The sequence below is a fragment of the Martes martes genome (genome assembly GCF_963455335.1).
Source record: "Martes martes genome assembly, chromosome: 1".
In the NCBI taxonomy this organism is placed as follows: domain Eukaryota; kingdom Metazoa; phylum Chordata; class Mammalia; order Carnivora; family Mustelidae; genus Martes; species Martes martes.
This window is the reverse complement of record NC_137888.1, coordinates 211780983-211849719: the sequence shown is the minus strand read 5'-3', so window position 1 is coordinate 211849719 and position 68737 is coordinate 211780983. Positions and strand designations below refer to the sequence as shown.

The 68737-nt window shown below is 55.9% G+C and overlaps 2 protein-coding genes across 4 annotated transcripts in view; one reads left to right on the top strand and one right to left on the bottom strand.

Annotated features, from left to right (window-relative positions):
• Positions 1 to 15487: 15487 nt before the first annotated feature.
• EVI5L (ecotropic viral integration site 5 like) lies at positions 15488 to 44186 on the bottom strand (the record flags this gene model as incomplete). Of its 2 annotated transcripts, XM_080803118.1 has the most annotated exons (20): positions 15488 to 16981; positions 17158 to 17253; positions 17344 to 17439; positions 17519 to 17665; positions 17764 to 17919; positions 18002 to 18142; positions 19608 to 19736; positions 21067 to 21207; positions 22284 to 22316; positions 23142 to 23195; positions 26436 to 26496; positions 26579 to 26676; positions 27777 to 27866; positions 28050 to 28193; positions 29573 to 29698; positions 30271 to 30345; positions 30449 to 30673; positions 31043 to 31232; positions 32409 to 32592; positions 44017 to 44186. In XM_080803118.1, the coding sequence occupies 19 exons, from the start codon at positions 32558 to 32560 to the stop codon at positions 16697 to 16699; spliced, it is 2439 nt and encodes an 812-aa protein (XP_080659244.1). In that variant the 3' UTR covers positions 15488 to 16696. The 2 variants fall into 2 exon arrangements, with proteins under 2 accessions (XP_080659244.1, XP_080659245.1); XM_080803119.1 differs by lacking the exons at positions 22284 to 22316; positions 44017 to 44186 and having other exon boundaries at positions 15490 to 16981; positions 32409 to 32560.
• Positions 44187 to 67214: 23028 nt separating this feature from the next.
• The window catches only part of CD209 (CD209 molecule), a 3330-nt gene continuing 1807 nt past the window's right edge, over positions 67215 to 68737 (top strand). Inside the window, exons 1-5 of one of the 2 annotated variants that reach the window (XM_080826613.1) lie at positions 67215 to 67344; positions 67448 to 67561; positions 67688 to 67774; positions 68284 to 68346; positions 68692 to 68737. The exon at positions 68692 to 68737 is cut by the window's right edge and continues 32 nt beyond it. In XM_080826613.1, the coding sequence (XP_080682739.1) occupies positions 67305 to 67344; positions 67448 to 67561; positions 67688 to 67774; positions 68284 to 68346; positions 68692 to 68737 (350 nt within the window). In that variant the 5' untranslated portion in view covers positions 67215 to 67304. The remainder of the gene's footprint in view (positions 67345 to 67447; positions 67562 to 67687; positions 67775 to 68283; positions 68347 to 68691) is intronic. The other variant, XM_080826614.1, reaches the window with a different exon arrangement.

Below are 68737 nucleotides of genomic sequence, written 5' to 3'. Positions count from 1 at the left end.
CCAGAACGCAGCCACCGCCCACCCTCGATGCAGAGCCCGAAACGCTCGCTCTGCTCCAGACACCGAGCCCCAGCTCTCTCTGCCACTGGGCCAGAGCTCGTCCGAGGCAGGCTCAGGACTTCCGGGGTGTGGGCCCCCCACCCCCTTCAGGGGCGCTCCAGGCACCACCTCCAACCTCCAACCGGAAAAGCCGGCTGGAGCCTGGCTCTGGTTACAGGGCCCGAGGGGCAGGGAGTGGCAAAACCGAAGGCTGGTCAGTTAGGGGGAGGGTGCACTAGGACACCTGGGTTTCCACGGGGTTGGTGCCCAGAACCTGAGGCAGAAAACAGAAACCTGGGTAGGGGGTGCCAGGATGCCTGGAGGGCAGAGGATCAGGAAATGGAAAACACAGGGAGAAGCCAGAGTGACACCTACGGCCCGGACTGGGGCTGCGCGGCCAGCCCACTCTGTCTGTCCCTGGGTTTCATTTTAGACCAAGGTATCATTATTTCAGATACGGACGGCCAGGAGCAAGTCACATGGGGGCGTGGGCCACAAGCTGGGACATCACCCTCCCAAGCAGGGAGCGGGGGGAGCCTGCCTCCCACAGGGAGCCTTCCTGCCCGGCTCCCTGAGGCTGGAAAGGAAAGGGAGGAAGCGAGACCTGCACTGCTTCCCAGGGGGGCTCCGAGGCTGGACGGCCCCTCCCAGCATCTGTGCTCTTCTACCCTGCCAGTTTTCCCACATGGGGTTCCCGGAGACTGGGCAAGGGAGGAAGGCATCTGGGCCATCAACGGGTCCCCCGGCCTCCCACCCATTTCCTGGCCTTGGCCCACACCTCAGCCAATTACTCCGACACTTCCCTCCCGCCCTCCCTTTTTTGGGTCCCCAGGCCAGTGAGGCCTTGGGTTGGCTCCTGGGTGGGGATGGGGTGGAGGTGGGCAAGGATACAGGATGCGGGTTCTGCCCACCAGGCTGAGGGCTGAGGGCGGGGCAGTCCACCACACCTTCTAATCCCATCAGAGGCCCTCACTTTGGGATGGCAGGGGCAGGGCCCCCTGACTCAGGCCCTGACTCACCCCAACCAGGCACGCAGACAGGGGGTGCTCAGACAGAACTGACGCTCCCTCCCACAGTGCCCCATCCTTCACTCTCACTGTGACACCCGGTCCTAAAAGGAAAACTGTGTGTATCAGTCCAGTCCCTGGGGAATCTTAGACAGGTGGGGCCCATGCCCGGGGGGCCCAATGTACACGGTAGCCATCCAAGGGGACACCTGGGGGCATTCTGGAGTGTGCGTCTAGATGCACACACTGAGCTGAGGGGAGACCTGGGAGCCAGCCGCTGTTCTCCCCGCCCTGGGGACCTGTCCCTGTGAGGGACCCCACTCCGCTGTTCAACCTAAGGAGAGCACTTCTGGGGGCTGTGACAAAAATACATGGGCAGGGACCAACTTCCTGCCTGCATCCATCTCGCCTGGCCGGGAGCTCTAGCGCCCACCATGTCAGGACTACAATCAAAGGCAACAAGACAGAGACACCCAGGGTCCCCAAGGGAAGGCCCCGTGGCTCTCACGGAACAAGGTATACATACACAACACCATCGGAGGCAGACATGGGGGTTATCATTATCTGTCTCCATGACTCAAACTGGATGGCCCGAACCTGCCATTAAGCTTCCACAGACATAAGACGGGCCCCCCCACTTTGTCTGCGCTGGGCCAGGGGATGGGGGAGGGCCCCAGGGCGGAGGGCTTGAGGGAAGGGGAGTCCGGAGGAAAACAGCCACTGGGCCACACGCCCCTTATGGCCACCAAATGCTTCCGGGACCTCCTTTCATCCCAACTCTCGGAGGGAGGGTACTGCAACCTTCATTTTCCAGACTCTCAAGGAGGGAAATAACCAACTGGAGGTTTCACAGCTACCAGTGGTATTTAAGGCGTAACCCCCAAGTCTCATCTGCCTGGTAGCATCCCTCCCCCCACCGTCCCGTACTCTCATGGGTGAGAACCTCTGCTGAGATGCCACTGTGTCTTCTCCAGGAGACCCTGAGAGGGGAGTTCCGGCAGAGAGTAGATGGGCGGATGGCGGCTGCTTGGTGGGCCAGGCTGGAGGGTCCTGGTCCACCTAACCACCAGGCCCAGCCTGAGCTCCACCCATCCATACCTCACCCCTGCTTCTGCTCTCTCAGGCCCTCCCCGGAGCTCCCAGCTGGCCTCCCAAAACGGCACTGGTGGGTGCTCCTGGTCCCGGCCCCCCCCCTCACCCACAGCCCATGCTAATGGGCAGGGAAAACACAGTGATAGTTGTCAGCCCCGAAACAGGCTTTGGAACACACGGGTCCGATCTTTGACTTTTACACAAGAGAGAAATTGAGAGGGAAAGAAAGTGCGAGAAACTGAGGTGGGGGCGGGGGGCCCTTAGTAGCAGATCTTGGGCCAGGCCCCGGCTTGGGGACTCCCAACCTAGTATGTCTCCAGGCCGCACTGCAAGGACTTGGGAGCGGAGGGAGTCTTGACGTTTAAGAGTTCTGGATGGGCCAACCTGGAAAGGACCCCAAGGGGTAAGGTTCTGGGCGCACTGAGGGGTTCGCAGAGGTGAGTTGTCGCTGTCTTTTCCCCCCAGCAGGCAAGGAGAGGGGAACGGGATCAAGACCCCGGGGGTGGGGGGTCCCCCATCCTGCTGATCTTCGTTCTGTCCTAGCCCAGACTCACCCCCCCACCCCCCCACCCCCGCTCTCTGACAGGCGCCCTCGGGCTGCCGACGGCCGAGTCTCTCGCCGCCCCCACCCCCTCCCCAGTTCCTTGTGCGCCCCAGCGGGCCGCGGGCTCGGGCGCCAGTGTCAGCGGCACCTGGGGCGGTCCTCACGTGGGCCAGACCCCCGCCCCGCCACCCCGTCCCCGGGGACAGACAGCCATCTACTCACCGCTCCGGCTGGGACGCTGGGCCCAACTCCTGGGTCCCTGGGAGCGGAGCGGCCGGGACTCCCGCAGAGTTCCCCGGCCAGCCTGGGTGAGTCAGGGCGGGCGGGCGGGACAGGAGCCCGGGAGCCGCCCCGCCTGCCCGCCCCGTGGACGGCCCGGCCCCGCCTCCCTGTGGGCCCTCCCAGGTCGCCCCCAACTCCCGGCGCGGAGGGGTTGCGGGAGGAGGGCAGTCGTAACCCCCGCTCTCCCCGCGGTGGGTAGGGGGCGGGCCGGAGGAGCGGGGGTCTTAGAACTTTGGCTCAGGCTGCAGTTGGGGAAACTGAGGGGCCTGGAGGCACTGCGCTCCCAAAACCAGCCTCGGGGCCTCCTTCCAGGATCCAGGCTGCATAGACCCTGTCAGGAACAGGTGACGAGCCTCCCCACCCCCACCCCCTCCCCCAGGTGCAGCCACCTTCAGGCACAGCCAAGGGACCAGTGAACAGAGTCCAGGGAAACGAAGGGGGCTTCCCTTTTCCTGCTCTGAGCAGAGTGGGGGCGCTTCTTGGTCTGATCCTGGCTAGCCTTGAGACCTGCTCTGGACTTCCCCCGGAGGGGTGGGAGCAAGCTGCCCTCAGGTCTGGGGTAGGGTGGGGGGTGCCTTGCGGGGAAGCACAGGGGCCAGAGGGCTCTGGGATCCCAGGCTTGAGTGCAGCCTGGGAGGCCAGCTTCTAGAAAGGATGACTGCCTCTCCACCCCCACTCATTCCTCCCGGGCCCAGGAGGCCTACCCTGGGTCTTAGAGGAGGAAAGCACCCGGTTCAGCCTGAAGGCGTCTGATGAACCTCCATCGGTTCTATCTGCAAACCTCAAGGGAGAGGGGACCTTGACGAAAGGGGAGAAGGAGATCCCTCCCCTGCGGGAATAAGAAGCCCATGAGTTCCCTAGACCCGACATAGCCGGACACTCCAAACCTTGAGGATGGGGACCCCCCTCCGCGTAGGTTCCTCTGTGAAGCCTTGCAATTGGCACGTCCCTGGGAGGCGCAACTTCTCCGAAGCGTCTGTGAGCTCCACCATGGGCAGCCCCAATGTAGACCTTCATTGTGAGGTCGAGATAAGCAAAGCCCCGTTCTCTCTCAGAGCTTCTGCGGGAGCGGGGGCAGCCGACGCAGAGGTAAGCATGCAGACAGGCCAGGGAAGGAGATCTCCGTCTGGGACAAGTGCTGTGCGTGGCACTAAGCAGGGTTAGGTGGGGTGAAAAAGGCCACGGGCCACTTTGGGGCGTTTTGAGATGGAGTCATTTCTCCCCTTCCTGTAGCTCCTTGGATCCATGTCCTGGGGGTGGGGGTGGTGTTTAAAGCTTTATGTTGAAGTGAGCATCCTTTTTATTTTATTTTTTAAAGATTTTATTTATTTATTTGACAGAGATCACAAGCAGGCAGAGAGGCAGGCAGAGAGAGAGGAGGAAGCAGGCTCCCCGCTGAGCAGAGAGCCCGATGCGGGACTCGATCCCAGGACCCTGAGATCATGACCTGAGCCAAAGGCAGAGGCTTAACCCACTGAGCCACCCAGGCGCCCCTGGAGTGAGCATCCTTAAAAAAAAAAAAAAAAAACCCACTTTATTTATTTATTTGAGAGAGAGCATGCGCACATGCGCATAAGAGCATGGGGAGTAGCACAGGGAAAGGGAGAAGCAGATGGAGCAGGGAGCCCAACACAGGGCTCCATCCCAGGACCCTGGGATCATGACCTGAGCTGAAGGCAGACCCTTAATGGCCTGAGCCCCCCACACGCCCCTGGAGTGAGCATCCTGACACACCTTGCTTTACACCCTTGTACGAATCTCTGAGGTCACTGGGATAGAAACCCCAGGACCCTAGCACATGAGCTTCCTGCTCCCCGCTGGGTCCCCAACACTTGGCACGGTGCCTGGCACCTCGTGGGGCTTCGGTAAATGATGGGGGGGGTGGAGGATTGAGGTGTTGTCTCAGTTCAGACGCCTCTAGGTGCAGACCCTGAGACAAGGGATTGGACTCCAGTGGTCTCCCTGGAAAGTGATCTCAGGAAGTGCTGAAGTGGGGCGATGGGGAGGGGAGACCGGCAAAGGAAGGAGGTCAGTAAGTATTAACAATGGCACACGAATGAGGGCAAATGAACAGGTGCGCAGGCAGCTAGGGCTCTCTTCTGCTGGGGAGCTCTGGGAGATGGTGCAGGACCTACCTCCACCCAAGAGCTGAAGTGTTGATGCACCAGCTGCTGTCAGGCTCAGAGTTGCTCTGGGGAAGGGGGATAGAGAGGGTATTAACTCCCTGGCACTTTGGACTTTCTGCCCACGTGGGGACTGTGGTTGCTCAGATGATTCAGAGGAGTTTAGTCGCCGGAGTAGAATGGCTATGTCACGGGACACGCATACTCACTATGCTTTCACGTAGTCTCTCACTATGAAAGACTGCCGACTTTACATTCCCGTTGGTCCCCCATGAGTTTTTCCACATTGATAATAACCAGCTTTAAAAAAAAAAAAATCAAGGTAAAACACTGTAACATAGAACCCACCATTGTAACCATTGTTAAATACGTTCTCCTTGTCCTGAAGCCATCATTACCGTCCACCTCCGGAGCACTTTCCATTTTGCAAAAACTGAGACTCTGTCCCCGTGAAACATTAACTCCTCATCGCCCCACCCCAGCCCCTGGCTTCCACCATCTACTGTGTCTTTATGAATCTGATTCTTCTAGAGATCTTATATAATTGGAATCATACAGTATGCGTCCTTTTGTGGCTTACATCACTGAGTACAATGTCCTCAAGGTCGATCCACATTGTAGCAGGTGTCAGGATGTCCTTCTTCTTTAACGCTGAGAAATATCTCATTGTGTGGATGGACCACGTTCTTTTCATCCATTCATCCATGAAGGGGTACCTCGCCATTGTGGTTCATGCTGCCATGAACATAGTTGTGTTCAGATCTATTTCTTTTTTTCTTTTCTTTTCTTTCCTTTCTCTCCCTTCTTTCAATTCTTTTGGGTGGGATTGCTCGATCATATGATACTTCTTTAATTGTTTCCTTTTGTGAGGAACCGCCATCCTGTTTTCCACAGAGGTTCCCCCATTTTGTACTCCCACCAGCGGTGCACCAGGTCTCCTATTTCTTCACATCCTCACCAACGCTTGGTCTTGAATATCCAACTTTTTAGGTTTTGTGAACGTGAGGTAGTTTTCTACCCGCCCCCCATGTGATCCACAGGCTCAGGAGTCTGAGACTGGCCGCAGTGGGTTGTTCAACCGTCTCCCTCCCCCACCGGCACTGGCTACCACTGCTTTGCTTTCTGTCACTATAGATTAGCTTGCCTTTTCTGGAGCGTTATATAAATGGAATCAGGCAGTGCATGGTGTGTGTGTATGTGCGCGCGTGCGCGCGCGCGCGTGTGTGTGTGTGTGTGTGTGTGTGTGTGTTTTGTTCGGGAGAATGTTTTTGAGATGTGTCCCTGTTTTGAGTGTCTTGGTAGTCTGTTGTTTTTTTCTTGCTGAGGACCATTCCACCGTAAGGCATACTTTGTTTTGTATAACCCGTCCCCATTGATGGACGTTTGGAGTGTTCTTAAAAGAGGGCAGAGTCCAGATCCCAATGGAAGGCAGGATGGATTCAGAGTAGCTTTGGAGGGACCTTGCCCTGTACAAGGTGGGAGGCAGATATCTGGGTGGGTGGCTGTGACTCACTCAGAAGGGCACTGCTGGTGAGGGGGCGGGTGGGCTGGCGGAGGGACCAGGCTGCTGTCGTGCCAGAAGGGGCTCACACAGGTGACGCTCGGGAAGACTTGGGGGCAGGAGGCAGAGTCTAGAATGATCCGATCAAGAGAGCAGTGCCCTGAGGAATGGTGAGGGGACGCTCCCCCAGTCTGGAGGAGGGTTTTCCTTGAAAGGAGGGCTACTGCGGAGTTCTGACCTTGCTCTCTTCCATTCCCTGACCCTCAGTGGTGAGCATAACTCCTAACGTGAAAAAACCCAAAGCCTTACTTCCAGCCCCACCCTATTTAAGTCTGTCCCCCCACCCCCTTCCCTCCAGGACACCTTCGGCCGGGAGACAAATGACACCTCTTCTCGTCCTGTGCATGGAAGTCCCCCAGTTCCAGACAAGGAATGAACAGCCCGTGTGCGGACATGCAGACATGTGATGGAGAACAGGGTGGGGCAGAGAGCGCTGGTGCTTTGGGATGGGGTAGGGGGTAGCTGAGTCCGGAGAGAGCAGGTATCTGAGGCAGAAAGCACTATGTGTGTGTAGGGTGGTGGGGGTGGGGAGGGTTGGGGGGGTAGGTTGAGTAGCAATAAGTAGGGGTGCAGGAGGGCGCTTGGCATCAGTGGGCCAGTGCGGAACAGTGGAGGATGGCCGTCTCCTTCTTCACGCTTCTGCCTCCTCCATGCCGCTGTCCCTGGTCAGTGCCCTCCACTGAGACCCCGGCAGGAATTGGTTAAAGTCCCTAAAATGACACCTCCACTCCCGCTGGCTGTGCTGGGCAGCCTCGGCCAGGATCGGCTCTGCTCCTTCATGCACCGGTTTTGATCCCTTCCACCCTTCCACCCCATTCCCAACCTTGTATCTGCCCCCCCCACCCCAAAGCTCGGCTCTGCTGACTTGACTTCGCTTTTTCATATGACATAGGAGGGTGTGGAGAGGGGTGGTGCTCTGCCCTGCCAAAGGCTGGATCAGCTCTCACAGTCCTGTCTCCCCCTCCCCATCGTTCCTTTCTTCTTGTGTTCCCCCAAATCCGAATCTACCCCTAAACTTCCAGGGCTGTATTCTCTCCGTAGTCCGCCCCCCAACCAATTAGGGTTTTTCTGGGGTCTGGGAAAAGTCTTGGATATGAGAGGGGCCGAGGCCCCCCGAGGACCCTGGGGGGCCGGGCCTCCGCGGTCGCGCGGTTGCGAAGGCGAGGACAGGGACAGGGACCCTGAGGGCCGGATTGGTTGAATGGGCACGAGGCACGATGCTCCCGCCCCCTGGTTGTCAGGGCCCAGCCTATCCGCGTCCAGGCGGGCCTCGGTCGCCAGGTGGTTGGGCGGGGGGGGCGCCGGGGCAGGTGTGTGTGTCGGGAGGAAGGGGCTAGGCCCTGCCGGGACCCCCAAGGGATTCCGCCGAAGTCCCTGCGGCTGGGAATCTGGGGTCCTCCGGCTCGGGAGCCGAGAAGCCGCGCCTCCTTCCACAGCGCCTCTCCCCGCCGCCCCCGGCGCGCTCCCGCCCGCCGCCTCCCGGGTCTGGATCGAGCGCGCGCGCCCCCGTCTCCCGTCGGCGGCGGAGGGGCGGGCCCGGCTCCCGGCGCCACCGCCCGCAGCCCCCTCCCCTCGCCCGCCCGCCGCACGCTGCAGCCCCGGCTCTCCCGCCCGGCCCCACCCCAGACGACCCAGCGTGGAGAGGCGGGAGGCCGGAGCCCGAGGTGAGCGCGGCGCGAGCAGGTGGAGCGGGCGGCGCGGACCAGGGCCCGGCTGGGGGAGGGGGACGCGCTCCGGACGCGGCTCTTTGTCTCCCCGAGCCCCATCGCGGGCCGCTGGGGCCGCTCCTCCTCCTGGCAGGTGCCCGCATCCTCGGGGAAGGCTCTGGGGGGCTGGCGAGGGGACCCGGGCGTGTGCTCCCGTCCCCCTTAGCTGGAGCTTATAGCAGCCCCCCCGTCCCCGAGGCTGGTGGTCCGCGCGTCCTGAAGGGGCGAGGGGTGGGGGCGTGGGTCTCGAGTCCTGAAAGGGAGCAGAGGCGGGCGGGCTGGGGCTTCAGCTTTGGAGGAAGGCGGTGGGGTTGGGACTAGGGGACAATCCTGAGCAGCTGGGCGGGTGGGTGGGTGAGTGGGTGTGTGGGTGGGAAGGAAGTGGATCGAGGCCGAGTTTTGGGCGCCCATGGGTGACAACGCTGGGGAAGGGGCAGTGAGGGACCGGGACCAGGGTCCCTGCAGGCAGCATAGCAGTGCAGGAGCCGAGATGCTGATCCATCCGTCTGTCTCCTCATCAGGTGCGGGATGGACAAGAGGGACAAGGGCAGGTCAGGGGCCGCCACGCGGACACCGGCTTCTCGCCCTCCAGGCCTTCCTACCCCCAGGCCCCCAGGGTCTCCTCGACCTCCTCCTCCAGTAACCAGCGCGGCTCTCCGCGTCCTGGGAGCAGCGGGAGCTGCGGGGCGAGGGCCCCTGGCTGAGCGATCCGGGGGTATCCGGGCAGCCGCTCTCCCGGAGGCTGGTCCCCGGGTGGGACCAACGCAGAGCGCTGGGACAGGCCCCCGGAGTCCAGGTACCCCACCATCTTTCCCCCATTCAGATCCTATCATCCCGCGCCCCTTTCCTTCTAAGGCTCCAGTTTCCCCTTCCTTCCTGGGGCACCGCCTTGACTTGGCCTTCTCCCCGCAGCCTCCAGGACCCCAGCTGCTGGGAGAGGGGAGCGGGCCCCTGCCAAGACCCCAGGCCCAGGCTCTATCTCCAGCCCGGGACGTGCCAGCGGGACCACCAGGTAAAATGCCTCCCCAGTGCCTTTGGTAAGGGTTAGTGTCACTATCTGTAAACTTAATTTTACATGTGAATTGGGGAGTGGGAGCATTTGCAGGTCACTGGGTGCAAGTTGAATGAAAGCCATTATTGGTCCGCAGAGAGGGCATAAATGAGCAAATGTAGACTTGGGAGAAAACAAGGAGCTCTGTACTGAGGGCGGCCACTCCTGTCCCTAGGCTAGGCTCTCTTGCACAGAAGGGGCTTCGTCCCCCAGCTGAGGAACCCGTGACCAGAGGAAAAGCCCCAGAAACCCCCAGAAGGAGCGCGCTGAGCGCCGGGGCACGGAGAGGTACGTGACCTGGGGAGGAGCGGGGTTCCTGGGCAGTGAGGGGGACGAGCCCTGAAGTATCTCTGACCCTCCCGCCTTCTGCTTTGTCCCCAGACTCTTCTGGGCCCTCCCCAGGCGCCCCTTCCCCAGCCACCTCCCGTCGGTCTCGGGCTGCAGGCGCTGAAGTCGGTCTCCCTCGGGCAGCTCCCAATGCCCGGCCGCGGCCTCCGACCGAGGCTCCCAGGAAATCAGTGAGCAGTGCCCCGCAGCATGGTACCGCAGAGCCGAGCCCCGCCGCCAGGAGGCGACCCGGCGCCGGCGGAGGCCTCCAGAAGCCAGCCTCGCGCCCCTTGGGCTCCAGCGCCACTCCTCTGTCCTCTCCTGCCCGCCCTGGGGCCTCGCCGGGTGGAACACCTCGGGCTCTGGGGCATCCCTCGCCTCCCAAGACGAAAGGGGTGCAGGTTCTGCGCCCCCGCCAGTCCCCACCCCCAAGGAAGGGCGCAACCCCTGCGCAGGGTCTTTCTCCTCCGTTAGCCACACCCTCTCCGCCGGGTTCGACAGCACAACTGGCACCGCCTCCGCATATCACGGGCACTCCCCTGCCTGCCACGCTCCCTCCCTCTCCACCGACCACGCCCCCTTCTCAATCCGCAGTCGGCCCTTTGGCCCCGCCTCCTTCACTAGCCCCGCCTCCTTCACTAGCCCCTCCTCCCTCCGCTCCACTCCCTCCTCAGACCATCCCCTCTCCGCCGGCCACACCTCCTTTGCAAGACCCACCCACACACCTGGGTACCTCCTTTTTGGAGGCATCCACCTCTCCCACGAACACTTTTCTGGCTTCATTCTCTCCATCATTGTCACCCCCTCTGCAGAGTATGCCCCCAACCCAGGCTTCTCCAGCTTTGCCCCCTCTTCTGACGCCCCCCTCTCCCTTGGCCACGTCTCCTTTGTTGGCTCCTGGACCACCAAGCAAGGCCCCACTCCAAGCCCCTCTTACTCAAGCAACATCTCTGCTAGACCCACCCTCTCCCCAAGCCACACCCCCTCTGCAGGGCCTTTCCACTTTGACTACTACCCCTCCACTGGCCAGTCCTTCTCTATCTCCTCCCTCTCTTGAGGCCACGCCCTATACAGTGACCACGCCTCCCACACAGGACACCTCTCCAGCCACACACCCTCTGCAAGCCTCTCCCTGCCCTCTGACCACCCTCTCTTCACAGGCTCCTCCTCCTCTGTGCTCTCCATATCCCTCGGCCTCACCATCTCTGCAGGCTGCACCCTCTGCCCTGGCCATGCCCACTCCACAGATCCCACCTCCTCTGGCCACACCCCATCTACAGGCCACTCCCTCTTCGACCGGGCTCCCTACACAGGCCCCACCTTCTCTGGCCTCACCACCTCCGCAGGCCCCACCCTCTTCCCTAACCACCGCTCCTCAACAAACTGCAGTGTCTCTGGCCACACCCCCTCTGCAGGCTATTCCCTCTCCGAGCGTGCTCCCCGTTCAGGCCCCACCACGTCTGCAGGCCCCACTCTCTCCGGTATCACCCCCTTTGCATGACCCTTCCTCTCCCTTGGCCATACCCTCTCCCCAGGCTCCACCTTCCCTGGCTTTGCCTCCTCTTCAGGCTCCTCCTTCTCCCCCTGCCTCACCCTCCCCGCGGGCCCCTCCCTCTCCTGTGACCCCGCCCTCCCCGCGGCCCCCTCCCTCTCCTGTGGCCACGCCCTCCCAGCGGGCCCCACCCTCTCCTGTGGCCACGCCCTCTCCTCGGGCCCCTCTCTCTCCCCTGGCCACACCGTCTCCGCAGGCTCCACCTTCCCTGGCCTTACCTCCTCTGCAGACTCCGACTCTCCCTTTGCGGGCCACGCCCCCTCCCCTGGCCACGCCTCCTCAGGCTCCACCTTCCCTGGCCTTGCCTCCTCTACAGGCCTCTCCTCTCCCTTTGCAGGCCCCTCCCTCTCTGGCCACGCCCCCGCCCCTGACTCCACCTTCCTTGGCCCTGCCCCCTCTGCAAGTCCCTCCCTCTCCCCCTGACTCACCCCCTCTGCAGGCCCCTCGCCGCCCCCCGACCCCAGGTCCGGATGCCCCGATCCCGGGCCCACGGCTGACCCTGGCGCTGGCCCCGGCTCCGCCGCCACCGCCCTCGCGCAGCCCGTCCAGCACGCTGAGTGGCCCGGATCTGGCGGGCCACAGCAGCAGCGCCACCAGCACGCCGGAAGAGCTGCGCGGCTACGACAGTGGGCCCGAGGGCGGCGCCGCGGCCTCCCCGCCCGCCGACGCGGAGCTCGCCGCCTGCCACCCGGCCTCCTGGAGTCGAGGTCCCGCTCCGCCGCTGGCCGTCCGCAGCACCCCAGGTAAGCGGCCCCTGGATCCCGCCGAGCTGTGGGAGGGGCGAGGTGGGAGGGGGGCGGGGTGGGAGGCCAGGGTGTCTAGCTCGCGGACAGGACACTTGGGTCTGGGGCGGGACGGAGGCGAGGGGCGGGGCCTTGTGGCGGGAGCCGCGCCTCCCGCCCCTTAGGCCCAGCCTGGCATCTGTCCTCGCAGGAGCGTCCTTGCCTTGGCCTCCCGCTGCCGGCTCGGGCTCCGCTGACGGCCTGTGCACCATCTACGAGGCTGAGGGGCCCGAGTCGGCGCCCCCCGCCCCAGGCACGCTGGATGCGGGGCCCGGCGCCGGCGCGGGTAGCGGGAAGGTGGTAGCCGGAGCAGGCGCGGCTGCGGCCTCGCGTGGCGCGAAGCCGGCGCGCCTGGGCGAGCTGCCGCTGGGGGCGCTGCAGGCGAGCGTCGTGCAGCACCTGCTGAGCCGGACGCTGCTGCTAGCTGCGGCGGAGGGTGCTGCTGGCGGCGGCGGCGGCGGCCCAGGAGGCGCGGGAGCTGGTGGCGTCTCGGGGGGCGCCCGGACTGCGCTCAGCGAAGCCGAACTGGGCCGCTGGGCTGAACTGTTGTCTCCCCTGGACGAGTCCCGCGCCAGCATCACCTCGGTCACCAGCTTCTCCCCGGACGACGTGGCTTCCCCGCAGGGTGACTGGACCGTGGTGGAGGTGGAGACCTTCCACTGAGCCAGACCCTTAGCCCCGCCCACGACACCCCTGCTCTCTGGTTATGCCTCTCTGTCTTTGGCTGCCCGGCTGCCCTCTTCCGGGAGTCTGGCTCCCGGTGGATTGGACGTGGCCCCTGGAGGCCTAGATTTGGGACCAGGCTCGGGTCCCACCCACGCCTCTGGCCAAGGTCTTCCCCCTCGAGCCCGGCCCGGTGGCCTGGAGTCCCTCCGGCTCCCCTCGAGCCCCGCCCCCTCCCTGGTCTAGGCCCCACCCCATGTCCTGAGTATTGTCTACTACGTGCTCCCCGAGTTTGCAATAAAGGCGAGACCCTGCTGCCTGTGCGCCTCGCGGTCGCCTGGGGTGGGGGGTGGTCCACCGCGGGGCGGCGGGAGGGGCAGGGCACGAGCGGGTAGTAGCTCTGGCTGAAGGTCTCTCGCACACAACGCAGCGGTGCCTTTTCTCTGTTAAGGCGCGGGCGCGTGAGGCAGGGCTGGGATGGGACCTGGTGCTGCTGAGTCCCCGTGGTCCAGCGCGGCGCCCCCACGCACGTGCGTGGACCTGGGCTTTTTCCTGTGAGATTTGCGGTGGGAACATTAGGCACAGGAGCGGCCCATTGATACTACGAGATCGAGTGCATGAGTGATGCGTGCCGGGCATGGCTGAACTACCGAAACTCTTCCTACACTCCCCTAAGGGAGCGGCCATCTCTTCCCTAGAGGAGAAAGACATGTGGGAATGGCTCCTCCAGGTCTGGGACGAGGGCAAGGCGTCCCTTCCTGAGGCCTCCTTCTCACAGTGAGCGCCCCGGGAGTGCCCAAGGGAGGGAGGGGTCGCTGAAGACCTGAGAGCGATCTTGGCTCTCTCCTGCCCGATCCAGGGCGCACTGCGCTCTGCTCACTGAGGAGGCTCCAATGCAGAAGGTGGGTCTGCAGGTGGGCCCAGGGCCCCTTAAGAAGGCCTGGTGTAGAGTACAGGGTCCTCCTGGGTCAGGCGGCCCGAGGATTCCTTGCCCCTGTGAGCCCGCCTTGCGGAGAGGGTTCTGCAGGGAAGGAGCAGCCTCTCCCCAAGGTTGAGTGGGAGACCAAGAATCCTTCACATTGCCCCTCCCTCCCCAGGTGCTCCCACCATGCCCCTTTGTGCCTCCCAACAAATGGACCTCATCTTTCCCTCCATCTAAGGATGCCCTCCTCAAGCCCCTGCAGCCAGGCGTCCTTGCCTGTGCCCACAGCAAGGGTCCTCAACAAAGTCAGTCTGTTTTCACAGACTGTCTCCCTATCAGAATTTCTTGTCCTTCCTCTCGCAGCTGAGTCACCCTGACCCTGGACTCCTCTAGCCCCACCCAGGCCCTTCTTCCCAAGTAGTGGGGCCAAAAATTCGGCCCCCGGGCCTTTTCTCCCTGAGGGTCTCCTGCGTTAAGGCAAGTATGATGCAGGCCTGGTGGGGACCACAAACGGGGCAGGTAAAAGGACAGAGTAGGACTGTGTTGGATCCTCAGCCTGGTCTCTGCCCCCAGACCCAGTCCCTGTAGTCCTGTCAGGCACAGATCACCAAGTCCTGCCTGTCCTCACCCCCGATGTCAGCCTGGAGTCAGTACAAAATCTACCTTCTCCCAGTGGGACGGTGCACCTCCGCCCCTGGGGGCCAATGTATATTGGGGGGGGGCAGGCTGCTCCCTCACTCAAGATTGGAGTTCAGTGGCAAACCAGAGGGCCCTGCAAGGACTCAGGTGTCCTTGTTTCCAGATGCTAGGGGCTGAATCCTGACATGCTGGGCAGCCAGGGCATCAAGACCAGCCCCTGAGACGGAGCAGGGCAGAACCTCAGACATTCCCCCCGGGGCCCTGCCCCTTCCTGGGGAGCCAGCTGGGGTAGAATTACCCGTGGGAGCAGAAGAGACAGCAACTGTTGGGGCTCTTAGTGTTCGATCTGTTATGATGGGAATGGTGCGGGGACACACACCATGGCTGGGCGATGGGTCAGTGCGTGGGACTTGGCCGTCCTGGTGCAGAACCAGCATCGTGCCTTGAATGGCATCCTGCGCCTCCTGCTCACCTGCCAAGTCTTGCTCTCTGCTTTTGTCTTTGGAGGACTCCACCTCCCACCCCCACCTTCCAGGAAGCCTTCCTTGATTCTTTTGGGCAGTTACCCGAGGAGTCAGCAGGCTCAGCCCCCAGCCCCACGCCGCTGTCTGTCTCTACTACTGGGGACTCTACTCTCTACTACTCTACTACTGGGGACTCCTCAGCCAGGCGCAGGGCAGAGGACCCCGAAGGTCTCCGGAAGTGTGAGCAGAATGAACACCAATCAGATCCCGCATCTTCCCGGAGACTTGTGCCCCCACGTCCCTCCAGGTCTCTCAGGGGAGGCACAGGCTAACTTGCCCGGGTGAAAAATCATGCCTCCCACCCAATACCTCCTCACTCTCACCATCTCCAGAGCTACCCTTTCGAAAATGGGCATGCCGTAACGGTCCATGTGTCAGCCAGACATCTGAAGACCTTTGTGACTTGTCCCCCATCAGATCCCCCCAACCCCCAACCTTTTGTTCACACCGAACCAGCGCCTGCCCTTTTCTCTCCCATGCTGCCCGCCCCCCCAAGCTGGGCAGCCTCTTTGGTATCCCTGCTGGTCTGCTGGGCCCCCTACCTCTGATTCCCTTAGACCGTGGGAGGCTCCCATAGGCAAGGACCGTCTGGTCCCCTTTGCACCGCTTTTCGGGACAAGGAGCTGGAGACTCACAGCTGCTCGCCGTTCCCCCAGGCGTGCCGTGCCCTTGTCTGTGACTGTGTAAATACACTTTATTTTCCATCTTTCCCGCCTGGGCGACATGTGGAGTGTGAACAGGCAGTGTGCAAAATGGTGGTGGGCAGTGTGGGGGGCACATGGGAGAGCCCCTCGGATGCCCACCCTGGTCCCCAGGCTTTGTTAACACTGAGGAGCGGGCGACCGGAAAGGGGTAACTGGGCATGGATCCCCACCCCAGGAAGCGCCAGGGAGATTGCTTTTGACGCTGCTCCAGGCTCCAGGAGCACCGACAGGGTCAGGCCCGAAGGTCACAAGGCCCTGGGGGCAAGGGGCTGGGGGTATCGTTGGACTTTGGCACCGTTCTCGGCTCTGACTCTGCAGAGACCACGGGACCACCAGGAGCAGCGGAGGGGAGGTAATGCCACAGGAAAGGCTCCTCCCCCTGGGGCCTGGCCTTGGCCAGAGGGTGAGGCCGGGGAACCGGGAAAGGAAGAAGGGATGGGGAGGCTGGGGACCACTTGGAGAGCAGGCTAGCTTGGGTGGGGGAGCCCCTCCATCATTGGCCAAGACAAGGTGATGGGAGTGTCCCAAAAGGAAGATGTGGGGTGCTGGGGAAAGGGGGTCTCTTCACTTCCTTGCAGCTGCTCTGGCCCCCAAGAAGCAGGGACAGACACTGCCCAGGTCTGGGCTGGTTCCTGCTGTCCACTCGCACCCCGGCTGGCCCTGCGTACAGTAGGGGGGACTTTGGTTTCTGCTGCAGGGGCCATGATGCCCGCACCAGGCAGGAAAGCCCAGCCTGGCCATCTGTGCCCAGCTGCCAACGGTCCCCAGGGGCATCACGGGGTGGTGACGTCCAGCCCAGAGCGGCCCCTTCTTCCTTAGGCCTCCTTTAGCTCCGGGGCCCTTCCCAGCAGGGCCACCCTTGTCCCAGAAGGGAGACTGCTGGGAGGAGGGAGCTTCCCGCTCATCCAGTCCTGGGACCTCTGGGTCATTCCCTGCCCTGGCTGTTAAGAGGGCCAGACCCTCCAGGGAGCCAGGCTGGAGGGGTACAGACCAAGATGGGTAAACACTGCTGGGGAGAGTAGGCCTGCTGGCGGGACCCTGAGGATCCTCAGACCGCAGAGGCCCTACCCTCCGCGCCCACTGCTCTGGGCCGAGCCCTCCGGTGGGCGGGACCACGGAGGGCGTGGAGTTCATCAGGTGGGGGCCCCCTGGCTCCAGCACGCAGGGCACGGACGGCCTCAGTTGTCCAGGCCCTGGCTATAGGGCGCGGCCAGCTCATCCGCGTCGCTGTCTGAGCTGCCCTCGCTGTCCTTGGCCGGCCGCTCCAGACGACGAAAGAAGCGCGCGTCGCGCGGGGACAGCGGGTAGAGCGCGTCCTGCAGCGCCGCGCCCACGCCCACGCCCACCCCGAGCAGCTCCTCGTCCGACGACGGCAGCGAGTCCTCATCCAGGTGCCGCGCCAGGCCCAGCCCGTCGAAGGCCAGCGGGTCCTCGAAGGGCGGCGGGCCCTTCAGCAGCCGCACCTGGGGCGGGGAACCCGTGCGCTGAAGGCCGGCCCCGCCGCGCTCCCGCGGACAGACGTCGGCCGCCCCCCCGCTCCTCCCGCCACCCCGCCGCCCTCCCCGCCGGCGCCGCCCGCCCCTGCCCCGCGGGGGCACGCGCAGGGCTTCCGCCCCTCCCGCGACCAGCCGGCGCTCACCTCCGCCTTCAGCTCCTCGATCTGGTCCTTGAGCTCGCGGATGTACTGCGACGAGTCCGAGTGGTTCAGTTGGCCCTGGATGCGGCCCTCCTCCCTCTGCGGGGCGGGCCAGGTCACGGCGGGTCACGGCGGGTCAGGGCGGGGCCCGCCCCGGGGCCCACCCCCCGCCCCGGCCCCGCCGCTCACCTGGATCTCCAGCTCGGCGATGCGCTGGCGCATCTCGGCCACCGCCGCCATGCTGTCCGCCTCCCGCAGGCGCACGGCCATCACCTCCTCCTTGCTCTGGGGGCAGAGGGGGCGAGGGCGGGTCAAGGGGCGCGGCGCGCCGGGGGCCGGGCCGGGGCGGCGGGCGGGGGCGCACCTTGCACTCGGCCTCGGCCTGCTTGCGGCGGCTCTCGCTGAGCTGCGTCTGCAGCCCCTTGTTCTGCGCCGCCAGGTACTGCAGCTTCTCCTGCAGCGCCGCGCGCTCCGCCTCCACGCGGTTCAGCAGGTTGCGGTGGATGTGGTCCTGGGGACGGGCGGGCGGGCGGGCGTCACGACCTCGTCCCCGCGCTGGCCGCCCGCCCCGCCCCGCCCCCCGCGAGGGGCGCGGGCGCCCGGGCCCACCTGCGTCTCGAGTTCCACCACGCGCTGCCGCAGCTCGCGACCCTCGGCCAGGGCCTGGGCCTCGCGCAGACGCACGCTCATCAGCTCGTCCTGCAGCTCGCCCAGGACCAGCTTCCGGGGGGACTCCTTCCAGCGGCCGCCGCGGGACAGGTGGGCCTGGTGGGGAGAGGGGGGCGGTCCGTCTGCAGCCCCGAGGGCCGAGCGGGCCGCTGCGTGCGCGCCGGGCTGGGGCCCTCACCTGCCAGGTGTCCGAGAGCTCCTGCAGCTGCAGCTTCAGCTCGCGCGCCGAGGCCACGGCCTCGCCCTCCCGCACCTTGACCGCCTTCAGCTCCTCCTGCAGCCGCGCCACGTTGTTCTCGTCGGGCAGCGAGCTGTTTCTCTGCGGGGCGAAAGGGGGTCAGAGCCCCGGGCAGCTGCGCGGCCAGGCGGCCCCGACGGAGACCCCTCCGTCACGTCTCCTCTGAGCCCCACCCTGGGCACCCGGCGGGGAGACCGTTCCCCCGGCACCCCAGGAGACACCCATGCGGCCCCGGGGAGAGAGCCTCAGAAGTTCGGCCTGCAGAAGGGGTGTGGAGAGCGCCCGCTCTCACTGGACTGTCTCAGGGGGACCCCCTGACGCCAGCATTCTGCGTCAATGTTACTGCTGATAACACCAGGCAGGCCGGGCAATTGTGGGTGCCTCCCCATCCTGGGAACCTGAGATCCGCCCCCTGGGGCCCATGATCACACTTGGGACCTGCCCCAGCAGCCGCTGAGAAGACGGGTGGCCCCTCCCTGTCGCTGCTCCTTGCCCCGCCAGACCCCAGGCTAGGCAGCCCCTTCCTCGGGAACAGGCTGAGGGCCAGCTTAGGCCTGGGGCCCAGCGTCCCAAGGGCTCCGTGATGAGGGACTTGTGCTCCAGCCTCTTGGATCGGACTCTGGCTTGCTGCTGGAGGTCCTCACTGACCCTCCTTTGAGTGTGGGAGTTGTTGGGCGGTGGTGTTGGCGGCAGGATCTCCTGGGGCTTATTTCCCTTTGATGTGGAGGCAGGTGGGAGGGAAGCCCAGCTCTGGGGCGGCTGATGGGGACTGAGAAGCCCATGGATGGGGCAGAGACACCCCACCAGGGAGGGCACCCCAAACAGCGCAGGCTTGAGAGAAGTGAGGCCTGGTTCCTGGCTTGTGTGAGTGGGTCCTGCTGCCCCCTGCTGGCCGGGGCACCTCTCTTCCAGCGGCTTTGCAGGAGCTGAGTCAATAGGGAGTCAGGGACAGCAGTTGAGGGCCGCCCAGGAGGTCTGGGGCTCCCTTCAGGGCAGCAGGCTCCAGGAGAGGGTGGTCCCAGTCCAACCCCTGGGTGGTATCTCCCTGGGGGTGGGGAAGGGGAGAGCAACCCTGATGGGCCTTGGCCTTGCCTCCCAACTCCATCCCGGAGCCCAGGGTGGGAGACACACACACACAGGTGGGGCTGTCTGCCCAGGAAGCCCATGGACGCCACCACACCGCTGGCCTGGGGCACGAGGGCAGGTGTGCCCCTTGAGGAGTCACTCTGCTTTGTGTGTGCCCTGACATGTGTGTGCATCTCCGGGGCTTGGCAGGGTCTGTGGTGAGGGGCCCAACTCCCCATAGGCCCAGAACCTGGCTGGCGAGCATGGGGGAGGAAGCAGGGCGCTAGAGGGTCAGGGAGGCTCTCTAGGTTCCTTGGGAAGCCGCAGGGCAGGGAGCGGTCTGAGGCGCCCTGCTGGCCGGCCTGGTCGCCCCTTCCTGACCGGGGCCTGGCCGCACTGCCTCCCACAGCGCAGCCGGCACCTCTGCCTCCCCTTGCCCGTCGTTCCCCGGACAGCTGCTCACTTGCCCACCCGGTCGCACCTTCTCCATGTCCAGAACCTTGTCCTGCATCTCTCGCAGAGCCCCCAGCGTCTCGGTCTCCCGCAGCCTCGACTGCTCCAGCTCGGTCTCCAGGTGGGCCACGAAGTCCTCAGTGAGGCGCGGGTTGTCCTGGGGGGCAGGCAGAAGGCTGTGCTGGGCCCCAGGCTGCTGCTGAAGGATAAGCAGCCTTCCTGCCAGCTGGCTGTGGGCCCGGTCTTGCCCCCGCCCCCCAAAGCCCCCGGGGCTGGCAGAGGGGCTCAGGCTGCGGGTCGACACGGGTGGAAGGTGAGGAGAAGCCCTGGATCCCCTTCCTGTGCCTTCTGACCTTGTGGGGAGAGAGCTGAACCCCATCATGGGGTTCTGATGCTCTGTGCCTAGGAGCGTCCTGGCTTAGCCTGTTTCCTGGGAAAGCCACAATGAAGGGACCTTCTGAAGGGGTCTTTCCAGGGCCTCAGGCTGCCCCCGGAGGGATGCCAGTGGCTGGTTCCCAGGATTGGGCACCCTTCCCCGTCTGTGGTCGGTGCCAAACCACACAGTGGGGGTGGGAGCGGGGTGGGGCTCAGGGCTGTGGCACTCCTGCCCCCCTTTCTCCACCTCCCTCCTCTCATTGCACCCCCATTTCAAAACAGGAAGGGATGGGGAAAGTCTGCTGGGATCCCTTTCTTGCTCAGTGCCCAGAAGGTACCCCATGGGGGCCCGGGGGGTGGGTGCGTGCGGCCCGAGCTCGACAGTGAAGACCTGGCTGGTGGGTGAGGGAGGGCCCTAAAGGCTGGAGCTCTGGGGGCTGCAGGGGAAGGTCTCCCTGGCCCGGAAGCGGGCATCGCGCCAGGGTTGGGATGAGCCCAGCCTTGGTTTCCCCATTGGCCATGCCGCCACTGGCAGGTCATCAAATAAGGAAGGTGGCCTGGGTACAGCTGAAGGAAAATCCCGAATCCACCTCCTGGAGAAGTGGGCTCTTCACAGTGCTCTGGCCCGAGGGCCCGCCTCCCAGGATGCAGAGATCTTGACTCCACAGCACAAGCCGGGCCGCCCCCACACCCCCACTCTGCCAGCTCAGAGTGGTGGGCACAGACCAGAGCCTCTTCTGGGGGCAAAGTGCTGGGCTCTGGAGTGGGGAGCCCCCCACCCCCCCGTCTCTCGTGCTAGCTCCCACCCTGCATGGCCGGCCCCTGGGGAAGGCTGACAGCCCTTCCGACCTTGGGGAACACTCCAGGGCTCCCCTAAGGAATCACAGCCACGTCAGCTGAGGGAGGGGACCTTGCAGGTAGAGCCTGGGTCCCAGGACGCCCCACTGACTGGGGGGAGATGGAAACCCCAGGATTCCCCAACCTGGGGGTGGGGCCGCTTCCTTGGAGGGGGGCAGAATCTGCACTCCCTCTGGGTTTCTCCTCCCCTCCCCCGCCCCTCCCAGGATGTAGGGGGCTGATGTGGGGTGCAGCCCCCCGCACCCACCGGGTACCTGCTGCTCCTGGAGCTGCCGGATGGTGCTCTGGGCCTTTTGCAGGTCTTCGGCCGCCGAGCTGCACTGCTGCCGCACCACCGCCAGCTCCCGCTTGATGACGTAGTTCTCCTCGGCCTCCTGCGCCCGTGTCACCTGCCCCTGAGCACAGGGAGGATGGGATGCCATGACCCTCTGCTCACACTCCGGGCCCTCCCTCGGGCCCGCCTCTCGGCCCCGAGAGGGCGGACGTGGGGTGGGACAAGGGCAAGGCCTCCTGCACTCAGAGCCTGGGATGGGGCGCCCCACCGGGTCTGGGCCTGTGTGGCACGGGCAGGAACAGGACACGGGGAGGAACCTGAAGGCACACACTCACCCCAGGCCCAGGCTCTGTGGGGCTGAAATGGAGAACGGGGACCCCAGGCTGGGGCCGAGGCCAGCTCTTTCCCCTGCCGGCCCCCGGCTCTCAGCCTCTGTCCCAGGTGAGGAGAAACCATCCTTATTTAGGACTGAGGCACAGCAGAGGCGGGGCTCCCCTGGCAAAGGTGGGGGTCTGGAGGCAGTGGAAGGCCCAGGGACTCAGGACCAACCCCTCAGGGCAGGGTGGGGAGGTGGAGCACAGCTCTTCTGGAACCTTCTCCAGTCCTGAATCCTGGGGCCTCCATCTACCTGGGGCTAAGACCTCCCCCTACCTTATCCCCTCAACCCACCCGATCCGGGTCCCCCCATTCCAGGCTCAGAGCCACCAGGTGGCGGGCAGAAGCTTCCAGATAAAGCCATTCAAGATGAGGCAGCAGCAGAAGCAGGTGAGAGAAGATGGCAGGCCTTGCAGGTAGGAGCGGTGAAGGGCCAGAGGGGTGGGGTGTGTGTGTGTGTGTGTGTGTGTGTGTGTGTGTGGTTGGGAGACTCAGCGCAGTGCACACACCAGGGCCTGTGGCTGACAGAGCCTCGGGGTCCCCATCCATGTCCCCTGGAGGGAGGAGGCTTTCTGTACAGACAGTCACAGACAGACTCACACTTATCCACACACCATGCTTTCACACACACACCCCTCCTTTCCCCCTCGGGAAATCTCTCCCCAGAGAAGCGGTCTCCAGCCACCCCATGCATGGTGCCAAGCCTGCCCCCTTCTGCCCGCCCCCGCCCCGGGTTGGCAGCGGCCAGGGAAGAGGCGGGTCCTGGCTGTGATGTGCAGGGACCGGTCGGGGACATGGGCCGGGGACGAAGAGCTACAGTACCTGGATTAACCTATCAGCCAGAGCAGCGCTCTCCTACCCGGCGGAGGGGGTTCCGAGCGACAGGGGAAGGAGGCAGAGCGGAAGGCGCAGGGACAGGAGAGGGGGAGAGACAGACAAGAACCACTTGTCACTAACACGCAGTGGACTATCTCTAGAAGCAGGGGAGAGAGGAGTGAGACCAGAGAACCAAAGAACCAGCAGGAGAGGACCCGGAGGAAGAGCAAAGCCAGAGCTGGCTCCGTCCTGAAGAGGGACCTGGAGAGGGACGTGTGTGTCTGGGCGGGTGGGGCTGCCGTCCTGGGAGGTTGCGGGATGGGGCGGTGGCAGCGATGGGGGGTGCGGAATATTTTAACTTGGAGTCGGAGTAAGAATCGGGCCCCCCTGTGGGCAGTGGGGGCACCGAGTGGGAGTTGGAGAGGAGAGGCAAGTGGGGCCCCCCTCCCCGCCTTTACTCCCATCTTTAAAAACAGGATGGGGGCCAGGGTCAAGGTTGTGGCACCCCCCCACCCCCACCCCACGGCGCCGGTGGTAAGGCCGCCCCCCTCTACCTCCTTTCTTTCCAGGGTGAGGCCTCCAAATTACAGGGTTGGGAGCCTGTGGCCTAATTCGGGGCACCCCCGTCAAAGAGCAGTCTGCCTCCTTCCCCCCGGCACAGGCAGCCCAGGAGGGACCCGTGTTTGCAGTTAACTGGGTTGTAATTTCACACCCAATCCCAAGCAAAGCTGCCCTACGCCCCTGGTTCTGCGGCAGCCCAGATCTCAGTGGGGCTCTTGGTGGGGGGCCACTGGTTCAGGGTGGGGTCCGGGCCCGGGCAGGGGGCTGGCTGGTGGGGCCCAGGCTGGCGGCCACGCTCCTCACCTTTTCCAGGGTCTCGATCCGTTGTTTCAGGAGCCGGTTCTCCGTCCGAAGCCTCTATGTAGGGAGAGGGGGGAAGTGTGTCAGAACCCCACTCCCACTCCCATACAGACAGAAGTCCGTCCTCTTAAGGGCCAGGCTGCCTCCAGGCAAGATAGAGGCATCATCGAATGCTCTGGGGAAGGCATCCCAGAAAACAGGGCCGAGTCCCATTCAGCATGGCCCGGTCGATTTTTTTTTTTTTTTTTAAACAAACCTTGGTTCACTTAAAGTGATCGCTTTCATGGGTATGCACTTGTGTGTCAGGGGTCAGCCATCAGCACCCTTGCCTTCCTGGGGAGTCTCCTGGGAGCCCACGCTGGGGCAGGCCTTCCTCTGGGCCTACCTGTTCCCGCCCGTCACTGCTTTGCTTCCAGTGCCAGAATGAACTGTCCTCAGAGTCAGGATCCCGGGGAGGGGGTCTTGCTGAACCCACCGGCCTCCTTGAGCTGGACGGCTATGTTTCTGTGACCCACCAAAAGTCAGGGGACTCAGAAGCCGTCACTTCCCTCCGGCGGGGGGCTTCTACGGGCCTCTTGCTTTGCTTTTCACCTTCTCCCCTGGACTGATGGATTTGGGTTAGATATTTGTGGTTTTAAGTTCCCCATGGCCTTTGGGAAGAAAAGTGAGGTTTATATACGCCTCGCATCTTAGTCTTTACTTATGTTCCCTTTAAGGAGCGGGGGCAGAGGGTTGGATCTTAAGTGTGTCCCGAACGAAGACCAACCAGACCCTCCATCTTCCTGAAGCCCCGAGACCCCGCATCATCCATTATTAATGAGGGAGCTGCCTCTCTGGGGGTCACACAGAACGTTTTCCGGATTCTTCCGGGAAGAAGAAGGTGTTGGAAACACCCAGAGCCCTCCCGGGAAGCATCTGCCCTCAGAGAATCACGGACTGTGATTCACAGTCATTCACCGATGTCATGTGTGGGGAAACTGAGTCAGGGGGGGGCAGTGTCTCGTCTGAGCCCCCCAGCTTGCCTGGGTTAGAGGTGTTTCAGGCACAAGTCTCTGCCCCACATGTGGAATCAGGAGTCCGGATCTCTTGGATGGCTCTTGCCCCATCTCTGGGCTCGACCCACCACTCCGTAAGCACAGAGATCCTCGAGAAGTTGGATGTGGCCAAGTAACAACTGCCCTCTCCCGCTTACTCCAAAGAGAAAATGAGACAAGGAGTGAACAAGAACTACAGGGTCTAAGTATACATCAGGCTTTTTTTTTTTTTTTTTTTTTCCTTCTGTATTTTTGATGCTCTGACATCTAGCCACCCGGCGGGTCTTGGAGAGACTGCCCCGCCCAGGACTGGCTAATTCCTAGACACAGCAAACCAGTAGTAGTGTCCCTTTCAGATGTAAACCAGCCAACCCAGTGCCTACACCCACCTACCTCTCACTCATGCCATCCTGCCCAATGTTCTTTCTGCCAAAACTGCCCCCAAGACAGTGAGGGACCCCCTGTAGACTGCAGCTCCCTGAAATTATTCAAAGGAACCAACCCTTAACTCAAACTCGACTACCCAGCCTTGCCCATTCTTTCCTGTGGAGACCACAATAAAGGCTCTGGCCCATGCTCTGCCCCTCTCGCCCTCTGCCTCCGGACCCACTCTGATGCTTCCCCATGTGGCCAGGCATGGTGGGGCGTGCCCCCTCCCTTTGGGAACTGTGAGTAATAAACTCTTCTTTCAAAGGCAGTCTCTGTGTTGTCTCCATGTCTGTCACTTTGCCACACCTGATTAAAGCAAATTCCAGGTACATTTTGAAATAGGCTCTAAGGGAAAGAGCAAAGGGCAGGGCCATGGGACAAGGCATCTGCCTGGATCCTTTAAGCCTGTGGGCTCTCAGGCTCCTCCCAGGAGAAGTTTCCAGGTGGGGCATATAGTCTGAGTGTCTGCTGTGTCCCTACCTACTGCTGGGTCCTCACTGTCACCAGATGGGGGCAGGCCCATGACTGTGCATGAGCAGGACAGGCACACACGTTTGGACGGGTGCATCAATCAAGCTACCATTTCTGAGAAAGGGGAACGCCTGTAAACTCGGGACACAAAATTACTTCTGAAAAACCTACAAACGGGGCCAGGACACAGATGGCCTCTTTCCCCTTCAGGTATGGGTGGCAGGTGACCTGGATTCTAATCTAGAGTCTGCCCCTCCCTTTCTAGAAACTTTTTTTTTTTAAGATTTTATTTACTTATGAGGGAGAGAGAGAGCACGAGCAGGGGGAGTGGCAAGCAGAGGGAGAAGCAGGCTTCCCACTGAGCAGGGAGCTCGATATGGGACTCGATATGGGCCTGGGATTATGACCTGAGCTGAAGGCAGATGTGTAACCGACTGAGTCCCCCAGGTGCCCCTCCCTCTCTAAAGGAGGTAAGATGTTGATAGCGGTGATGGTAACAAAAATAGAAATAAGTAAATAATAATAATTTGAACAGCAGAGCAAATCTTATCCCCATTTTGCAGAAGGGGACACTGAGACTCAAAGAGGTGAATCTTCCTGGGTCACATAGCTGGTCCATGGTAGAGTTGGGATTTGAATCCTGGTCTGTGGGACTCTAGTCCCAGCCGCTGTGGGGCTCTGTCCCTGAAGAGGACAAAGCCAGGGGTTATGTATTTGTGTCTGTCCCTCTCACTGGACTGGGGGGGCGGGGGGGGCCTCAGTCTCCTGTGACTCTAGTACACAGTAGATGCTCAATAAATGCTTGTTGCGTGAATAAGTAAAATCACGTGTGGAAGGGTGAAAGCAGAAAGGAGAGGGAGGAGAGTCTGGAGGGTCGGAGGGGTCACAGTGGGGGGGGGGTGCCCTGTCACACCTGGCTCCTGCCTGACCCTGACCCCAGGGCTCCGCCCACCGAGGCAGCCTTCCTGACATTCCTCTAGTCCATCAGGCCTGCCGCAGCTTGGCCTTTTGCACTGACTCCGTGGGCCTGGAGCGATCGTCCCTGGGGTCAGCTCCACCTCTCTCCTGCATGTTTTTATCCAGAGTACTTTCTGGAGTCCATACTCTGTACCTATGGGTTCCCCAACCATCTCCCTGTTGTAACTGGGGGGGGTCTCATGAGGGCAGGGACCTAGCCACCTTCTCTGCTCCACCAGCCCTGGGACGGGTCTCCAGCAGCAGGGTGGGCCCTGCTGCTGGATGAAGGGGCAGGTGGGCGGAGGGAGGACGCCTCAGATTCTGAGGACAGGCTGGCTCGTGGCCTGGGCAAGGCTGCCCTCCCAAGGGCATCCTGTCGCTGTCCCCCACCTCCCTGGGGACTCACTTTGATCTCGATCTGCTCCTCCATCTCCTTGCTCTTCATGGCCGCGTACTCCTTCTCCAGCCTGCAGACGGGAGGGCCGCTGTGGTCACCATCCCACTCTCGGGGACCCCGTCCCGCCAGCACCCTGGCCTCCCGGTACTGACCTCTTCATCTTCTTGGGGTTGTACTTGACCTGGTAAGCCTTGAGGACCAGCTTGTCCGGGCAGCTGTCGAACTGGTGGGGGATCACCCTCTGGAAGTACTGTGGGGGGGGGTGGGTGGGCACAGGCCGTCCTTGACACACAGGCCCTGACTCGGGGTGGGTGGCGGGGGGCGCCAGAGCCCTGCTCTACCCCGCCTCCCTGCAGGAGGAGCCGGTCTGCCAGGGGCATCACGTCCCAGCTCAGGGCCCAGCCTGCAGTGGGCGCTCTGTCAGCGCGTGGGGAGCAAGTGAGTACGCGGGGTGTTGGGGGGAGGCGAGCGCCTGCAGTCGGGACTGCCTTCTGCCCCTGAAAGCAGGGCTTCAGCGGCTCCTGCGGCCGGCCGGAGGCCGGGTGGCGGTGGGCCTTTTGCAGAGGAAGGGGGTCCTATTGCTGTCCCAGGGCAGGGAGAGGAGGAATCAGGGCCATGGGAGCAAGCTGGAGGGAAGACCCCTTGGTGGCCGGCCTGCCTGCCTGCCTGGGCCCAGGGAGCCCCGGCGAAGGGTTAAGCGCCGGCGCCGATGGAGGACACAGCTTGCTGCGGTTCAGGGCCAGGCCGGCTCCCGCCACCCAGCCCAGCTGGCCCCCTTGGGCAGCTGCACACAATGGCTGCCCGTGTTCACGGACACAGCCGTGGCCTTTGTGCATTCTTCCCTGAAGCACCAGCTGGAAGATGCTGGGAGGGGAAGGGGCCTGCATGATGGGGATATGGCGGCAAAGCAGGCTGGCCTCCCCTCCAGCGGGCAGCTGGAAGCGTGAAGCTGCCCCAGGCCCCTCACTCCCGCCCCGGTGCTCTCACCTGGCCCAGTTGCCGGGGCTGAAACCACACCCAAGGCCTTGCGGTCTGGCTACTCTCACTATTTGCCCCGTTAGACTTTGGAGAACCCAGAGCTGGGAGCAGGAAGGGGGTGGTGGGACCTCCCGGGGCTTGGCCCAAGCCTGGGCCTTCCGCCATTTCCCCTTGACCCCCGAGTAGCCAGGTTGCTCCTCAGAGCCTGCCTCGTCCTCCAGGAAGGCCTCAGGGAAGCACGGGACAGGGGCAGATGTTCAGGAACACCTTCTGCCCTTGCGGCCAGGCCCTTCCCCATCTCTCAGGAGGACTTCACCTGCCCAAGTGCCCCTGGTGTAAGGGAATCCCACCCACCCGGCCCTCCTGGCCCACCTGGGACATCCCCTCCATGTCCAGCTGCATCAGCTCTGTCTGGTTCACCTGCAGCAGGGCGAGGCCCACCCGGAACACAATCTCCAGGCCCTGCAAAGGGGATGATGGCAGCGAGTCTCTGGTCCTGCTCTCGAGGGGCGGGCGGGGAGCTGGGAGGAGCTCTCTGATCCCCCCATCTCTCCCAAGCCCTGGCCCTTCCTTAGCCCGGGCCTGGCTGGGATTTGTTTCCCGTGTCAGGTATCTGGAAGAGGAAGGGGTGTTTGGGGTCCTCACCTCGTACATGAAGATGTCAAAGACACGGGTGGCAACGGGGAGCGGGAAGGTAGTCAGGAAGAGTGTGAGAAACCAGGATGAGGCGTACATGGACGTGTGGAAGCTCTGGGAGCGGAAGTGGGTGTTCAGATCTGGGAGCTGCTCCTGGGGCAAGGGGATGGGAGGAGGAGGCCAGGCACCGTGAGGAGGCTGTGGGCACAGCCGGCCCCCTCCACCCACAAGTGTGGGGGCTCGATGCCCCGGCCTCCAGGGAGACTTCCTGGCCCGCCCCGGGCAGCCTGTGGCTCCCTTCCTCTGTGCACCCTTGGCACTGTGTTTGGGTGAGGCTGAAGCACCCGAGAGCTCTGAGTGGCAGGAGGTGGGGAAACAGGCAGGGGTGGCAGTAGCGGCAGCAGCTGGTGGGGAGGGGGCTTCGTATACACGGGGAGCCTGCGTTGGCACAGTTGCTTATGGGATCCCCACCACTGCCTTAAGAGGGAGCTTCTGAGGCTCGGGGCGGGGGAGGAGGATGGTTATGTGGTCATGTAACTCCCCCAGTTCACGCAGACGGGGGGTGGGGGGTGGGGTGTGAGCCCAGTGCAGCTCACCCCGTATTGTGTGACCTGCCATTGCTGTGCCCACCCACAGCCCCCCTCCCATCATACTTGGCGCCCAGCAGTGCCCAGGGGATGTGTGTCTGATGGGCCTGAACTTCAGACTGCTGAAAAGGGACAGAAATTGGGGAAACTAAGGCTGGACAAGGTGTCAGGAGCCCCTGGATGTCCTTCGCCAAGAGAGATCAGACTCTGGGGCTGTCTCCCCCCGCCCCGGCCCCGGGGCGTCGTCCCACAGCCCGAGGTTCTCTAGGCCCGTCCCCCTACTCCGCCAGGGATGGCCTTGCCTACCCAACCCGGGGCAGGTGGCTTCTTCTCTGTCAGGCCACCTGCTTGCCAATACTACCAGGTCCCCTCCAGCGACAGTCCCTCCCTACCCACTGCTATGCAGAGCTACACAGCCCCACCTGCCACCAGCTTCTAAAGCAGGTCCTGTGCGCGCGCCCGCGTGTGTGTACGCGCACGCACACACGCACGCGCGCCCGCCCAGTCTCTGTCTGCCAGCCAGGGGCGGGGCCTGCGGGGGCTGCTATTTATAAACAGAGAAGGCTGTGCTCCAGTATCAGCAAAGGCAGGCAGACAACACTTTCCCTCCTTCCGCCACACTGGGGAGCAGACAGGGAGGGGGCCGGGGGTGCATCCGACCAGAGCCAGCCTGACCCCTTGCCCTAGCAGCTCTGGGAGCCCCGCGCTCTCAGGAGCCCCCACCACCCATGGCTGGACCTCGCCCCGTCCCCGGAAGCACCCTTCAGGCCTGTACCCCACAGCCTCGCTGGCACAGGACTCCTTTCTTAACTGGAACATGCACGCAACTTCACGGCCCTGGGGTTGTCAGTCGAAGAGACGGAAGTGGGGCTGTCCTAATTTAGCACCCGTGGGTGCGGGCCGACAGGGGTGGGAGGGTGTAGAGCAGCCCCGGCCCGCGCCCACCTGGAGCATGTACTCGAACTGGTAGATGCAGAGCCCCAGCTCCGCCATGCTGGGCTTGAAGAGCTCCCGCAGACGGTACTCCTGCATCAGCCGCACGAACACACAGAAGGCTTCTTCCTCCGGCATCTGGGGGAACAGGCAGAGTTGGGAGGGGTGCTCGCCACTCTTCTTATGGCCCTGGGGTGCAGGGCTTCGCCTGCTTCTGTTCCATTTAGATTTACAGAACAGGGACTGTGGGGGTCGCCCAGACCCTCTTAACGGGCCTCTGGTCAGTATGGCCACCTGGGTTTGACTGATGGGAGCCCTCCTGAGGCCAGGGTCACCTGCCACAGGCCGCCTGGTAGGAAACTGTGGCGCTGGGACTTGAAGTCCAGGTCTGCCCACCTCCAGAGCCCAAACTAAGACACCCTCTGGTCCCCCCTAACCCCCAGCTGCCTCCATTCTCGCCTCCTGAGTCTGCTGGGGTCTCTGGAGGAAACCCTCAGCCCACCCAAGACCACACAGGCTGACCTAAGTCCCCTGCCTGAGTTCCAGCCCCTGGACGTGCCGGTGGCCAGCCTCTCTGCGCCCACCCGCTGGTGGCTTGGCCTGGAGACTGGCAGAAGTCACAGACGCATGGAGAGGGAAGCTCTGATTCTAGAAGGACCCTGGGTGGAGGGAACACTGCTCCTGCCACAAGCCTGGCCCCAGCCACCTACCTGCATGAGGAGCAGGCCCACGATGAAGGCGCTGCCCTGGCAGTAGCCCACCTCCCTGTCCACCAGGGAGTACGCCTGCAAGGGAACACGCAGGTCAGGGCCCACCCCAGCAGGCCAACACCAGCGGGGGAGGTGGGGGGGTGGAGGGGTGAGGCCCGACGAGGGTCCCGGGCCTCACCTTCATGACGTTGAAGAGGACCTCCTGGCCCAGGCTGTCCTGGCCCTTGAAGAACTCGTGCTCTGGGTAGGTGCGGGCAATGTCCCTGCGGATCAGCTTCTCGCACGGCGAGGACATCTTGAGCAGCTCCGAGTACTGGTTCTTGACCGGCATGTCTGTGGCGCTGCACAGGAGCTGCCACACGATGGCCCGGAAGTGGTGCGGGATGCCCTTGCGGATCAGCTCCTGACAGCGGGGCGGGGCGGGGGGGCCGGCAGGCTGGGCTGGACCCTGTCCTGGGGCAGCCTCCCCACGACCCCCCGGACCAGCCCTCGCCCGCGGCCCAGAGCTGGGGGAGCCATTGTGCGGCAGAGACCGCAACACTTAACGTGCTGTCCCCAGCCGGGCACGGGACACAGCAGGGCAGGAGACAGCCGGGTACCTGAGACGCCAGCGTGACAGCCGCTTGCCTCGCCATTCCCACCCCGTGCCTCGTCCCGCCCGTGTCCTGGCAAGGCTCATCTCCACCGCTGCCCTCTGCCCTCCGGACCCCGGGCGGCTACCGGAGGCCAAGGGGCCCAGGTGGCCCCGCCCCGCCCCACAGGCTCCGCCCACCTTCAGCAGCTTCTCTTTCCTGCGTCGCCACTCCTCCCACTCGTTGGCGATCCGGCCCCACAGGATCCAAGTGTCCTCCTCCAGGTGGCTCAGGTTGGAGGAGGCCGAGGAGCTGGATACCAGCGAGGAGCCGCTGTTCCGCCGCGAGCCGTTCATGGAGCGCATGGACTTGGAGTCGGCTTCCAGGAGCCTGGGCAGGGAGGGCTGGTGGAGGCGGGCCCAGGCTTCGTGCACCTCCCGCCCGCTGCCCCGGGTCTCTAGTGACGCCCTGGGGCGCCCCGCCCCTCCTCTCAGGAGCCCGAGGCCGCCAGGCATTGGGTCTAAATTGTTCTTGGCCGGTGCCCTAAACTCTCTAAGCTGCGCCCCTATTCCGGGGCCCCTGGAGAGGCTGCCTTCCGGGTGTCCCATACCATGTCTAGCACTGGGCTGAGAAGCATGTGCATGAGCTGACTTAGTCTTACAGGCCCAGCAGGGCAGGTGTTGTTAAGATCCGGACTTTACAGACCAGGGGTGGAGAGGGTGAGCCACTGGCCGGGGCAGCCTGCTAGAAGGAGGCTGCATTACCGCATGTTCCCACAGCTCCGATATCTGGGGCCTCCCAGCCGGTGGAGGGACCGCCCACGCAGGCCTAGCAGATTCCTAGAGATGGTTAAGGACTTGCCTGCCAGTGCACCTTTCCTATGCAGATGAGCCAATCTAGAAGCCACAAACGAACGGCCTCTCCTGCTCTGACCCCCCCAGGCCGGGGGCCAGACAACTAGGGCTAGCCCCCACCCCAGAGCCGGGTAAGATTATTTAAACCAGCCAGGGTTCTACCTGCTCACACAGCCTTGCTGTCCCTTCTTGCAGAAGCCACAGCAAAGGCTCCTGCGCACATTTTCCCTCACCCCCTCTGCCCCCTACCCCCCCCCACCACGGATCCTGGTACTTTCCTGTTTAGCCCCGCATGGTGAGGCGCTCCCCAACTCCCAAACCCCCTTAGGGACCATGAGTAACAAACTCTTGACCTGTTGTCCTCGCCATATCTGAATAATAATAACACCTCCACCCACACTTTAAAACAGGGGGAGGAGCAGAGGAGAAAGGTGGGAAGGCCTGGCTCAGAGTCAGAAGCTTTGCCCTTCCCTCCAACGAGGGCTCAGTCAGCCAAGGCCAGGTTCACACTGCCCCTTGCAACCTTGGTCTCATCTGATTGGGGACACTGCTCCTCCAGGGGTGAGAGAACCACACACAGGATCCCTGTCGAGCCTTTGCCCAGGGCCAGGCCCAGCTCTGAGCGTGAGGGGCCACCGGGAACTTCTAATTTCTGTTTGGGGCCCCAGCTGCACCCCCGAGGCCACGTGGCGTCCCCCAGGCCCTAACTCACCGGTTCTGCTCCTCAAGCTTGGCCAGCAGTTCCAGCTCATCGGGGCTGAGGTTTTCAGAGTCCGAAGTGGGGGAGCAGGTGGGGGCCGACAGGGCCTCCTGGGATGAGGAGTCGGGGCTCAGAGTGGGGCTCGCCATGGTGGGCAGGCTCATCGGCTGCGAGCAGGGCCAGGTCACAGCTCTGTCTGGGGACCAGAGACACACGTGGTCAGCACTGGGTGGGATGCCTACCCTGTCCGGCCGGCTCTGGGCCCGCTGAGCCTGCTGCTCACCTGGGTGCGTTTCCTCACCCAGGGCTTCCCATCGCTGGTCTGTCCACTCGGCGCACCCCTCATCCCCATGCACTGCAGCCCAGCGGATGGCCGTGCTGGCTCCTTCCACTCCAGACACTGCCTACCAGAAGCCCTGCCTGTGTCTAGCTGCGTGGATGGAAACAGAAGCTGTCCTACTGTCCCTGGGCATGAAGGCCAAGTCTCAACTTGACCCCTCTGAGTCTTCAGCAGGGCCACGGGCCAAGGGTCCCTGTCACTCAGACCTTGGGGGTGCAGAAGCCCCTGCTTCAGTGGCTCTTCTGATAGCCTCGGTCCCTGTCGCTGGCTGTGGCCGATCCCGGGAGCCCTGCATCGGCATCTGACCTTCCCCATCTCATCAACCGAAGTGGGCTGTTGGCACAGCCAGAAGCAATTATTCTCTACTGTTAATTGTCCGTTGCTGCCAACAGCCGGAAGAGCCGACTCCCCTTGGGCTGGGCAGCCAGGGATGGACGCATCAAAGTGCTGGGAAGCTGCCCCAGTGGCTGCAGAGTGAGAGCCACAGGCTCTCATCAGTACCCGGACGGCGGCCTGCTGTGTGCCGGGTGGGTGCCAGGCCCATTTGTCTTGTTCTTCTTGGGGATGGTCTGGCCTCACCCTCCTGGGGGGTTCTAGAACACTGGCCTCTTGCTTCCTGCCGGCTTCAGGACAGGCAGCTCAGCACCAGGCCGAAAGCCAAGCTCTGGACTCCCAACGAACCTGGGTGTGAACCGTGGCTCCCCCTCACCCAGCTGTGCGGCCTTGGGCCAGCCACTTGGCTTCTCGGAGTCTCCAAAGACAGAGATCATGTGGGACCGACTTCAGAGCGCGGCGGTGAGAACTGAGCGGGCCGCCGCATGTAACATGGGAGAACAGTGATACTTAATGACTGCTCTCTCCCTCCTTGCTCACCATTCTTATTCATTCCAGGGCCGGGGCCAAGGCCAAGGTTTAGCTGGGCTCCAGGGTTCTGCTATGCCTGGTGTGAGGACTGTGGGCAGGAGCCAGCGTCACTCTGGTGGGAGGATTTAGGGGTTGGGAATGGCTAGAGGAGCGGAGGCAGGAGCCGGGGTGCTGTTCCTTCTCCTTGGTCATGCTTCTGGTAAGCCCAGGCTAGCATCAAGGGTGTAAGAAGATGGGGTCTCCAGGGCCCTGGAGGCAGGAAGAAAATGCTGCTCCCCTCACTGTCGCTTTGGATGGCTCCTTCACAACCACCTACTGCCCTGCATACTCTGAGCCAGGAATGCCCTCTTGCCCTTGGACCCCGCCAGACCTGGCTCTGACAGCTCAGCCCACAGAGGGGCCCTTGTCCAGTGCCTGGAGAGGGGGCATCGGTCCCCCGAGCAGCAGAAGGATGATGAGAGGACAACAGTAGACCATTTCACACCTGCCGTCAGGTCACTAGGCACCTTCTCGCAGCCCAAACTCAGACCCCAACCAACACCTGAGTCCCCCACAGGTTGGCTGGCCTTGACCTTGGCCATGCACTTGATTCCAGCTTCCTTCCCTTGTGCTGCACTGTCATGGGGGCAGGGGAGGTGGGCATCCTTTTCCCACCTTGTAGGGTACCCGGAAATCCTCCCTTCCCTGGTCTCTGTGGCTCCTTGGGGCCACTGGTCCTGCCTCTGGGTCCCAAAGGCTCTCCAGTTCTGTTGGGTGCCAAGGACTCTGGCTTTGGTGAGTGGTCCAAACTCTAGGTGGCCCATGCTGGCGGACCTGGAAGACTTTTTCTTCTCATCGCCTAGCTGGCCGGGGATGACTGGCCCAAAGACCAAGCCACTGTGCACCGTCTAGCCAGGAGTTAGTTAATCTCTCCTGAGAGGCAGACAGTGGGGGCCACTCTGGGGCCCACTGCAGGGTCAAAGTCTGTGACCAGCCAGGGCAGAGATGGGCTGTGGACAAGAAGTGCTGACCTAGAAGGATCTCTCTGGGCAGGGAGGGGCTGGGAAGGCAGTGTAGGTTTCCTGACGTCAGATTTGGGAGGTGGGGAAGACGGGGTGGAGGCGAGGACTGGAGCCTCCTAAGCACAGCTGGTTTGGGGGAGAGGGGGCTCTAGAGAAAGAGACCACATGTGGCCAGGGCCAGTGGTCTGGGCCCACCATGTCCTTGCTGAGCCCGGGAGATCCAAGCCTCGGAGTGCATTGGCTCCCCCACTGCTGCCCCCAAAGGGCCCAAGAGAATGGTTCAGCTCTGGGTTTCTGATTTAAAAACACAACCAGGGGCCAGCCACTAACGGAATTTGTTCAGCTGCTTATCACATATTCATGTGAACTTCATACAGGAAATAAAACTGATTCAATACATAAGGCTGAAATTTGCAGTCTGAGAGGCAGAATCTTCTGATCCCTCAGGAACTTTCTCTTGACTCATCGCCAGACTAAACACAGCCTGGCTTTGGAAGCCATCCCCCTGATGCACATGTGTGTACACACACACACACACACACACATCCCTTGTGCACACTCAGACACTCATATAATTCACACTCACACGCCCACACATACTTACCTACATTCACACACTATTTCACACCCCACCTGCTCACACTCATGCACTCTCGTACCACTTTCTTGCATGTGCGTGCACACACGGACACACGCCATCTCACACCCACGCACATGGATACACATGCAGACACACACTCAGATACATGCACACTCATACACATCTACACCATCTCACGCCCACATAGTCGCATGCACACACACACATACGCGCATGCACACTTCCTGCACTGACCAGGTCTTGTCACCCTCGGGACTCAGCAGATAGGGATGGACCCTGGCTTTCTGCCCTCCTAGCTGTGTGGGTGGCCCATTCCCTCCCTGATGCTCGCTGAGGGCCGTCTGAGGCCCAGGCACTGTTCTAGGCCCAGGGATACAGAGGAGAAAGAGGCAGATGAGACACCGACTCCACAGCCCTCCCGCCCTTACTGGATGGGTACAGAGACACAGAGACAAGGCAGGCACCCTCAAGGGCTGAGGGGCCACAGGCCTTTGAGATCCACACACAGGCCCACTAGGTCTGAGGTCCCGGCCTCTCGGCATCCTCAACTTCAATCCCCTTTGCCTCTGTTCCACCTCAGCCACTTAAAGGGGGTGCCGGACAATGCAGAGCGGGCAGTGGGCCACCTACCCCTGTGCCTGCTGGCATCACCACCCTCCACACCCTGTAGTGTGGCCTATGGTTTACAAGGCTGAGTCAACCCAGAGGAACGCCAGTGAGCTGGGGCCGGGGGCGGGGGGGGGGGCAGAAAGGTCCAGCTGCTGGATGTTTCCCACCTCCCCTTCCCTTTCCTTCTCAGGGCTGTTTGGACACGGCCACTCACGCTTCCTCCTTCTTGAAGTCCTCTTCCAGCTAGCTCAGAGAGACTGGGCTGCTAGCTGCTCTCCCACTTCTCTGTCAGAGCCCCTCAGTCTGTTGCGTGGCAACGCCCCCCCCCCCCACAACGGGCCCTGCCTTGGCCCCTGTGCCTTCCTGCCCTTGGCGGTCTCCCTCTCGAGGCTTCAGTGACCACATATGTGCCTCCTTTCCGTATATGGATGTGTATGAGCGTGAATGTATTTGTCCTCTCTCCTGAGCACCTGCCAGCCAGCCCCTGACCAGCTCCATCAGATCCCCCGCCAGGGCAAGACCTGCCCCTGTCTGGGTCCCCACTTCTGTGGTGCCCTGCACGGAGCCCACAACACAGCACTCGAGAAACATCTGAGGAACAGCACCCACCTGCCCGTGCACCGATGTTTGCTGAATGCCTGTCAGATGCTGGGCACCACACTGAGCAAAGACGGACGGAGCTGCCCCCCCCCCACCCCCGAGCGCTCGGGGTGTCGAGAGTAAGAAACTATCATCCAAGCTTTCTCTTACAGATTGAGAGACATGCTTCAAAGAACAGACAGAGTGGCACACCATCTGGCAGCTCCCTAAGCAGTTAAATATGGAGTTCCCATGTGACCTAGCAATTCTGCTCCTAGTATCTACCCAGAAGAATGGGAAACATACATCCACGTGGAAACATACATCCACGTGGAGACTTGTATGTAACCCTTCACGGCAGCGTCATTCATACTGAACAGTGCAAACAATCCAATGTTCACTTAAATGGATGAACGGATAGGCCCAGTGTGGTCCATCCATGCACTGGAATATGATTCAGACATAAAAAAGGAAGAAAGCTCCGACACATGTTGCCATGTAGATGAGCCTCAAAGACACGGCTCTGTGAATGAAGCCAGACACAAACAATCACAAGTGACATGACTGCATTGAGTAAGAAATGTCCAGAATAGGTAGATCCATAGGGACAGGAAGTTGGCTAGAGTTTGCCAGGCGGGGGGGGTGGGGGGGGCGGGGGGCGGGGCTGGATAGGGAGACCTGCACCCAGGATTTCTTTTTTGGAGTGATGAAATTGTTCTGGGACTAGACAGTGATGAAGTTGTACCACGTTGTGGATATACTGAAACCCACTGAGCTGTTCACTTTAAAAGGGTGAATTTTATGTTATGTGAACCATAACTGAGAGAAAAAGATGATAAGGGATGGGCTGGGCTGGCAAAGGAAGGGTGGTGCCGAAGCAGGAGGGAGGCATGCCACTTCGGAAAAGACTAGAGAGGTCTGCAGGGGCCAGACTCCCACAGGGCCCTGCAGGCTAAGGCAGGAGCCTGGCTATGCTTGAATTTTAGGAAGACCCTCCTGGTCCCTGGTGTAGAGATGCTCGTCCAACTCAGTACTCCCCTGACTTAAGCCAGCGCCTGCTCCTGCTGTACGAGGGACTAGCGGGGTCCATGGTACTACCCACCGGCTCAGGCCAAGCCTGGCGCTACTCTCCTGCTGCTTGCCCAAACCCTTCAGCCACTCCCTACTTGGAGATGGAGCCCAGATGTTTTCACCTGGTGCACCCAGTCCTGCCAGCCTTGCCTCCTCCCTCATCCCAGCCCTATGATGCTCAGCCCTCCAGGACCACCTGCCTCTTCCTGTCTGTATCTTTGCACATGCTGTGCCCTCTTGCCGGAAAAGCATCCTCCAACACCTGGTTTGAATTTTTTCGGTGAAATCGTTCCTGTCAATCCCCACCTCCAGCATGCTGGCTCACTTCTCTCTCTCTCTCTCACTCTGAAAATACTTGCCCTCTACACTTCAGCCCCAGGCACAGTCCATGGCAATTCCTTCTATATAGGCCTGCCTGCCCTGCGGGGTCATGAGCATTCTGAGGGCAAGGACCTATCTTCTTAATTTTCTACTCCAAGCTCCTAACCCATCTGGAATTTAGTAGGTGCTCAATTAACATTTGCTGAGTGAACGGAGACAAAAATTTCTGTGCTGCTCAGCCAAGTGACCAAGGTCAACATCAACAGTGATAAGTCACATTGACAGCACGGGCCCAGGACGAGCTGAGAAAGGCACGTCACCTCCGCATCTTTCTCCCCAGAACACATCATCCCGGTTTAACTACGAGAAGAACACGTGACAAATCCAGATCAGGGGACACTCTAGAAAATGTCTGACCAGTCCTCCTTAAATCTGTCAAGGTCATCAGAAATAGGAAAGTCCAAGAAACCATCCCAGCCATGAGAGCCTAAGAAGTATTGGTGACAAAATGTCATGTGGGATTCCAGATACGATCCTGGAAGAGGAGAAGGAAATTAGGGCAAAACTAAGGAAAGCTGCCTAAGTGTGGACTGTAGTTAATGTATCAGTGTCGGTCTGTTAATTATAACAAATGAACCAGACCACCTGAAGATGTTGCTAATTGGGGTGTGAGGTCTGCAGGAACCCTCTACTGTCTTCTCAATTTTTCTGCAAATCTGAAACTGTTCTAAAAAATAAACTCGATTTTAAAAAGAATTTAAAACAAAGATGCTGTGTCAGTGTAGACAGAAAAGTAAAGGCCAGCTGTAACTCATGCAAGGTCCCACGGTGAGTGGGACACTCACAGGATCCCTTGACTAGGCCGCAGGGAGGAAGGCTTTGCATTTGGATTTCTGACTCCAGAGTCTCGGCCGTAAATAGATCCTCTGTGCTGCCGCTCTCTCTGCATTCTTTTACTTTAGAAACAATATACATAAAGTGCGAAAGCCCAATTTACCGGGCGCTCAGTAAAGCACAGTCATTACTTTGCAACAGGGAGAGGGAGTGAGGGTGTGCACATGCGCCATTTTGCAGAACTTGGCATTTTCAGAGACAGGAATAAAGACCCCAACTTTCCTTTCAGTTTGGCTCCCTACCTCCCCTTCCCCTGGCTTCTGATCCTCTACCTCTAATGATTACAGGGGACACAGACTCATTTCTGAACCAGATGTCTCTGGAGATGCCATGTGACCCCATATGCCCAGACTGCCAGGACTGACAGTGTAGGCCAGCTACCATGGTCCTGGCTGTTCCAAGTTCTGGGGAAACGGCCAGGGATCTGGGTCCTTTTCCTTGCGGAGGGGTGAGCAACCGATGGGTAAGCTTGGATAACAAGGACAGCAACTAGAATTCAGGGCGTACTGTCTGCCCCCCTCTTTACCCCAGTCCTACCTACTCTTCTATGCTCTGGATATTTCCGTATCTGTGTCCCTTCTTTGCCTGGCTCTGTGTGTGTGTGTGTGGGGGGGGTGTAGACCCACTCCTAGATCCCTTGGCCTCCTGTGAGAACTCCAGAGCCAGTAACCTGGGTTCAAATCCCTCCTACACCACTGTATACCTTTGTGATAACACTTGACCTTAGTTTCTTCATCTGAAAACAGGGCTAATGATAGTACCTGCCTCACAGGTTTTGTTGGGAGGAATATCTGAGCTAAACTTGTCACGTTCTTAGGACAGGAGCTGGTCCGTGGTATTCGCTCCCTGCTGGATGGAATGTTCCATGTGGGCAGGGGCTGTCTAGCCACCACTGGATCCCCAGAGTCCAGCACCCCACCAGGCATCCAATATTTGTGGAATGAATAAACAAACCTCTTCCGCAGCAGGCCCTCCCGCAGTGGGGTGGCCCCCTTTAAAGGTTAAAGGCGGTAAAACTATAATTATCGTTATTGGAAATAATAGTAGCAGCAACTACCTTCAGACTAAAATCTGAGAGGTGGACCATTATGATCTGTGGAATCCCTTCTGGCCTAAAAGGAAAAAAAAAAGTTTACTGCTGTGTGTCACCACCAACTTCCTTTCTACCGCTGGGAACAGGCTCATTCCTGGCAAATCCCTCATTTCTCTATACTCTAGATCCCTGAGAATGACCAGGGAGAAAACTAAAAGCCCTTATAAGCCTTCCAGGGACAGGTGAATAAGAAAAGGGGCATCCTGCAAAGGCTCCTGGCTCTTTAAAGCCAGAATGGTATCTTTCCTGCAGCCTGTGTCAGTGGCTAAGTCTCGCTGGGCTGGGCGGCGGGGGGTTGCGGTGAGGTGGGTATGCCCTGCCTTCGGGAACTCTCCGAGGCAGACAGGTCAACCTCTTTCTGTGGAAGAGATCCAGGCCGTCTTTCGTAGGTGGGTGGGTAGGGAGGACTGTCAGATCCTAAAACGAAGCAAGTATTTACTAAGCATCTGCTGTGTGCCCTCCACTCGCCTGAGCCTCAGCTGTGAACAAACGGACAGGCTCCCTGCCCCTGTGGGACTTGTGGGCTGGTGGTGTGGGAGATGCATCTCAATGAAACGATCTCACAACCCACCCCAGCGCACTGAGCCAGGCAAGACAAGGGAAGGTGAGCCGCCCCGACAGGGTCTTCTGAGAGAAACTCTCCCCTGGCTCTGGTGAGTCCGTTCTCACTCCCTTCACCTGCACTGTTTGACTCTGGGAACGTGTGTGCTACACGCTCCCCTGGGCAGGGTAGGGCTTGCTGCCTCTCTTGAGTTCCTGCAACTACAGGTCCCTTTTCCGAGAGGGGTGCACAGTGTGTGCCCCATGGATCGCATCGGGGCCACAGGGCCTATGGGGCGAGGCCCACGGAACAAGGCACGACTCCCTGGATGCACCAGGCTTGCTCCTGCTTTGTGAGCCTCTGTCCAAATACTCTGCCTGCCATGCCCGCCCCGTGAGCTCCTCTCTGGGCCTATCCATCATCCCTGTTCCACCTTCCCTGACGGCCCGGGGCCGCACCGGACCCTTTGCTGCGCTCCTGCGGCATGCTGGGTATAATTCTGTCCCGTGCTCCCGCACGGCACGCAGCAGGCCGTGATGGTGAGGGTGCAGGCTGGAATCTGGGTTCCCCCAGGGGTTTGGAGGATTAAATGAGATAATACGTAAATGGTGCTTGGCACTGGGCCTGGCATACGGGACGGGCCCGCTCAGACCCAAGAGGGTCTTTAGAAGCAGGACAGAGACCATGTGTGACCCGCCTTCAGACCCCAGCACCTGACTCAGTTCCCGGCACGAGTGGGCGCTTCCCCTGGACAAATCAGCATCAGTATTCTGCCAGAGGAAACTGAGATCACTCTCCGCCTGCCCCCCCCCCTGCCCCCTTCAAAGCGCGCAGACAAAGACAGAGGCCTGTACCCCCAGCCTCGGGTAAAAGTGCACTGATCCTTCGCATAGGCCCTCCCCGAGCGCTTTCTTGGGTTTTCCTAAGGCGTTCATTGTCTATTCTGAAGAGCCTTCTGGCCCCCACCGCATGGGCACAAGGGCCCACCCTGGGGAGGCTGTGGAGACTGTTTCCTGTGCACCTCGTGACCTTCAGGAGTCTTCGACCACTCCTTCCTCCAGCCAGCTGGGCAGAACGAGCCTCTCCCTACCCGGGTTTGTGCGTCAGAGGTGTGCGTGAGGCAAGGGCATTGCCAGCAAGTAGGCCCCCTCCAGTGCTCTGTCCCCATGGGAGGCTTCTGTGTGGCCACAAACCCCACAACAGCCCATCTCTCGGCCCCCAACTGGGCCGGCTTCCTGAGATGCAGCTTGGCTGCAGAGAGAAGGCCATTATCCAGGGAGGTGTCAACTAATGACAACCAGGGGACCAGGGCGGCCAAGGATTCTGCCAGCACCCATAGACGGGTGACTGCCCTGTTGGACCCCACTGGCCCCTCCCCCATGGTGCCCAAGGGACATTCAGGACCACATCCTAACCTCATGGGCTCCCCTGCAGTACAAAGCAAGGTTCTAAGGATTTATCCCCCCATTTTCCAGATGGAGAAGTTGAGGCCCTGAGCCAATAGGAGCTTCTTCCCGGGGCCATCCTGAGCCCACTGCGGAATATCCGCAAAGAAGCCCGGGCTTGTGTTTCTGGGGCTTTCCAGGCTTGCTTGCGTGGCTCGAAGCCTCCCAGACAGGCAGTGCTGGGGGCTGGACTGGTCTGGATTCTGCACGGCTGGGACCCAGGCTCCTCCTCACTCCCTGCAGTCCTGGCCACACCATCTTGCCGGTTCCGTGATCTCCTTTCCTCATGCCCGTGCCAGGGCCAAGCCACCTGCAGCTGCTTCCAAACCACCCGAGGCCGACCACGAAAGCCCAGGGGAACCCACAGGTTGGACCCGAGGGGTGGCAGGACGGGCAGGGAGGACCAACACAACGAGGACAGATGGGTGGACATGGGTCCTCCGGCTTGGTCAAAGCCCGGCCAAGGGAAAAACCAAGCTGACTCCTCGCTCGTGTCCTACCCGAGCCTCTTCAGCACATTCTTCCCCTCTGAAAATATTCCTTAACAAAGAGCTGTCTGCTTCTGGCAAGCCCCAACCCAGCCCCATCGGGTCCCAAATGCCAGGAGAGAAGGAAGCCGTTTCATTTTGGCATGACACACTGGTCGTGGGTGAAGGAACTCACGCGGGCTATCCGGGGCTGCCCCGGGCGGTGGTGCAGGCCCTAGCCATTTGAGGCCAGCGGGCGAGACAGGGTCAGGATGCTGGTCCTACCAGTCTGGTCGGACTTCCGGAGCAGCCTGAACTCCCCCTCCCCACCAGGGGGTGGCATCAATCAGAGGGCAGCCCGTGCTTCCCTTTGGGAGACTTCAGTGTAGGAGGGAGAGCGAGTGCCCTTCCCTTTGAAGAAGGGCAAAGCACGGAGAGACGGATGAAAGGGAAGAGGCCCAGGGCAGGTGTCCACAGGGGTGCTGGGAGATTCTGGGTCACCCTGCCACCCTTCCCGGCCCCGATGGGGATACGAGGTCAGGGAGGCTGGTGTGGCTGGGCAGGGTGGCTGCCTGGCACAGGGCGGGCAGCTTGTGTCTCCGAGTCGGCCTGAGCTGGGAGCTCTGGGCACTACAGGAGGACCTGGGCAGGTGGGATCCTTGGAGGTGTGTGGAAGTGCAAAGGAGTCCTGTGTGTGAGAGAGTGTGTATTTGTGTGTGTGGGGGAGGGAGGACCCAATTGTCTGGGTCTGTGTTGGAGGTCTGAGTTCCTGTGTGTGTGCTGGGGATCCAAGTGTAGCTGTGTGTGCGTGTGTGTGTGCACAAGTGCCCACTGCAGATCAGGGCTCCCGCATGTCTGTGTGTATGAGCTGTCCAGGGTTCACAGCCATCTCTCTCTCTGAGAACTGTTGGCTTCCAGATGTGAGTGTGTGTGGGGGGGGGCACACAGGTGTGAATGTGGGGCTCTCAGAAGATGTGTGCCGCTGCACCTGAGGAGGGTTCCCAATATCTGTTGGGAGGTCCTGAGCAGGAGGTGGGTTTTTGGGACGAGTCAGACTCAGGGGTGTGTGTGGGGCTGCTGGAGTGTACTGGGAGGAGCCTGAGGAGTGATTTTTTCCCGGTGCCCTTGGGCATGGGGCTGCTGGGGGCGAGAGATGGGCCAGCAGGCTGAGGGGAGGCCTGCGGGGAGGAATCCTGATTTACAGAGGCCAGGGGAAGGGTCCTGCGGGGCTGGAAGGGAGGGGTAGGGTTCTGAGGCTCTTAGCCTTGGGGCTGGGGGCAGGTCTGGGCCCAGAGATAGGATGAGAAGTGAGGGGAGGGATGGGGTGGCAAGGGGTCTGCAGATGGGAGGGGTCCTGAGGGATCCGGACAGAGGGAGGGCGGGGGTCCTCGGCCTGCGAGGGGGGGCGCCTTGGGGGGCGGGTCTGCGGAGTGGGGGCTGGGCGAGCCCTGAACCGTCTGGGAGGAGTCCTGAGGGTCTATGGAAAGGGTGGGCGGGGGTCACGGCCGGGGGCGGGGTGACGACCCTGGAGAAGGGGTGGGATGGGGGAGGGGGCGCCCGGAAGGGCCGGGGGAGGGGCCCCGAGGGGTCCGGAGGCATCCGGAACGAGGGTGGGCGGGGGCCTGGGCCTAAGGCTGACGGCCAGGATCCGTGCCGGGAGTGCCGAGGGCTCCCAGCGCGGATTCCGTGGCAAGGCAGCCCGAGTCCCGGTCTTGCCGGGCCCCCGCGGGCCGCAGCGCGGAGCCGCCGGCCTGAGAAGGGGCCCGGGAGGCCGGGCCCGCGCCGCCTGCCTACCTGCGCCGAGCGCGCCGCCATCGCCGTGCCGAGCCTCACTGTCCCGGGCCGCGCCGCTGGATCCCCGCCGTGCTGCTCGCCCCGCAGCCCCGGCCCGGCCCCCTCAGCCGCCCCCCGGGACCGCGGCCGCCGCCGGTTCTGCCGCTGCCATTTCACCCGCTGACAGGAGCGGCTGCCCCGCCCCCGAGGTCCAGTTAGCCAATTCGCCACCCCCAGGCACCCTGGCTCCGCCCACTACTCAGGAGTGACGGGGTGCCGGGCCAATCCGTAGCCATTCCGTGAGGAGGGCCCTGGCTACGGCCAGAAGGTTGCCGCCTCTAAGTGGAGAAGCAAATTGAAATTAGGAAAGCAGTGAAGGACGGGTGGTTTTGCCTATCGAAATGTGGAATCCTGTTGAGCAACACTTGGCGGCACCAATAACAAGGAGTGAGGGGTGTGTCTCTGAGGGAAGGCTGCGGCCCTGAAGAACCCCAGACGGAGGCAGCCAAGCATTTGGCTCTAAGCCCCGCCCAGAGCCGGGCTTTCTGCCCAATAACTAGCCGTCCTGAGCCGTCCATTATTATCTGCCCCTCAAATCTCGGCCATGGCAACTGTTGGGACTCTATAAAGAAGATTGACACCTAGGGACCCAATAACACTGAAGGAAGGCGGTGCAGTAACACCGCTTGGCCAATGGGATCATGAGATTGGTTTGAGGTTGGCCTCCCGGGCGGTGGGGCTTGAGGCCGGATTGAATGAAATAGGGGAGGGGCTGAAGGGGGCGTGACCTAAACCAACAATGGGGCGGGGCCAGTAAGGGAGAGGCTAATGGGTTGGGTCTGAGAAGGGGCGTTGGCAGGCTGAGGGGGCGGTGAAGCGACCGCATTTTTGAGCCCGGCGCGGTGCCGGGGGCGGGGCTGTTGGGGGTGGGGTCACGTCCAAGGCTCAGGCCCGTCCCCTAACCTAGTCTAGGCCTGCTTGAATGTCTTCTCTGGGGCTCACAGTGCCGCCTTATGATCCCCCGTCAAAACTCTGATCAGGCTGTGTCATCACTGCTTACCCGGCCCTCCCATCCTCCACCTGGGGGGTGGGGGCGGGTGGTGGTGGTGCAGGGCCTAGGTCGGGTCTCCCCGGGGTCCCCAGCGTTGCTGAGGAGGGGCCTGGCTGGTGGGAACTAAGTATAAATGCTTGATGAATGAATGAGTAAATGAATGGTAGGCCCGAGACTCTCAACAGGGAAGAAAAGGGTGGGGGAGTGTCACTCAGGCTGGGGAGGATCATGTAGGGACAGTCATAGACAGCAGGCAAGACTTAGCAAAAAGGACAGGATTCCACCCTAAGGGGTGGGCCCTGGAGTGGTGGGGGCAGGGAAGGACCCTGTCACAGAAGAGAGGGTAACACTGTAAGTTCAGGATCGGCCTGGAAATGCGGAGGCATTAATGGGTGTGGGAGGGCTGGGACCGAGACTGGGGCATGTCCCGGACTTCTAAAGTCTGAGATCTCAACCTTCTAAGTACTAGGGGCTTCTATCTGGGTTGGGGAGCAATGGCTGACATCTGTTCGCTGCCTGTCCCTGGCCATCTCTCTTTGCCTCTGTCTACACTTTGTTCCATCTGCATTTTGCTTCTGTCTGTATCCTCCCCGCCACTGTGTATCCTTTCTGCCCCTGCCTAACTCTCTGAATCTGTCCACACCCTCTTTGCCTCTCTATCTCTTACTATCTACATTGCATCTGTTAAAATTCTGGAACTGTAAGAAAAGCCCCAAAACATATTTCTAAAAACTCCAGTGGTAAAAATAAATGTAATGCATTCCTTTCCCCACATGCCCGTATCCCCTCTCCCTTTTTTTTTCTTTTTTCTTTTTTTTTTAAAGAACAGATCTTTACCTCCCTTCTTTTAAAGTCCGCTTCTCTGCTGGGAATTTCATAGTCCTGACAAAGTTATAAGGTGACTTTGGATTTGCAGAGTATGAAGCTGAAATGAATCTCATCGACATCGTCCCGATTTCTGGGTGGGCTTGAGGGGGGTGCCGTAGACCTGCATGGGGGTGGTTTGAAATGCAAGACAAGGTGGGCGAAGTCAGGAGAGTAAGAATAATGACAAGACATCGTAGGGATCCAGTGACCAGCAAGGGACAACCTTCATGTTGGCTGCCCATGGTCCCTTACTGTGGGGAACTGAGGAGCCATCATAAGAGCCAAAGTCTTGGGGTTTACCTGGGTTTCTAGAGGTTTTCCCCACAGGAAAGAACAGTTTGGTGTGAGCCACACCTTCCCAGGAACAGAAAAACCCGGACTGGTAGCAGGGATGTGAGAGACAAAGGGGTCTATAGAGTCACATGTCTGGGCGGGGTCCAGGGTGCCCCAGAAAGGGGTCACCACCAGTTCATTTCTGGGGCCTTGCCTGGGAGATTAGCAGCATCTGGTGTCTGGAGAATAAAATCAAACTCAAGAAAGATGCACCGCACATTTGACCCTCTTGTCCTCACATTGCCATTTTCACACAAAAGAGGATTTTATTCTGGGGACACTTTGATTCCATTTTTATAAGCACAGTGGAAAAAAAATCCAACACATTTCTGTTGGAAAATACTTTTGAATCACAAACTGCATTTAGCCAATTAGATTCCTGGATCACTTTTCTGTTTAGTGCAGCTAAACTGTTCCCAATTTTTTTTTGTCTATGCTCATTTTTACTTGATTGAAATCATCTTTATCAGGAACATTTTTTTTCTCATGTGATTTTTTTTGAAACATTCGATTCATTAATCAGGCTCATTTTGTCCAATTTTTACCAACTGTTAATTCTACTGCTGTGATTTTTTTTGGTGTGTGGTTGTCATTTCTCCAGAGCCAAATTTTGCACATTTGAATTTATTAAAAGACTCTTCTCTCAGTATTTCACTGATAACAAATTTTAGCACGATCAAAATTTTTTTCTGGGTTAAACTTTGGACTCAAAAGTCATTTGCTATGAACATTGACTAGTGTGAACCTAGACCTCATTTGTCTCATAGAGAGAGAGGGGGAAAAAAAGCCACAATCTCTGTAGCTCCTTTTATGAGGAAGTAGAATCTGTCTTCTTGTCACTTGAATCTGTGCTGGCTTGTCACCTGTTCTTACGAACTAGCCCAGCATTTATGATGCTGGGCTAGTTTTATTTATTTATTTATAAAGATTTTATTTATTTATATGACAGCTAGGGATCACAAGTCGGCAGAGAGGCAGGCAGAGAGAGAGAGTAGGGGAAGCAGTTTCCCCGCTGAAGCAGAGAGCCCTACGTGGGACTCGATCCCAGGACCCTGGGATCATGACCCCAGACGAAAGCAGAGGCTTTAACCCACTGAGCCACCCAGGCACCCCAATGCTGGGCTAGTTCTAAGCCTAGACCTTAGGAGGCACTGTGACTTCTTTTTCTTTTTTGAAAAAAAATTTTAAAAACCCACATTTTTGGGGGCGCCTGGGTGGCTCAGTGTGTTAAGCCTCTGCCTTCGGCTCAGGTTGTGATCCCAGGGTCCTGGGATCGAGCCCCACATTGGGCTCTCTGTTTAGCCGGGAGCCTGCTTCCCCCTCTCTCTCTGCCTGCCTCTCTGCCTACTTGTGATCTCTCTCTTAAAAACAAAAACAAAAACAAAAACCACATTTTTTTTTAAGATTTTATTTATTTATTTGACAGAGATCACAAGTAGACAGAGAGGGAGGCAGGAGAAGAGAGGGGAAAGCAGGCTCCCCACTGAGCAGAGAGCCTGATGTGGGGCTTGATCTCAGGACCCTGGGATCATGACCTGAGCCGAAGGCAGAGGCTTTAAGCCACTGAGCCACCCAAGTGCCCCAACCCCCACATTTTTTTAAAAAGTAGGCTCCATGCTCAACATGGGGCTCAAATTCGTGACCCTGAGATCGAGAGTTGCATGTTCTACCGACTGAGCCAGCCAGGGGCCCGTCTTTTTCGGAAAATTTTTAATTGTGATGAAATACATATAACATAATGCTTGGCATATTTAAGACTACAAACAGTGGTACTATGTGTATTCAGAGTGTTGTGCAATCAACACTACTATCTATTTCCCAAAAGTTTCCATCATCCCCAAGGAGAAACTTGTTTCCCATTAAACACTAACTCCCCATTCCCCCTGTCCCCAGCCCTTGGTTACCTCTATTCTACTTCCTGTCTCTACGAATCTGCCTCTTCGAGGGACCTCAGGTAAGTGGAATCATACAATATTGGTCCTTTCATGTCTGGCTTTGTTTACTTAGCATGAAGTTCGCAAGGTTCACCTGTGTTGTAGAATGTATCAGAACTGTATTCCTTTTTCATGGCTGAATAATATGCCACGGTACGTGCGAACCACGTGTTGTTTATTCACTCCTCTGTAGATGGACATTCAGTCATCTTCCGGTTTGGGGGAATAACGTTGCTGCCAACACGGATGTGCCCATATCTAGCTGACTTCCTGCTTTCAGTTCTTTTGCTAGCTACCTAGGAGTAGAACTGCTGGATCGTAGAGTAATTCTGTTTTTGGCTCTTTGAGTTTTCCAAAACAGAAGAGTTTTCCACGGTGGCTGCGTCAGTTTCCGTTCCCGCCCGCAATGCATAAGGGTTCCTAGTTCTCCACTTCCTTGCCAGTACTTGCTATTTTTTCACTTAAAAAAAAATTGCAGCTGTTTTATTTTTTAAAGATTGTATTTATTTATTTATTTGGGGGGGGGGAGAGAGAGCACGTGTGCATGCGCATGAGTGGAGGAAGGGTAGAGGGAGAGAGAGAATCCCAAGCAGACTCCACACCGAGTGCACAGCCTGACTTGGGGCTTGATCCCAGGACCTGAGATCATGACCTGAGCCGAAATCAAGAGTCAGGCGCATGAACAACTGAGCCACCCAGGCGCCCCGTGACGATCTTAACTTTTTTTTTTTTTTTTAAGATTTTATTTATTTATTTGTCAGTGAGAGAGAGAGAGAGAGAGATCACAAGCAGGGGAAGCGGCAGGCAGAGGGAGAAGCAGGCTCCCCGCTGAGCAGAGAGCCCAGTGTGGGACTCGATCCCAGGACCCCAGAATTGTGACCTGAGCTGAAGGCAGACGCTTAGCCGACTGAGCCTGCCAGGTGTCCAGAAGATTCTAACTTTTGATGAAGATTCAGTTAATCTATCTTTCTTTTGTTGGGTGTGCTTTTGATGTCCTATCTTAGAATCTATTGCCAAAGCCAGTGTCATAAAGATTGGGCACCATGTTTTCTTCTAAGAGGTGTATGTCTTTAGCTCTTATATTTAGGTTTTTGATCAATTTCCAGTTAACTTCTGTATCTGGTGTGAAGTAGGGGTCCACCTTCATTCTTTTGCATGTGGAGAACCAGTTGTCCCACACCATTTGTTGAAGACACCATTTTTTCCTATCGAATAGACTTGGTACCATTGTAAAAAGCCAACGGGCTGGGGCACCTGGGTGGCTCAGTTGTCAAGCGTGTGCCTTCAGCTCAGGTCATGATCCCAGGGTCCTGGGATGGAGCCCCGCATTGGGCTCCCTGCTCAGCGGGGAGCCTGCTTCTCCCTCTCCCACTCCCCCTGCTTGTGTTCCCTCCCTCGTTGTGTCTCTCTCTGTCAAATAAATAAAATCTTTAAAAAAAAATCAACTGGCTGTAGATATATGGGTTGATTTCTGGACTCTCAGTTCCACTCTATTGGTGATATGTCTATCCTTATGTCAGGACCACAGTGTTTTGCTTACTGTAGCTTTGTATTAAGTTTGAAATCTGAAAGTGTGAGTCCTCTGACTTCGATTTCATTTTCAAAAATTTTTTTGGCTTTTTGGGGCCCCATTGCAATTTCATATGACTTTGAGGACTGGCATCTCCACATCTGCTAAAAAGACTGTTGGAGGGGCGCCTGGGTGGCTCAGTGGGTTAAAGCCTCTGCCTTGGGCTCAGGTCATGATCTCAGGGTCCTGGGATCGAGCCCCACGTCGGACTCTCTGTTCAGCGGGGAGCCTGCTTCCCTTCCTCTCTCTCTGCCTGCCTCTCTGCTTACTTGTGATCTCTCTCTCTGTCGAATAAATAAAATCTTTAAAAAAAAAAAGGAAAAAAAAAGACTGTTGGGATTTTGTCAGGGATTGTATTGAATCTGTAGATAGTTTCGGGAGTATTGACATCTTAAGAACATTAAGTTCGCCTCTCTGTGAACACAGGGTATCTTTCCACCTATTATGTATTCTTTAATTTCTTTCAGCAATATTTTGTAGTTTTCAATATGCAAACTTTCCACCTACATAGTTAAATTATTTCCAGGTATTTTACTCTTTTCAATACTACTGTGAATAGAATTGCTTTACTTACCTTTTTCTGATTGCTTGTTGCAGGTGTATACAAACGTGGCTGATTTTGTTGTATTGATTTTTTATCCTGAAATTTTGCTGAATTAGTTTATTAGTTTTACTGGCTTTCTTGTGGATTTTAAAGGATTTTCTAGATACAGGATTATGTCACCCACTGGTGAACAGAGGTAGTTTTACTTTTTCCTTTCCACTTTGGATGCCATTTATTTCTTTTTCTTGTCTAATTGCTCTGGTTAGAATGTCCAGTAAAATGTTAAATAGCAGTGGCAAAAGTGGGCACTTTCCTTTTTCTTGATCTTAGGGGAAAGCTTTCTGCATCTCACCGTTGAGTATTGTCTTAGTCCATTTGGGCTTTTGTAGCAAAACGCCATAGAATGGGTGGCTTATAAACAGAGGACATTTATCTCTCTTTTGTTCTGGAGGCTGAAGAGTCCAAGATCAAGGAGCTGGTAGATTCTGTCCCTAGGAAGTTCTTTTAGCATTTCTTACAGAGCAGGTCTAGGGCCATGAGCTCCCTCAACTTTTGTCTGACAATCCTTTCATTTCTTCCTTATCTTTTTTTTTTTTAAAAGATTTTATTTATTTAACAGACAGAGATCACAAGTAGGCAGAGAGGCAGGCAGAGAGAGAGAGAGGAAGGGAAGCAGGCTCCCTACTGAGCAGAGAGCCCGATTCGGGGCTTGATCTCAGGATCCTGGGATCGTGACCTGAGCCGAAGGCAGAGGCTTTAACCCACTGAGCCACCCAGGTGCCCCTCTTCCTTATCTTTGAAGGACAATTTTGCCAGATACAGAATTCATGGTGGATAGTTTTTTTTTTTTTTTCTTTCAGCATGTTAAATATGTCACCACAGTCTCTTCTGGCCTCCATGGTTTTTGATGAGAAGTCAGCTCTCAACATTACCGAGGCCTCCTTGGAAATGATGAATCACTTCTGTCACTCTCAAGATTTTCACTTGTCTTTTGACGGTTTGATAATAGTGTGTTTCAGTCTCTGGGTTTATCTTATTTGGAGCCCATTGAATTTCTTGGATTTGTAGATTCATGTATTTCACCAGATGTGGGGTGTTTTCAACCACTGTTTTTTTTCCAGTTGTCTTTCTACCACTCTCTCTTCTCCTCCTGGGAATCCCATAATGTGTATATTGGTCTACTTGATTATATCCAAAGATCCCTTAGGCTCTGTTTATTTTTCTTCATTCTTTTTTCTTTCTGCTCCTTGAGTTCAATAATCTCAATTATCCTATTTTCAAGCTCTCTCATTCTTTCTTTTGCCTGCTCAAATATGCTCTCGAACACTGCTAGTGACTTCTGAATTTCAGTTTTGTACTTGTCAATTCAATTATTTCTGTTTGGTTCCTTTTTAATAATTCCTATCTCTTTATTGATGTCATTTCAGTCACACATTGTTTTCCTAGTTTCTTTTAAGTCTTTGTCCCTATTTTCATTTAGCTTGTTGAATATATTTAAGACAGTTGTTTACAAATCTTTTCTAGTAAGTCTAATAGTTGGACTTCTTCAGGAATAGTTTCTGTCGATTTGCTTTTTCCTTTAAACAGGCCATACTTTCATGTTTCTTTGTATGTCTTTGATTTTTCTTGTTGAAAACTGGACATTTGAATATGCATAATGTGGTAACTTTGGATATCAGATTCTCCCCTTGCTCCAGAGTTTGATGTTTGATGTTACCGTTTTTGGTTTTTGATTGTTAAAAGCTCTGGTAGCGCATTTGATTAGTGACTTTCTCAAGCAATTCTTGCAAATGCTATATTCCTTCATGTGTGTGGTCACCGAAGTCTCTGTTCCTTAGTTTGTGGTTCAGCTGGTGTTTTTACAGATATTTTCTTGAGCATCAAGAGCTTATAAAGCAAACAAGTAAAATAAAACAAAAATCCCACCTTTCTGTCTTCACAAATCACTTCTGTGCCAGAGCACCCCTTCAGCACTTAGCCAGGCTTGCACTGAGCCTAGAATCAGCCTAAAGTAAACCTTGGGGTCTTCTCAGATATTTTCTGAGCATGTATTTTGCTTTGAGCATGCACCAGATTTTCTACATTGCCACTGATACACAGGGGTTTCTGAATGTCCTAATTTTCCAAAAACACTCTCCCCAGCTTTTGAGCCTCAGGCAGTATATTGCATATTTTGACCATAGTCTTTGCCCCGGATGTCTATGGATGGTTAAGTCACCTTGCAGGGTGTCTGAGCAGTGCCTAAGCCTTCTCTAGTTTGAATGGCAAGTAAGCAAAGCAGAGACGTGTACTTCATGTTAGTCTTTTAGGTAGTTTCCAGACAGGTTAGAGCAGACGTACATTATAACTTTTGAATAAAGTCTGCTGTGCTCCCTTCAGAACCAGGGACCAGGGTCTCACACTGAGAACATGGACTTCCCTTTTTAAGACACTGCCACACCAGGAAGAGGGTGGGACAGGGCAAATAAAAATGCCACAAAGCCTTTTACCATTCTGAAGTTGCCTTTTTTATTAACCAGTGTTTACTTGGTTGCTATAAACCCTTGACTCTTCCAGAGTTCTGAAAATTCGGTTGTGGCAGTTTCTGCTTGTTTTTTTGATGTTTCTGCTGGGGGTTGATGAAAGCTGTGTACTCTGATTTACCCCAAGCTGGTCCAGGTTATGAGAATTATATGACTTCATCGCCTCCATGGCCTCAACCACCTACCAATCAGCCTCCAGCTATGAGTGAGGTCATCTATTCCAACTTCTTATTGCTGTGTGACAAGCCACCCCAGAACTCAGTGGCCTAGAACAGCGGCCATTTTTAAATATGTTTGTGGATTCATGGACAAGACACAGAGGGGGAAGTTTGTTTTGCTCCATAGCTTCTAGTTCTTAAGCTGGGAAGACTCAAGGGGCTGGGATGCCTAGTGGTTGGAGGCTGGAATTATCTGGGGGGGGGGGGCATCTTTACTCACGTGTCTGGCTCCTGGGCGGGGATTGCTCAAATGGCTGCGGTCTCGTTGTAGGGTGTCTCTCTCTCAATGCTCTTGGGACTCTCCATGTAGTCCGCCACACGACATCCGCAGCATGGCAGCCTCAGGGTAGCTGGACTTCTTACATGATATCTCAAGACTCTAGAAGTGAGTCTTCTGTCAAACAAGATGGATGCTGGCATGGTCTTTAACGCTATAATATTGGAGGTCATGCAATATTTCTTCTGCTGTACTCTATTGGTTGAAGCAGCCACACTGAGATTCAATCTCTTGATTGTTTAAGTATTTTCACTGTCAAAATATTTTCAGTTATGGGGTGCCTGGATGGCGCAGTCAGTTAAGCCTCCAACTCTTGGTTTTGGCTCAGGTTTGTGATCACAGGGACTTGAGATCGAGCCTGGTGTTGGGCTATGCACTCAGTGTGAAGTCTGCTTCAGATTCTCTGTCCTTCTGCTCTTCCGGCTCATGCTCTCTCTTTGTCTCTCCCTAAAATAAATAAATAATTTAAAAAACTTATTTTCCATTATGTTTTAAAACTGCGCTGGTTAAATAACCAAACTTAGCTAATCTACCCCCTGACCACAGATGTAGGACTAAGCCCAGTTGTGCTCAGCAGAACTTTCCATCTGAGCCTGGCCCAAATTTCTGAACCACACAATTGTAAATGAAATAGATTTTATTTTGAACTGTTAATTTGGGGGGGGGAGTTTGTTATGCAGCAAAAGCTAATTGATGTATCTTGGCAGATATATGATACTCACCAAGTATGATATCGCCTGATCACTTCCTGGAGCCTTACAAGGTGATGCGAGTGAGCAGACCTTGACTTCTATGGTCCAGTGACTCTTCCCTACCAGTGCTCACCCTACAGTCTTCCACCTTGGTTCTACCTGCTGTGACAATTCCACCCATCCCACTGGTCCTTGATTAGTTTCAACAACCTGTGAATAGAACCCCTGAACATAATAAAAGAAACGTCAAATTGAACCATCCCTAGCTATTCTACTCTTAGACCATACAGCTTCCTCTGTTCAGTCTTCCATTTTACAAGTGTTAATTGAGCACGTGCTGGATGCCATTTGCTCTTCAAAACACTGGACAAGTGAGAGTTAACATGAACAAGAATGTTCCTGCTGTAACAAAATTTATATTCTGGTGGGATATGGTTAAGACATTTCTAAAATCATTCCCACTGGTCCCCACTTCCTGGTATTCATGGCCTTGTGTAATCTTCTTCCAAGGAGTAATTTGCTTCTAACAGACATAATGCCTCATCGTTGAAGAAATGTTGTTTGTGTAATCAAGTTACAAAAGATTCTGACTTCCATTTCTCTGGCACACTTTCTCCCTTGCTGGCTTTGATGAAGCAAGTTGCTGTGTTGGAATAATTCATGTGACAAAAACCTGAAGACATCCTTTGACCAGCAGCCAGCCAACAGGAACCGAATGCGACCAAAAACCCTGTGAGTAAGCTCAGAAACAAGTCATTCCCCAGTTGAGCCTTCAGATAAAAATCTAATCCTGACCATCCCCTTGACTACAGCCTCATGAAACACCATAGGCAAAGGATCTACTAAGTCATGTCTAGATTCCTGACCCACAAACCTGGGATAATAAATGTGTGTTTCAGGGAGCCTGGGTGGCTCAGTGGGTTAAAGCCTCTGCCTTCAGCTCAGGTCATGATCTCAGGGTCCTGGGATTGAGTCCCACATCGGGCTCTTTGCTCGGCGGGAAGCCTGCTCCCCCCACCTCTCTCTGCCTGCGTCTCTGCCTACTTGTGATCTCTGTCTGTCAAAGAAATACATAAAAATAAATAAATAAATTTGTGTTTTTTCAGTTCACTTCGTTGGTAGCAATCTGTTATGCAGTAATGAGAGAGCTTCTCTGTGAGGGGAGTTGGAATGAACAAATAAATGACCAATTCAGAAATAAATCACAGAGTGATACAAACTATCCAAAGGACCCAAGACATTGGAAACATGAACAGACTAAATATCACAGGAAATGCTGGAAAGGAAAGTAATTAAAGATCTAATACCTAAAAACCCACCAGGCCAAGATGATTCTATAGCTTCACTCTGGTGTCCCCATACCCTAGCCTGACCATTTGGTTCCTATGACCAGTTTGGATTTTCAGGTTTGGCCTGTTGGATCTTGGATGGTTTCCTCCTTCAGTTCTGGCCTGGGTGCCTTCTTCTGACTTTGCTGCCCCTGCAGCCCCAGGTGGGCTCCAGTCCTGGAGAGACTGGGTGAGCAGTCTGTCCCTGGCTGCCTTTCGTCCTCAGCCTCCCAACAGTGGAAGGGGATTCGGACAGCAAACTTCATGAGTGATAGGTCAGGCAGAAGAGGAGCCTATGAAGGGGATGGAGAAGCAGCTGGAGAGATAGAGGAGAACCCAGAGATGAGACCGTCAGGGAGGGAAGTCTTAGGAGAGTGGGATTTCCAGCAGAAAAGGGAGTAGTCACCTTTCTATGGGTGCAAGCAAGACAAAATGGGTCTGTTGATTTCTCAAGGGGAAGGTAGTTACTGTCATTGGTCATTTTCATGGAGTGGTAGGAGGTAGCAGTGAGGAAAACCCTTTTCCAAGAAGTTTGGTGACACCTAGAGGACTGAGGAGTTTCGTTTTTGTTTTTGTTTTTGTTTTCCCTTCCGAAGAGGGGAGGAGCATGCCTATGTTCCTAGAAGTCTCCCTGTTCCAAGACGTGAGGTAAGGATCATCCACATCCCCAGGAACAGAGCTTCCAGGGCCGAAGCACGAGCAGACCCAGGAGTTGACTTCGAGGCAGGGCAGAAGTGTGTGGTGGGGCTGCCCTTCTTCCTGGAGTAGCAGTGTCCAGGGAGGGCTAACACTCAAGGAGAGGAAAATGGACAAACCCTGGGGAGATTGTGAGGTCACTCTCAAGAACATGCAAAATGTTGGAGAGATGGAGGAAGGGTGTGGCACGCTAGGCAGACGTCCCAGCCAGTGCAAAGGCAAGGAGGCAGGAACAGGTGGCATCTGTTCGGTAAAGCAGCGTTGAAGCCACCCTGAGCACTGGGTGGCGCTGTCCAGCCTGGCAAGAAAGCCAACACGCGGTTTCCTGATTCCTGACCACAGCCCGCGGTGGTCTCCTCCTGGTCTATGGATGTTAGCTAAGGTTCTGGAATTCTGTTGCCGCCGAGTTTCTGAGACGCCAGCCGAGCCTGGCCAACATTTCAAAGAAGAGGGAGAATGCCACCTCTAAAGCCGCGGGTGTCACCTGTTGGAGCCATGGGAGGTAAGTGGGTTCTGACCTCCTACCAGGGGAAACTTCCTATCAGCTCAAAGCTTACAGGGTGTGGCAGAGTCTGTGAGCCCAGTTAGTTTGGGAATGGGCTACAAGTGGGTAGAGAATGAAGACTTCTTGGAAAAGGTGGTATGAAAAGATGATGAGATTTGTCGTGGGCAGAGAAGTGGGAATATGAGTGGGGATGTAGGACTGGGTAGCCATGTGTGTCTATGCGTGATGTTACGTTGAACTGGGCAGTGGGGTGAACCAACATTTGCTCATTCTATGTGTTCCCTAGACATTTCCTGAACATCTCTTTTGAGCTGGTTTCTGTATGTGTAACTTGGTTTATAGCGGGGACACTGATCTGAAAGACAGATCCAGGAAGAGCCTGGAGGAAGCACCAGACCCAGCTCGGTGGGGAGATCTAGGACGGCTTCTCTGTTATCATAGGGAATATATCTGGTCTTTGTGCCAAAGGTTCTGAGACCCTTGCAATTTTCTGAGTGATAAGAGTGTCATTTGTTACTTAGAAGGGTCTCTTTGGATCATATCTGAGTTTGAGATGACTTGGCATAGGGCCCCTTCCTCGGCCTCGGGAGGGTCTGGTCACCAAGAAGTCCAAATGATTAGAAGGTTGCAACTTCTGGGGGCTGGAGGTTAATCACTTGGAAAATTCTTGAACAAGAAGACTTGGTTAGCTTCCCGGTTGGTGAGGCATCCATATGTGGGGGTCCTGTGTAGCCCAGTTTTGTGGGTATGGAGTCCCCAGCCTGCTGGACTTTCTGGCTCATTCTGTGCACCTCTTCATTTAGCTGCTCACCTATATCCTTTATAATATCCTTTATAACAAACCAAGAAATGGACGTCTGTGTTCCCCCTAAGTATTACGAGTAGTTCTCACAAATGATCTGAAGAGACCTGAGGACGTGGTCGTGGGAACCCCTGATTTATAGTGGGTCAGTCAGAGGTAGGGGTGGCCTGGACTTGCACTTGGCGTTTGAAGCTGGGGACGGTCCTCTGGGACTGAGCCCTTCCTCTGTGGGATCTGTTAAAAACAAGGCAACAGGCCCCAAACACGCTAAACCCCGCGTCATGACACCAAAGTTTAACTCAATCACGTCTTGGCTCTCTCAGAAGCGGAATCTTAACCAGCTAGTCAGGAATCACGTGATCAGCCCTCGTTAGGGGACCTGCCTCACGGACCCCTGCCCTCCCCTATGGGCAAGGAAGCTTATAGTAATGGAACCCTGCTTTTTTGTCCAGCACAATTTCTTTGTTCTTGCTCCCTTCTTGCCACGTCCAGCTCCTCCAAACTCCTTTCCATTGGAAGCTGCTTGATTCATGCATCATGGAATAAAGGTAGTAAGAGCTGTAAAACTTACTCAGTGGAACTTTTTTTTTTTTTTTTTAACAGATCTGGTGTTATCTCCAGCTTGATAATGTCCGCGCTGAGTTAAATCTGTGGGACATCCTGTTGGTGTTGGCTGGGGATTGGGAAAACAGTTTGGTGATGCTGGAAAACACTCCAAGAGCTACCAGAAGGGAATTACACTCTGGGGGAAAGGTTATGTTCTGAAGGACAAATTGTTTGAGCAGAGGTGGAATTGGGGTGGTGAGAGAAGGGGTGTCACCTTCTGGAGCGATCCGCACACGCAGAGATCGGGAAGTGAGACAGAATGCGACCTCCCAGAGGAACTGAAAGTATTTCAGCAGGACTCCCAGCCCCAGGAGGGAAAACTGGATGGCTGGTCTGGGATTGCTCAGGAGGTGCTCAACCCCAGATGAAACGGTTAATAACGAAGGTGGTAGGAACAGCCCATCCAAGAGAGAGTATCTTGCTTGGGGTTCCGAGGGGTTGACGTTTCAGCTCTGCTGATGTGTCCGCGGATGGGAAAGCCACCACCTCCCCAGGAGGCCCAGCTGGGCACAAAGAGGATGCCAAATGGGGCAGACTTGACCTTGAACCCCAGCTCTGCCTTGTGCTGTGCAGCCATGGGCAGGTCTCCTCAATTCTCTGCACCTCCGTGGTCCTCATAGGTGAAATGAGTGTCAGCACTTCACCAAGAACATACCAGCAAGGATAATTCATTTAGTCACACCTTCAGCAAACACTGATGGAGCGCCATTTCTTGACACTGAGGGTACAGTGGTGAAGGAAACAGACTTGGTCTCCTCCCTCTGCACATCCAGCCCCCTTCTATTTGCTGACATACTGTCTGTGGTGCCTTCACGTTACCGTGGCAGAGTTGAGTCGTTGTGACAGAGGCTGTATGACTTACAAAGCCAAAAAATATGTGCTGTGTGGCACCCCCCCCCTTTTGCCAACTCTTGGTCTAGAAAGTTACATTCTGGGGGAGATAGGTAGTGGACAGAGAAACAGATTTTGAGCGTGAATCTGGCTCCCCTCCTCCCTCCCATGGGCTCCCCAAATCTGAGAGGCTGCATTATCAATCCCCCCCTCCCGGTTTTTTGGAGTTTGAGGCACAGAAATGAAAGAAGATGGCGTGCTTTCTTGCTCTGTCCCCCAGCTCCAGCATCCATGGGCAGGGGACATCATTTCTGAATCTCTTATTGCTCTTAGGTGAAATGAAATAATAGTAATGAAATGAAATGAAATGAAATAATAGTATCTGTGTTATGGGAATTAACTGAGATCCTGTGCAAAAAGCACTTAGCACAAAAATCAGCACTCAAGGAAATGCTGGTTGGATCTTTACTTCCGGTTAAAATGTAGAAGAACCCAAAAGACCCTCACTTTCCTTGTGACGACTAGGAAAACCCAGAGAAAAACCCATTTTTTTCCATAGAGCTAGTTAAGAGTGGTGATCGCGAGGAAGTTGTGATGAGCTGGTTTTTAGGGATAAAATGAGCCCTTCGTAGGTGAGCCAAGAGCAGTGGCACCTTCCATACCAGGGGGCAGGCAGACACCAGCTCTGGGTATGGGAGGGCTTGCAGGGATAGAGAGATGTTTAGGAGACAGAGCAAACCAGCCCGTTCTTAGGTGAAAAGAGTAAATGTTCAGAGTGATGGCCACTAGAGTGCTGGAGTCCAAACCTGGTAAGGAGGGCATTCATGCAGAGGGATGAACTGGTATGGGGTGTTGGGGACTAAGTGAGGTAAGAAGGATGACAGGACAATCTGTCCCATGCAAGGGGTCAGGGTCCAAGCACAGTAAAGAAGACATCCATACAGAGTTGTGGTGGTAGAAAAGAGAGATTGATTATATATGGGGGAATGGATTAAACAAACAAACAAATAATAAAATTTCAGGATAATGGAAACCAGATTTCCCAACATCAGAGAAGGGTGTTATAAAGTTGAATGGAAAGAAAACTAGGATGAACCCTATTGCATTTAATTGGAGGTGTGGGTGTGAAATCATGGTTTTCAAAATATTTGGAGAAGTGTGTGTGTGTGTGTGTGTGTGTGTGGTGCGTGTGGTGTGTTCCCATTTGTCTACCGAGAGGTCCTGGGACCAGTGATACCTCAACAACAATGAGCACACCCAGGTCTTGGTTTCTGAATGCCATTCTCCATTTAAAAGCAACTAGGGCTCTTTGGGAAAATGGCTGGTTCCAGAAATGGGACAGGGAAAGCCTGAAACACCCAGTTAGACCAGAAAGGAAGTGTTGGAGAAGGTCACCAGTCGGAGAAGGTCACTTGTTGAACTGTGAGCTAGACCTGGGCACCTCAGACGCTCCCCACTGCCTCCCCAATCCTTGGAATGTGGGTGCCACTTGCCTTCCCCATGCCCAGAGGCTGCCGCAAGGACATAGCCTTGAGAGAGTGATGTGGTGTCATGCCCATCTGGATAATATAAATGAATGAATTCTGTTAAGGCCTCTGTATAAACTTTTAAGATGCTGGTAGGCAGGTGTGGAGATCTACTCGTCTTGCAAACACCCAAGACAAACCTCATAGGTAATTCCTTTGCTTATTTGAACTACCACCTAGCAATCTGGAGTGGACTTTTTCTTTTTCACCCTGCCCTATGTGCATGGGGACCGGTTTCAGATTTCACCCGGAGAAATTCCTGAGGTTGCAAACCAACAGGAAGGAAAACTGATTAGCAAAAAATGAAGAGGCAGATATCAAAAGGACATAGAAGCCAGTAGGAAAGATTCACACTGGCCAAATCAAAGACAATTTAAGCATCAAAAATATGGGGGTGTGTTGGGAGGAAAATAGCATCAGCAAGAATGACAGAGTAAATTTTGCCCCTCTATAAAAACAAGGGAATAAACTGCAAAATTTGTCGGAATCAGCATTTTTAAGACTCTGGAAATCAACCAAAATCTTGCAACAATTCAGGGAGTATTTAGTGAAGAAAAACAGCTGAATCTCAGTAAAGAACAGTGAGCTCAGTGGAATTTTGACTTACTCTAGTTCCATTCCCCGCTATCCAACTCAGAAGTATCCTTTTTTTTTTTTTTAAAGATTTTATTTATTTATTTGACAGACAGAGACCACAAGTAGGCTGAGAGGGAGGCAGACAGAGAGAGGGGGAAGCAGGCTCCCTGCTGAGCAGAGGGCCCAATGCGGGGCTTGATCCCAGGACCCTGAGATCATGACCTGAGCCGAAGGCAGAGGCTTAACCCACTGAGCCACCCAGGTGCCCCCAGAAATATCCTTGAAAAATAACAGCCCTTGGGGCACCTGGGTGGCTCAGTGGGTTAAACAACTGCCTTCAGCTCAGGTCATGATCCTGGAGTCCTGGGACTGAGTTCCACATTGGGCTCCTTGTTTGGCAGGGAGTCTGCTTCTCCCTCTGACCCTCTCCCCTCTCATACTCTCTCTCTCTCACTCTCTCTCTTTCTCAAGTGAAAAAATAAAATCTTAAAAAAAAAAGAAAAGGAAAAGAAAAGCCCATATTGCCGGTACTGGAGGGAGAAGAACACAGCTGAAGCTCTTGAAAATCCTCATTTCTGAACAAAAGTCATTATTTCATCTGCCTATTGGTTCCCTGGAAGACCTCACTTGGAAGGCTAGTCTTTAGTTGACTTTATTTGAATTTGTCCAATGCTAAAAGCCTCTTCCCCATGAACATTTGTCAAATATTTTAAAATGACTGCTGTGTGAGGTGATGGGACAAATAATAACCTAATCACAAGTCTCAAAAGGAAAATTTAAGGAATGAGATGCTCTTAGGGGCTTTGAAGGCTCTGTGAAAGCAGGAAGTGAAGGCTAAGACAGAGCTTCAAAGTTTCCGGCTGTACACTGAAGTTGTGTCTGAACATACAAAGACCCTCAGCAGAGACTGGAAGACTTGCAGAGACATCCAGGGAAATGTCTGTCCAACCATCACCTAGCTTCTAAGCTAACTGACTAGAGATTTTAGTGGGCATACATGGCAGAAAATATAGACTTTGCAGAACTAGGGCAGAAAAGTAATTAAATAAACAAACAAAAAAAAACAGCTAAAAACAGCAGCAACAGCAAACCTTTAGGAGGATGGAAAATCTGATTTCCATAGTTGTTATATTATTTGAAGTGTCCATTTTTTAGCAAAAATATTATGGGACATACAAAGAAACAAGGAAGTATTACCCATACACAGGGGAAATAACAGTGAATAAAAACTGTTCCTGAGAGAGCACACATGTTGGAGTTACTAGACAAATATTCTAAGTCAGCTGTTTTGATATGTTCAAAGAGCTAAAGGATATCATATGTGAGAACTAAAGAAAAGTACGAGAACAGGGGCACCTGCCTGGCTCTGTTGGTGGAGCTTTCAACTTTGATCTCGGGGTTGTGAGCTTGAGCTCCACATTGGGTGTAGAGATCACTTACAAATAAAATTAGGGGCGCCTGGGTGGCTCAGTGGGTTAAGCCTCTGCCTTTGGCTCAGATCATGATCTCAGGGTCCTGGGATCGAGCCCCGCATTGGGCTCTCTGCTTGGCAGAGAGCCTGCTTCCCTCTCTCTCTGCCTGTCTCTCTGCCTACTTGTGATCTCTGTCTGTCAAATAAAAATAAAATAAAATAAAATAAAATCCTAGGGGCACCTGGGTGGCTCAGTGGGTTAAAGCCTCTGCCTTCGGCTCAGGTCATGATCCCAGGGTCCTGGGATCGAGCCCCGAATTGGGCTCTCTGCTCAGCGGGGAGCCTCTCTCTCTCTCTGCCTGCCTCTCTGCCTACTTGTGATCTCTGCCTGTCAAATAAATAAATAAAATCTAAAAAAAAAAAAAAAATCCTAAAAAACCCAAAAGTATGAGAACAGTATGTCACTAACTAGAGAATACCAATAAAGAGAAATTATAAAAAGGAACCATATAGAAATTCTGAAGTTGAAAAGTATAATACCTGAAATGAGATTTTCACTAGTAGGTTCAATAGCAGATTTGAGCAGGCAGAATAAAGAATCAGCAACGATTGAAGATAGATCCATTGAGATTATCCAGTCTGAGCAATGGGGGAAAAAAGGATGAAGAAAAATTTACCCTGAGCCAGGGTGCCTGGGTGGCTCAGTCTGTTAAGTGTCTGTCTTTGGCACATGGCCATGATCCCAGGGTCTTGGGATCTCCCTGTGTTGGGCTCCCTGCTTAGTGGGGGAGCCTGCTTCTCCCTCTCCTCCCCACTTGTGCTTTCTGCCACTATCTCAGTCTCGCTCTCTCTCAAATAAATAAAATAAATAAATAAATAAATAAAATCTTTAAAAAAATTTAACAGAGCCTCAGAGACTTGAGGGACACCATTAAACATACCAACATATGCCTAATGGGAGTGTCAAAAGGAGAGGAAAGATGGAAAGGGGCGGGAAATATTTGAAGAAATGGCTGAAAGCTTCCAAAATTTGATGAAAGTGTTAGGCTACACATTAAGAAGTTCAACAGATTCCAAATAAGCTAAACAAAGAGATCCACACTTACACACAAAATAATCAAACTGTTTAAAAACAGACAAGAAAGCATCTTGAAAGCAGCAAGAGGTAAATGTCTCATTATGTATAAGTTGTCCTTAGTAAGATTAATAGCTTATTTCTAATCAGAGACCATAGGAGTCAGAAGGCAGTGGAAAGACATATTCTAAACGCTAAAAGGGGAAAAAACCCTGCCAACCAAAAATTATATATCTAACAAAACTACATCATTCAGCCATAGAGGAAAAGTACCAATACATGCTTCAACATAGAGGGACCTTGAAAATATTATGCTAAGTGAAAGAAGCCAGACACAAAACTTACATTTCGTATGATTCCTCTTATACAAAATATGCATCATAGGTAAATCCATAGAGACAGAAAGTAAATTAGTGGTTTTGGGGTGTGTGTGAGGAAAGTGGGAATGGGAGTGACTACTTGGTGAATATGGGGTTTCATTTTGGGGTGAAGAAAATATTCTGGAATTATAAAATGGTGATGGTTGGGGTGCCTGGGTGGCTCAGTGGGTTAAAGCCTCTGCCTTCGGCTTGGGTCATGGTCCCAGGGTCCTGGGATCGAGCCCCGTGTCGGGCTCTCTGCTCAGCGGGGAGCCTGCTTCCCTCTCTCTATCTGCCTACTTGTGATCTCTGTCTGTCAAATAAATAAATAAAATCTTTTAAAAAATAGTGATAAAAAAATGGTGATGGTTGCACTACATCCACAACACTGCAAATGCACTAAATGCTACTGAATTGTACAGTTTAAATGGTAAATTTCATGTTATGAGTATTTCACTGAAATCGAAGAATAAAAGGAATCTTCTAAGATGCAGTGATAGAACACTAGGTGGTTTCTCAAACACACATGAAGAAATAAAGACCGCCCATAAAGGTAACTACATAGGTAAATATAAAGACAGTACAAATGTAATTTTTTCCTTGTAACTCCTTTTTCCCCATCTGATTTGAAAGACAACTGTATAATGCAGTAATTAAAAGTCTAAGTTGATTGGCACACATGTATGGAGAGGTAATTTGTGATAATAGCAGCATAAAGGGAGAGAAAATGGAACTATACAGGAGCAAAATTTTGTATATCATTAAAACTAAGTTGATATTAATCTGACCTAGGTTGTTATAAATTAAGATGTTAATAGTAATCCCCAGGGCAGCCACTGAGAAAATACTTTGAAAGTATATAGTAAAAGAAACATGAGAATTAAAATGATACATTAGACAATATCTATTAAACACACGAAAAGATAGAAGTGGAAGAACTGAGTACCACAAACACATAAGACATACAAAAAACAAATATCAAAATGGGAGATATAAACCCTACCCTATCAGTAATTACATTAAATATAAGTGAACTAAACTCTCCAATTAAAAGGGAGGGATTGATTGTGATCTCAGTTGCAACTTCTTGCTAGACACGTCTCCAAAGACAAGAGAAACAAAGGCAAAAATGAACTATTGGGACTTCATCAAGATAAAAAGATTTGCACAGCAAAGGAAACAGTCAACAAAACCAAAAGACAACCAACAGAGTGGGAAAAGATATTAAAAAATGACATATCAGATAAAGGGCTAGTATCAAAAATCTATAAAGAACTTATGAGACTCAATGCCCAAAGAACAAATAATCCAATCAAGAAATGGACAGAAGACATGAACAGACATTTTTCCAAAGAAGACATCCAAATGGCCAATAGACACATGAAAAAATGCTCCACATCACTTGGCATCAGGGAAATACAAATCAAAACCACAAGGAGATACCACCTCACACCAGTCAGAATGGCTAAAATTAACAAGTCAGGAAATGATGGATGTTGGCGAGGATGCAGAGAAAGGGGAACCCTCCTACACTGTTGATGGGGATGGAAGCTGGTGCAGTAACCCTGGAAAATAATATGGAGGTTCCTCAAAGAGTTGAAAATAGAGCTACCCTGTGACCCAGCAATCACACTACTGGGTATTTACCCCAAAGATACAAATGTACTGATCTGAAGGGACACCTGGACCCCAATGTTTATAGCAGCATGTCCACAACAGCCAAACTATGGAAAGAGCCCTCATGTCCATCAGCAGATTAATGGATAAAGAAAATGTAGTATGTGTATACAATGGAATACTACTCAGCCCTCAAAAAACTTGCCATTTCCAATGATGTGGATGGAACTAGAAGGTATTATGCTAAGTGAAATGAATCAATCAGAGAAAGATAATTATCATATGCTCTCATATGCAGAATTTAAGAAACAAAACAGGATCACAGCGGAAGAGAGGAAAAAATAAAACAAAGCAAAATCAGAGAGGGAGAAAATCCTAAGAAACTCTTTACCATAGGAAACAAACTGAGGGTTACTGTGGGGGAGGGGGTGCGGGATGGGGTAACTGGGTGCTGGACGTTAAGGAGGGCACATGATGTAATGAGCACTGGGTGTTACACGCGATGGTGAATCACTGACTTCTACCTCCGAAACTAATAACAGATTATATGTTAATCAATTGAATTTAAATTAAAAAAATTAGAAATTAAATAAATAGTGATTGATCGATAGGAAAAAAATCAACCTCATTCTCTGAAGCAAAAAATGTAGCCTTAGATAAAAAATATATAAATTGCTTGAAACTAGAATGAGTTGTTCACAGAAAAAGAATATCCACATGGTCACAAGCACATTAAAATGTGCTCAACATCATTAGTCATGAAGGAAATATATATTCAGATCATAATCAATATCACTTTGTATCCATTAGAAAGGCTAAAATGAAAATTAAGAACAATACCAAGAAATACATAAGAATTAGAACAACCACTTAGGACGATGTTTTGGCAGTATTTACTAAAGTAGGATATGCATGCATACACTGTAATCCCAAAATTCCACTCCTCAACATATAGCCAACAGATTTATATATATATGTGCACCAAATAACATATTAAAAAACCTTCGTAGTATGCTTGGCGTGAAGTCCGTTTGGGATTCCTTCCCCTTCTCTCTCTCAAATAAATAAATAATTTTTTTTAAAAAAAGGTAGAGATTTACAGAATGGATAAAAAGATGATCCAATTATATATTGTCTGCGGGAAACTCACTTTAGATAAAAAGAGAGAGAAAGAGAGAAACATACAAGCAATTGAATCGGGTAGGAGTCCATAAATACATAAATTGAGAGTTTGATACACACAGTTTCAAAGTGACTCTCTGCAAACTACATAGTAATTACAAAGCAGGAAAAGAGTAATTGCTTAATGTGGTGATTAAGCAGGGACTCAGAGGTCTACCTGCCAGGGTCCAACTCTGAGCCCCACCACTTCCAAGCTGTGTGACCTCAGGCAAGTTGCTTCCCCTCTCTGTTTCTCACTTTCCTCATTTGTCAAGCATGATACTCACTGTATCTTTCTCCTAGGGGTCTTGTGAGAATTGTCAGTCATAGACAACCAGGAACACACCAGCGGTCCAACAAATTCAGATTTATTACTTGTTTCCGCAAGGGAGAACATACTCCGTGGGGGACCAAGAGGCACACGCTAAGGGCTGTTATGACCCCATGACTAGCCCACAGTATTAAACCTCGCAAGAACAGTGTGAGGCAGGCTAATCGTCCCATTTCACAGGCGAGGAAACCGAGACCCTGACAAGGCAAGGCCAATGGTCGCAGGACTAGAAAGGGGTGGGAGCAGCGCCTCCGGACACCAGAATTGACCACTCAGCTCTTGTCCCCACCCTCACGTCCTCTCTATTCGTGGTGTCAGCACTTCATTCTTCCACCCACTGTTCTGGGGGGGAAGCGATGTCCTGTTTCTTGTTCTTCTTCCTGAACTGGGGAGGAGTGTTCCCGAGGAGGGGCTCCAAGGGCAGCACGTGGGGTTATAAAAACCATCCTCGGGAGAGGAGCCGGAGAGAAGAGGAGAATGGCAGAGATGTGTGACTCCAAGGACCTGGGGGACCCCGGTGAGTCTGGGCCCCCACTCAGGGGTGATGGTAGGGAGGGCAGGATTCCAGGATCCCCGGGGTGAGTCGGGGCTGCCCCCCCAGCTCACACACGGCTTGGCAGGCTTCAAGAGCTCAGCTGACTGTGTTCTGTCCCGTTCAGAGGAGGAGATGTTTGGGGACGGGAGAGTAACGAAGAAATACACTGGTCTACTCAGGGGCTCAAAGATCTTGCCAGGTACCTAGGGGGGTGGTTCCAGGGCAGGCATCTGGGGAAGGGACAGCTGGGGGGCCGTGTCCAGCATGGAGGGGGGCAAGGTCTGTCCCTGAGAACCTCGGCTCTGCCCATTTGCTGGTCCTGCAGGGTGTCTGACGCGGGCCCAGCTGCCTCTACTTCTTCTTCTCGTCTCCGTGGGCTTCTTCCTGCTCCTGGTGGCCACCCTGGTTCAAGGTGAGTCAGGGGCCAGCCTTGGAGTCTTGGGGTCCTTTAGGTGTTTGTCCTGTTTCACAGTCCCTAGACCCACTAAGGCTTGGGCCTTTGAGTTCCACGCCACCTGCTGTGTGACTGTGGGTTGGTTACCACCCCTCTCTGGGCCTGTGTCGTCATCCGTGAGATGCAGCCCATCTTGCTCCACAAGGAACTTAGGCTCCCAGAAACCTTGAAACCAGATTCAACACAGGGTCAGGCCTACAGCTGGTGCTGATAAAGAGAACTTCTCGGGCACCTGGGTGGCTTAGTGGGCTGGGCCTCTGTCTTCCGCTCAGGTCATGATCTCAGGTTCCTGGGATCAAGTCCCACATCGGGCTCTCTGCTCAGCAGGGCGCCTGCTTCCCCCGCCCTCCCCCCCCCCAGCCTCTCTGCCTGCCTCTCTGCCTACTTGTGATCTCTCTGTGTCAAATAAATAAATAAAATCTTTAAAAAAAAAAAAAGAGAGAGAAAACTTCTCTGCTCTCTTGTAGTCTCTAGCGTTCGCCAGTCGCTGCAGAAAGAGAAGTGGGACCATCCGCAGAGCCCCAGCCAAGGTGAAGGGCTGAATGCAGGGTCTGGGGCCAGGGAGGGCTCAGAGGCTGTGCGACTGGATGAGACACCACCTGCCCCCTCCACCCCATCACCCCTCCACTCCTCCACCCTTCCGCCCCTCCGCCCCATTGTGACCCTGACCCTGTAGGGTTAAAGTTGGGGAGGAGACTGGATCCCTGGAGGAGACCCTGGGGGCAATGTCGGCAAGTCAGTCTCCGAGTCTCCATTTTTTAATTTGCATAATGGACTCTTGGGGTCACCGTGAAATCTATAGATGGGTTCTCAGAGGGTGCTGTCTGCACTAAGCACACACTAGGTGCTTCCTAATGGAAGTCTCCTTCTCCCAGTGGGTGTGTCTCAGAAGCCCCCACGATCAGACCTGGACGAGATCCT